Genomic DNA, 72089 nt, shown 5'->3' with positions numbered 1-72089 from the left:
ACTTGTTCTTGTTGGTCTTATATTTGGGTCAGTAACTGGTTCTTGTTATTCACTAGGTTTAAGTTGAATTTCTTCATCATCTTCTATATTTCTTGAGTTAATATTTTCTGTATTAATATTTCCATTTATTACATTGGAAAGATTATTCTCTTCATCGAAAATTACATTTATTGTTTCTTCAACTTTTAGGGTGTTTTTGTTATAAACTCTATATGCTCTACTGGTTGTAGAGTACCCTACAAAGATTCGTGGGGTTGATTTTGACGTAAATTTCCCTATGTAGTCTTTGGTGTTTAGAATGAAAACTTTACACTCAAACACCTTTAAATAAAGTTAGGAATTTTATTATAATATATTTCATATGGTGTTTTATTTTGAATTTTATTAATTAAAATTATATTTTGTATATAACAGGTTGTATTAATTGCTTCATCCCAGAATTGATTAGATAGATTATATTCATTCAACATGGTTCTAGCAACTTCTTGTAGGGTTCTATTTTTACGTTCTACTAGACCATTTTGTTGGGGGGTTCTAGGGCATGAATATTCGTGTTTATATCCGTTTATTTCATAAAATTCAATAAATTTGTGGTTTTCAAATTTCCCCCATGGTCACTTCTAATTCTTTTTATGTGAGTGTCTTTTCCATTTTCTATTAATTTACAAAAGATTTTAAAGACTTCGTAGATTTCATCTTTAGTTTTTAGAAATTTTACCCAAGTAAATCTTGAGTAGTTATCGATTATAACTAAGCAATATTAGTTTTTTCTTAGTGACTTGGCTCCATGTGAATCAAACAGGTCTAAGTGTAGGAGCTCAAGTATTAAATTAGTTCTATTTAAGTTGGTTAACTTGTGGGTTGACTTGGTTTGTTTACCTTATTGACAAGCATTACAAATTGAACTTTCTATAAATTTTAGTTTGGGCAGACCTCTAACCAAGCCATTTTGACTCATTTTTGAAATGAGCCTAGTATGGGTGTGACCCAATCTTCTGTGCCACAACTCAGTTTCCTATTGTTGTGTCAATAAACACTTTAGTGAAGAGGATGGTAGGTCAATTGTATAAATATTCTTTTTCCTAATTCCCTTAAGTGTGATTTCAAGATTTTCAATGTTTTTAATTAAGCACTCAGATTTTGAAAATGTGACTAAGTATCCTGAGTCACACAACTAACTAATACTAAGTAAATTAAAATTGAATTGATCAACCAGTAGAAACTTTTGTGTCACGCCCCGGAGGAGTCCCTGTCCGAAGAAATTTCGGCAGCACCTCCCCTGTACGGCGGACAATCTGAAACTTTCTACAATCACTATATACCTCAGCCACATGCGGCTGGAATAATAACATGTAAATAAACCATCACCACGCAGTTTATATAGATATAAGCCAAACCAAAGCAGTAATAAGATGACTCGAAAACAACCCTACTCAACTACACTCGTAAAGCTCAAATCCGATTAAACTCACCTCTTCTGCCTTCCGGGCATGCATGTAGTAGAACAAAACCAAATCATACCAAAATCCATCGACAAATATAATCCATACAAACTCCAAGCATCTAAACAATACAAGATCAAAACATAATCTAAAACATAAAATCAAAGGATAAGTAAACAGTCTTGTGGCTGTAGGGAACTAGCACTACGTACAGTGGGGACTAGTGACTGAAACTGCTCCGGACAGCCTCAACTTGAAAAATATAACAACAATGGAGGCGGGGGTGAGTCCAACACTCAGCAGGTACAACTGATATGCAAAATAAAGTAAATAACAGACAACACTAATCATGCGTACAGTCTCCTGAATACGAGAAGGATAAATGCAACTGGAACAAAAACAGGAGAAAACTGTACTAACCAGGATCAAGGTATAAAGGTAACTGGGTCGTCAGACCGAGAGTGTCATAATCCTGTATGCATGTCAATCATATGCATCCAAATAAATGCAGCAAGTAAATGCAGCAAACACAAACAATAAATGCATCATGCATATGATGCCAATGACATGGTCACCCCTGACGCCAGTCAGCCATCTCACACACAATGGTGAGTCCGAGTGGGTAGGGCTGTGACAACCGTGCACTCTGACATCACTGCCCCTGATGAGTGACCGAGTGGACGGGATGCTGTCGGAGTACACACATACTCCTACCCCAAATCATAAATGGGGGAGCGCAATGCTCTCATCTCCTGGTACACGATGACAGGGAGGACTCTCTGCCGGCTACCACGCTGAGTCACACTACCCATGAGCGGACCAACGGAGCCAAACAAAGTCCAACTGCCTGCTGGCTACAACGCTGCTACACTAAACCAACGGAGCCAAACAGAGCGGAACTGACTGCCGGCTACCAAGCTGAGTCACCAGACCAACGGAGCCAAACAGCAGAACTGCCACACACCTGTCTGATATACCACTAACCCATGAGTGGTGGTGTGTACAGATACATGTAACTGGCGATGCGCTCACAATAATGGAGCAGATAACCGCACAACATGCAATCATGCAAGATGATGCATGACTCTAAACATGGCAATATCATGAATAGAATAGCAAGATCCATACATAAATATAAAATGTGTACCACAAGACAATGAATCAAATGGAAGGTACACAGACAGATAGGATATCAAATAAACCCTAGGTCCTGAACATAATGTATCATATGGTTGGGTCACTACCTAAAGCATGTATGGTCAGATAAATAATAACATGCAGTGCATAATAAGTAAACAAGCAACATGTAACCGATCATGTAGTGACCAATCGAAACAAATGGAAAACACAATCATTGCTATATGTTAAACACTTTATTATGCATATCAAAAGACATAAGTCAAAGTACCCGCCTCCAATGAGAGGATCGTATCCGAATAAATCCTCGTCGAGACACCGTCGAGAATCAAAGTCCTGTAATAACCACATTTAATTTAGCTACATACATACCACATAGCTAAAAATAATTTCTTATTTACTAGAATCCTAATTCGTTCCACTATACAATTTGATTTAGGTCTAAACCTAAATCAACTTGAACTCTTCCAAATATGAACCTAATACCAAAACAAATTTATACACCTTACCTCTATTCACAGCCTTGATTGTTGATCCACACAAGGTTTTGTTGCTGCCAGCAAAGGTTAATTGCTGTTGGAAACCAAGAAACACCACAATAACCAATTAACTCACTAAGCACAAAAATTGGAAATCATATTTCTACCTGTTTCCTCTTCGACAGTAGATAGTAACAACCGATTGGAACCAAAAACCTGTGGCCAACAGCCAAGGCACCGAACTCTCTGTCCTTGAATCTGTCTTCCCTGTGGAGAAGGCAAAACACATCAGGTGTGACCACAGTGAGGTGATCGGCGGCTTTCCGACCAGTGTTGGCCGTTGCAACCGGGACGACGCGAGGGGAAGGAAAGGTATGCGATGTTATAATAGAAGAAAGGAGGAGATAGGGTAGCAGAACCTTGGCCGGCGTCGCGAGAAGTGATGCTAGGACTGAGGAAGAGGACTGTGGTGGCACCGGCTAGGGCACAGGCGACTGGAGTTCCTACGATCGGTGATTGGCGTTAGCACGCAGATCCAAAGAGGACTTAGGGCACGGCGGTCGGTAGAGAGGCTCGGCCGTCGGCTGTGGTGGCACCGGAATCTCCACAGCGAGGGAAAAAAAAAAGAAGAGTCGACGCTAAGGCTCGGTTGCCGGCACAGAGGATCGGCCGAGGAGAGTGGGTCGGCTCTGTGAGTTGCGGCGGCGGCGCTAGGAACTCCACGGCAAGGGCTACGGCAGAGGAGGGCTTCGGCTCGGGTAGGAGAAAACGAGAAGAGGAAGTGACCGAGGGGTTTAAGGCTTCGGCGAGGAAGAAACCACCGGCCGGCGGTTAGGGCACAGAGATCGCGCGTGGGGAAGAAGGGCGGCTCGGGTGCGCGAGGGAGAGGGAAAAAGGAACGGCGAAAAATAAGAAAAAGAAAAAGGAAAAAGGGAAAAGAAATTAAAACTTTTCCTCAATAAAACAGGGTAACCTAAACAGGCTTTTCCGGGCCCCGTTTTTATCCCCGTTAACTCGTCCGTACAAGCTCCGGAAAATTCTCGAAAAATTTCCAAAAATTCCTAAAAATTCCCCTTATTATTTTCTTTATTTTCCGGTATTTTACATTTTGAATATAGAAATCGGAACTTAATTGGATATTACCTGTTTCGATTACCTTAAGGGTTTCGTCGTTGTTGAATGTAACTGACTCTAGGTTCTTGAGTTTCAGCTTAGTGAATTTCAATCTATCTCCAGTCATGTGCCTGGAGCATCCACTATCTAGCATCCATTGATCCAAATCTTTATGTCCCTACATATAAAGTATTTGATTTGGGTCAATTTAATGGATTCAAGAGATAGTTTGATTGAAATCAACTCCTTAATGTTCCATCTCACTCAATCTAGATGATCAAACATGGTATTCCTATGGGTAATTGTGAGATGATTTATTAAGTTATTCATGTTTAAATTATGAATTAGATTTAGTTAAATTAATTAGGTTAGATTAGTTAATTTGATTAAGTTAATTAATTAGTTAATTTAATTAAGTTTGTTAATTAAGTTAAGTTAGTTAATTTGATTAAGTTAATTAATTAATTTAATTAAGTTAGTTAATTAAGTTAAGTTAAGTTAGTTAATTTGATTAAGTTAATTAATTAGTTAATTTAATTTAGTTAATTAATTAGTAAATTTGATTAAGTTTAATTAAGTTGATTAAATTGAATTAAGATTTAAATTATATTGAATTGAAAGTTTAAATTGAATTGAATTAGGTTTAATTAAATTCTACTAAGTTTATCCTAGATCCATCTCACCCAATTCTAAGTTATCAATCAGAGAACCTTATGTATTTTTGTGAGATGGTTAACTTTAATTTAGATTATATCTAAGGCTTAATTTACATTTGAGTTAGACTTGGATTTTTCAATTGGTTAATTAAATACACATTTCGAAGATTGGCTTCCTGATTGTGGCGAGGTACTAGACCTTATTGGGTATGGAATCACCCACCACTTCTAGACAAAGCCTTTCAAAGAAATTATATATTTAATTTTCCTTTTGAAACTCCTAGGACTAACCAATCAAGTGTAAATTACGCATGAGTCCTTAACCTAGCCTAATCTAAGCATATAATAAAGGCAGAAGAAATAAAGCAATCATTAAATAATTTTATTTATAAAGATGATTTTTCTATTGGTTCCCCCTGGGTCATAAACTCGATATAGTCTATCAAGGTAATTTATCTGATCCTTGGGGACCCAATAATGACCTAGTCTAACTTGATTGACCAAGTTAGACTTAGGTACCCATGCTTGGACTACCTTTCTATTGAGTCTGTTAACAAGTGATAGATATGAATGGTATTTCCTTTTAGTCCTAAATCCTAGTCCGGATCGGTTGTATACGACTTTTTGTTTTCCAAGAATCAGATCAAGATTCTTGGAACCTAGTGTAAACTGTTCCAACGTAATCTTCAAATCCTTGACTTGAGTTTTCAGGCTAGAATTCTCTTCCTCAAGCTTTTGGACTTGAGTTTGTTGGGATCTTCGGATGGCTAGAGAGGGGGGGTGTGAATAACCTCCTCTAAAAGCTTAAAGAATTTCTTTCTACAAATAGTTAGCGCAGCGGAAATATGCAAACGAAAATATAATACAAGAAAATGAGACAAACACCACTAACACCAGTATGTACGAGGTTCGGGGATAACTTGCCCCTACTCCTCGGCGTGTCCGTAAGGTGGACGATCTCTTGATCTTTTGGTAGATCACACCCCGGATAGATTCCGGCTAAAGTTTTCCTCCTTCTCGGTGGAGTAACCTCTCCACAAAGTCTCCGAAGATATGTAAATAAAGCATAAGACTTACAATGATCAGTGGCTAAAGAGAATGAAAAATATGCTCACAGCCACGCGAAGACGACAGTGAAAGCAGAGCGCAAGACGGACGCAGCTTCTCAGCACAGAGCTCAAACCTTAGCACACTCGTTTTTTTTTAGTTCCTTATCCGAAAATCTCTTCATCCTTCTTCTTATGCCTCTGCTTTTCCACTGCGTTCAGCCTATACCGTATCGCTGTCAACCTGCACCGAATCGCTGCTGCAAGCTAAGGCATCGCCAATCACTCTTCCTCCTCATCTGGTTCTCTGAACTCACACCAATAAGCAGAAGTCAAGCTGATTAGCAACTGATCACAGCCAGATTGCAGCCAGTAAACGTTGATGCTCCAACTGCACCATTTGTAGCGAAACACAGTAGAAAGAACACTTTGTCTTATTCTTCTGATGGAGCTTAATTTGAATTTAAGCATTGACATGATACCTGCAACCTGTAAATTAAAAAGCTCACCGCAGATGGTTAAATCAGACGAATCAGAAGTTGTAGAGAAACAGCAGAAACTACAGACATTATTGTGGATCGGTCAGCAAACTGATCCACAGCCTTTTTGGACCGATCAGGCCATAGCCTGATCGGTCCAGGAAGGCTATGATCGGTCAGTGGACCGATCCAATGGCTATGTTGTTTTAGAGCTTCCCAGCCCTAAACCCTAAAGCCTTCCTGGTCTAGCGAACGAGCTACCGAGCCCTCTCTGACCTAGTCCGGAGAACGAGCTGCCGAGCCCTCTCCGACTTCATCCGGTCCAGAGAACGAGCTGCCGAGCCCTCTCTGACCTAGTCAGGAGAATGAGCTACCGAACCCTCTCCGACTTCGTCCAGTCCAGAGAACGAGCTACCGAGCCCTCTCTGACCTAGTCCGGAGAACGAACTACCGAGCCCTCTCCGACTTCGTGTGCCAAGTTTCCATACTTGGACTTTTCCCTTTCACCTGATCAACCTTGATCAGTACTCAATCTGAGTTTAATTAATATCTGATATAAACTTAAATCAGTGTCAACATCAAACAACAGTCAGGTCAGACTGTATCAACAATCTCCTCCTTTTGGTTGTTTGACAACACGATTTAAGGTTAGATCAGAAATGCTCATATTTCCATAATTTCAGGGGAATCAAGATCCTCCCCCTAAGACGGATACAATACTATGTAAGGAAGTCAATAATCCTCAAGGTTATCCTCTCCCCTAAAATCAAAACTTCATTCATCTCTAAACTTAGTTAGTAAGGAAGTCAATAATCCTCAAGGTTATCCTCTCCCCTAAAATCAAAACTTCATTCATCTCTAAACTTAGTTATCTTCTCCCCCTTTGTCAAACACCGAAAAGGTGCGAATTAATAAGACTTAAAGGACTCCCCCTCAACCCATACTGTCTCTTTCTTAATCCACATAGAATTCTTTCTAAGTGTATTATCGGACAATCAAGATATGGCATATGAAAAGTATATAAATAGCCAATAAGAACTGAAACATAAAGAGAAGCAAGTAATAGAAAAACGAGTAGCATAAATATATGAAAACAGCTAATATCCAGGTCAGACACATGTATCTATCAAACAGTATCCGAAGTATAAACAATCAAAATGACCAACATAAAACAAGGTGTATCAATCAACATCCTCGATATGAGGAGCATCATCATCATCAGCTTGAGGAATGAGTCCCTGAGGCGGCATGTTGCTGCTCGAGGGTGGATAACACGAATAATACTGCGGAGGTGGGTAGCTAGCCATCCATCCCAGAAGCACCTGCTGCGTCGCCAAATGCTGACTGTGTAGATCATCGTAATGCTGGTCAATCCGAACACGCAACCCATGGAGCTCAGTAGCCAGAAGCTCATCGTGTTGATCGATGCGGCTCTCCAGCTCAGCGATCTGCCAGCGCAGATCAGGATCTTCCTCTCCATACTCAGCAGCTGCAGGAGGAGGAGCAGCAACAGGAGCAGCATCAACCTGTCGTGGAGGTGCCCGTGGTAACTCACCCAGTGCTCTCCCGTCCTTCCAACGAACCGCCCCATACTGTCCTATGATGCCAGACTTGGAAAATGCACGTTTTCCAAGTCTACAGTCCTGCCTCACCATCTTGACAATCCTTCCCTTGGAGACATCAATCTGTAGGGTCTTGAGCCAATCCGTAATTATATGCCCATAAGGCATATAAACGGTGAAGCTGTTAGGCTCACTATAGGAGATGATAGACGAATAAATGCTCGACATGATGTCAAAATCAAGACGCCGACGCGATCCATAAAGCATCAGGCAGTGATATGGTCGGATCTCTGACAATGGTTTAGATGTGATTGGAAGAAGACAATTTGTGACAATCTTAAAGAGAATGTAATCTGGGACAGATAGTCTCAGGGCTGCAAAGGTAGGAAAATCAACATCTAACTCATCTTGTCCACCCGGTCTAGGATGTCCGAAGAAATACTCATAAATGGAGTCAGATGAGACATCAAAGGGAGAAGGTAAGGGGTCTGGTAAATCAGGATATATGGAAAATACATTTCCTGAACACCTCCGGCAAGCTAGATAATCAAAGAAGGCCAAGAAATGGAAATCAATAGTCTTCTTAGCAACTCTAGTTTTATAATTAACATCATTAGTTTGATAAAGATTATTATAAAACTCAGATACTAAGTCGTAACTGATGTCCCGTTCTAAATAGACTAGATAATCAAGTTTGTAATAGGCAAGTATTTTCAACACAGATGGACAAAATTCATCCATGAATTTTTGATCCACAGACCTACAAGGAAGCAGTTTGAAGGTTCTTTGTTGAAAGGCTTGTTCAAAGTGATGGTTTGGAAATCTTCCAGAAACGGATGGTTGAGGTCGGGAGGGAGCCTTAGATTTAGATTTCTCAGTTGACGACTTAGAAGTTCCCTCACTAACTTGTTTCTTCCTAAAGGTTAAAAATGTGACACGAACGGGGCAAACAGGTGAGCACGGAAGCCACCAACAACCGAGAACCAAACCAAATTACAAAGATACGGTGAGAAATGAAAATGAAGTGCCAAAATGAGTAGAGCTCGGGGAGAATGGAGTTACCTTGGTGCCATTTATGTATCTTTCGGAGAACGGAGAGAAGAGTTGAGGCGTAGGAGGGTGTCGGCTAAGGCTTCGGCGTGCAATGGGAAGAGAAGGGATCGGGAAGAGTTAAGAGGGATGGGTGATCGATCCAGGTGTTGATATGATCGGACGACTGCCCAATCAGGAGAGATCCTGACCGATCAGGGAACCTCCTGATCGGTCAGGGAATACCCTGATCGGTCGGTGGACCGATCAGGAAGCCTCCTTGTGTACTGATCGGTCCCTGGACCGATCAGTAAACAAACAGAGAGTTCTGGATCGGTCGACAGACCGATCCAGCCTCTCCTGATCGGGCTGTAAAACGATCGGTGTCTGACAAATTGAAGAGTCTCCAGGAGTTTCAGTAACTGAAATTCGTAGAAGTTTTCTATCGAAAATTCTGAAGATTCAGAACTCAAGAAGTTCAGAAACTTCCAAATTCAGAACCTAGAACCTGAAGAATCTACAAACATAAATATTTTTGAAAGATGAGCTCTTACGGTCTGAAATTGTTCAGAACCGGAAAGTTCCAAACATTTAAACACTCAGACCAACTCCAAATGCATAGAGTTCAGACGTTTTGAACCTTAAGGTTTCAAAACCAGAAAAACTTCTGAAACTATGATCTATAGTGAACCAAGGTATTAAACAAGACTCAGGCTATTTATTACTTGGTTCAAAACACATCCTTGTTATGATCAGTTTCGAGTTTGTTAAAATATATCCAAATTGCTATCATTACTTTAACAACTTGTCCTATTTTCAATCAAAATTATAAAAGGTATCGATCAAAGGTATCAATCAACACATCAACCAAAGTTAGATAATTTCTAGGTAAAGGTCCAACCAAGTTTCCTTGATTGGAATATATGAGTAAGATCTAGGAACCAGATACACATGAATTATGTAATGGTCTTCCCCATACTCGATTTATGTCTCTTTAACCTAATTATTCAAGGGATGCATGATACATTTTGAATAATTTGGCTGATCCTAGCATCTCACCCCATTTCTAGCAAACAAAAATAATTTGTTAAACCTTATAGTTTGTGTGAGGTGTCCCCAAGTTGTCCAAATTAATTTCCCAATTTCTCTTGTCGTTTTAATTGTCCTTATTGATCATGATGAAGTCCTAATGGCCTATTGAGCCAAACACATTCCCAATTCTCTCCTTAAATGACTAAATTCATTTTTCGGAAGGGGTTTGGTGAAAATATCGGCTAGGTTTGATTTTGACTCAACGTATGTGAGCGCAATGTCTCCCCTAGCTACGTGATCTCTAATGAAGTGATGACGCACTTCAATGTGTTTAGTCCTTGAATGATGGACTGGATTTTTCGTTAGGTTTATTGTGCTGATGTTGTCACACAACACTTGCACTCCCTTATACGAAAGCCCATAATCTTCTAGGGTGTGGATCATCCACAATAATTGTGATACACTCTCTCCCATGGCAATGTATTCAGCCTCGGTCGTGGAGAGAGCAATGCAATGTTGCTTCCGACTTGACCAACTAACCAATGATGAACCTAAAAATTGGCAACCCCCACTAGTGTTTTTCCGATCCAATTTGCACCCAGCATAATCAGAGTCGGTATAACCTATCAATCAAAAGACTCAGTACGAGGGTACCAGAGACCTACTCTAATTGTGCCCTTAAGGTATCTCAGGATTCTCTTAACTGCAATTAAATGAGATTCCTTGACACATACTTGATATCTAGCGCACATGCCCACAACAAAAAGTATGTCCGGTCGACTAGCTGTGAGATATAGAAGACTACCGATCATGCTTCTATATTGCGTTAGATCAACTGGTTTTCCATTCTCATCATTGTCAAGGCGAGTGTTTGTCGCCATTGGAGTGGATACTTCCTTAGAGTCACTCATTTTGAATTTCTTGAGCATCTCTTGAGTGTATTTTGTCTGATGGACATAAATGCCATCTCGAGTTTGTTTGATTTCAAGTCCAAGGAAGAATGTCAATTCTCCCACCAGACTCATCTCAAACTCACTTTCCATGTGAGTGATAAATTCATTCAAATAGCCCTTGTTATTTGAGCCACAAATTATGTCATCGACATTCACCTGGGCTACAAATATGTTTTCACCATCTCTACGCAGAAATAGTGTTGGATCTATTTGACCTCTTACAAAACCCTTTTCTAGTAAGTAAGTTGACAACCTTTCGTACCAAGCTCGAGGTGCTTGTTTAAGCCCATAAAGAGCTTTCTTGAGCTTGTACACGTGGTTTGGAGCTTCGGTATTCACAAATCCCAGTGGTTGTTCAACAAAGACTTCTTCTTTAATGAAACCGTTTAAGAAGGCCGATTTAACATCCATTTGATAGAGCTTGAAGCCTCTATGTGCAGCAAAAGCTAGCATTAAACGAATGGACTCTAATCGGGCCACGGGAGCATAAGTCTCATCATAATCGAGGCCTTCGACTTGACTATAGCCCTTGGCTACAAGTCTTACCTTGTTTCTTACGACTTCTCCCTTTTGGTTTAACTTATTTTTGAAGACACATTTGGTTCCAATAATGGTGGTCTTCTTAGGTCTAGGAACTAAGTCCCACACTTGGCTCCTTTCAAATTGACCTAACTCATCTTGCATAGCTATGATCCAGTCAGGATCGTGCAATGCCTCACCAACTAATTTTGGTTCGATTTCTGAGATCAAGGCGACCTCATTAGACTCATTTCTAAAGAATGATCTAGTCTTAACCCCTTGTTGGATGTCTCCAACAATCTGGTCTTGGGGATAACTAGACGCTATCCTAGATTTCCTTGGTGTTGGCGGTGTCTCATGAGTGGTCTCACTAGGCACAGGCAAGGACTCAGTATCAGACAAGAGATCAGCCTGAGCCCTTTGTTGCCTTTGCTCATCATCATTGGAGTCAACTTCGACTCTTTCTATGTTTTGATCATTCAAACTTAGACTTCTAAATTCAAATTGAATTTCTCCTACATCCCTCGATTGATCATTTGATTTAGGGATTTCTTCAAATGCTACATCCGAGGATTCTTCAATCAATTTAGTCCTATTGTTGTAGACTCGATAGGCTTTGCTGATGAGAGAGTACTCGACCAGTATCCCTTTATCAGCCTTAGCCGTGAACTTTCCAAGATGATCCTTGGTGTTCAAGATAAACACCTTACAACCAAACACCCTAAGATGTTTAATTGTAGGGGGTTTCCCAAACCAAAGTTCATAGGGAGTCTTTCCTAAAAACCTATGTATCAAGACTCGGTTTTGCACATAGCAAGCTGTATTTACAGCTTCAGCCCATAAGTAGCTTGGTAGTGAGTACTCATCGAGCATGCTTCGTGCAGCCTCTTGCAAGACTCGATTCTTTCTCTCCACAACCCCATTTTGCTGTGGGGTCCTTGGAGTAGAGAACTCATGCCTATATCCTTTTTCTTGACAAAATTATAAAAATCTATGGTTTTGAAATTCTCCATCATGTTCACTTCTAATTGTTTTAATTGTTGTTGATTTTTCATTTTCAGTTCTTCTACAAAAAGAAACAAAAATATCTATGGTTTGATCCTTATTTTTCAAAAAGAAAGTCCATGTATATCTAGTAAAATCATCAATGATCACTAAGCAGTATCTACTTTCATTCAATGAAATGGCATTACTGCAATCAAATAAATCCATATGCAATAAATCTAAAGTAGTAGATGTACTTACAGCGCTTTTACCTTTATAAGACGCTTTTGTTTGCTTACCCTTTTGACATGCATCACATAATTTTGTCTTTTGGTACTTGATGCTTGGTAGGCCTCGCACTAATCCTTTGTTGGCCAGCTTTCGAATATTCTACATGTTCACATGGGCCAACCTCCTATGTCATAGCCATGATTCTTCTTCTTTTGACATGAAACACTTAGCAGAGGCATTAGTAGCACTTTTAAAAGATACTTGATAAATGTTATCTACCCCTGTGCCTACTAGTACCGTGTCAAGTGTGTCAATGTGTTTGACCAGACATTGACTTGAATGAAACTCAATTGTGTAACCCGTATCACACAATTGGCTGACACTTAGGAGATTAAAGGTCATCCCCTTGACTAGAAGGACATTCTTGATTTGGAGACATTCGGATATATGAATGTCTCCAACTCCTATAACCTTAAGGCTACCATTATTACCAAACGACACATTACCTCTATTTTTGTTTTGAAGGGTAGTAAAGAGTGACTTGTCCCCGATCATGTGCTTGGAGCATCCACTATCAACAACCCAAGTTGATAGATGCTCCCCCTTGACCAATGCCTACAAGACACGAAAGATAGACGTTTTAGGTACCCAAATCTTGGGACCTAATGCATCTACAATGAACGACCTAGGAACCCATGCCTTGGTCACAACCTTCCTAGTCTCATGAACCTTAGAAGCATGTGATCTATGAAATTGGGTTCTAGACACTAGCGAAATGAAACTAGACTCCTTAGGTTGATATCCTAACCCAGCCTTGTTGTAGACCGCCCTTTGGGCATTTAGAATCATATCTAAGGTCTTAGAGCTAGTTGAGAATTTTTCAAGCATTTTCTTGAGTTTCTCAACTTCACCCTTTAAGGCTTTGTTTTCATCCTCAAGGGCCTCTTGATGTAGGTCATCAACCTCATCTTCCCTAAGGGCCCTCAAGTGCTCTACTTTATCTTTTAATGATTTAATTTGAGTTTTTGATTTCTTAAGCAAAGTAGATAAATATGCAATGGTTTTATAACATTTTTATAAATGAGGAGAAGTTACCTCTTCATCATCCGAAGATGATGAACCCGCGGCTGAGGTATCACTCGTGTCACCATCACTCCCGGAATCCGATTCCTCCCTTGCCATGAATGCTAATTGACGTGTGCTTTTCTCCTTCTTCTCTTCCTCCGATGAGCTTGAGGAGGATTCATCCCAAGTAGCTTTGAGAGCTTTCTTCTTCTTGGCCCTTTCCTCTTTCTTCTTGAGTTTTGGACACTCGCTCCGATAGTGTCCTTTCTTGCTACACTCAAAACAAGTGACATTAGTTTTATCAACATTTTGATCGATAGATTTACCTTTCCCTTTGTATCTCCGGCTCCTTCTCATGATTCTCCTTACAAAGTTGGCCATCTCGCTTGATGATGATCCACCTTCATCATCGGACTCGGAGGAGGATGAGGATGAAGGAATCTCTTTTTCCTTCTTCTTTTCTTTCTTCCTTCTTCCATCTTTGCTCTTTTCTCCTGCAACTAAGGCAATACCTTTCTCTTTTTGACACTTGTTAGCAAATTCATGGAGCTCCATTTCACAAAAAAATTCATCTAATTTAACAATTGAAAGGTCCTTGGAGACCTTGTAGGCATCTACCATAGATGACCACAAGGCATTCCTCAGAAAGGCTTTGAGAACATACCTTACAAGATCGCGATTCTCTACGCGTTCATCTACGGAATGAAGACCATTGATAATTTCTTTGAACCTTCCATGTAGTTCACTTACCGTCTCGTTCTCCTTCATGGTGAGGTTTTGTAATTGATTTAAGAATAAATCTCTCTTGGCGATCCGAGAGTCTTGAGTTCCTTCTTGGAGCTCGAAGAGCTTGTTCCACAAGTCTTTTGCGCTCATGAATGGACCTACCTTGACGAGTTGGTCCTTGGCTATCCCACATTGTAGAGTGACCACTGCCTTGGCATCGGCTTGTCTTTTGCGAGTTTGCTCGGTGAACCACTTTGATGAGTCTAGTTCCTTACCTTCTTCGTCCTTCGGAGGTGTAAACCCTTCCTTGACAGAGAACCACATTGAGATGTCGGTCTTGAGATAATATTCCATGCGGCTCTTCCAATATTGAAAGTCCGCTCCGTCGAAGAAGGGTGGACGATTGGTGCTAAACCCTTCCTTCATAGCCATCTTCTTGCTCTTTAGGGTGTTAATCCGGATGAAGAGAACTTGGCTCTGATACCACTTGTTGGGATCTTCGGATAGCTAGAGAGGGGGGTGTGAATAGCCTCTTCTAAAAGCTTAAAGAATTTCTTTCTACAAATCGTTAGCGCAGTGGAAATATGCAAACGAAAAGATAATACAAGAAAAAGAGACAAACACCACTAACACCAGTATGTACGAGGTTCGAGGATAACTTGCCCCTACTCCTCGGCGTGTCCGAAAGGTGGACGATCCCTTGATCTTTCGGTAGATCACACCCCAGATAGATTCCGGCTAAAGTTTTCCTCCTTCTCGGTGGAGTAACCTCTCCACAAAGTCTCCGAAGATATGTAAATAAAGCACAAGACTTACAATGATCAGTGGCTAAAGAGAATGAAAAATATGCTCATAGCCACGCGAAGACGACAGTGAAAGCAGAGCGCAAGACGGACGCAGCTTCTCAGCACAGAGCTCAAAGCTTAACACACTCGTTTTTTTTTAGTTCCTTATCCAAAAATCTCTTCATCCTTCTTCTTATGTCTCTGCTTTTCCACTGCGTTCAGCCTGTACCGAATCGCTGTCAACCTGCACCGAATCGCTGCTGCAAGCTAAGGCGTCGCTAATCACTCTTCCTCCTCATCTGGTTCTCTAAACTCACACCAATAAGCAGAAGTCAAGCTGATTAGCAACTGATCGCAGCCAGATCACAGCCAGATTGCAGCCAGTAAACGTTGATGCTCCAATTGCACCATTTGCAGCGAAACACAGTAGAAAGAACACTTTGTCTTATTCTTCTGATGGAGCTTAATTTGAATTTAAGCATTGACATGATACCTGCAACCTGTAAATTAAAAAGCTCACCGCAGATGGTTAAATCAGACGAATCAGAAGTTGCAGAGAAACAGCAGAAACTACAGACATTATTGTGGATCGGTCAGCAAATCGATCCAGAGCCTTTTTTGGACCAATCAGGCCATAGCCTGATCGGTCCAGGAAGGCTCTGATCGGTCTGTGGACCGATCAGGTTATAGGTGGATCGGTCAACAGACCGATCCAGTGCCTATGTAGGTTTAGAGCTTCCCAGCCCTAAAGCCTTCCTAGTCTAGCGAATGAGCTACCGAGCCCTCTCTGACCTAGTCCGGAGAACGAGATGTTGAGCCCTCTCCGACTTCATCCGGTCCAGAGAACGAGCTACCGAGCCCTCTCTGACCTAGTCTGGAGAACGAGCTACCGAGCCCTCTCTGACCTAGTCTGGAGAACGAGCTACCGAGCCCTCTCCGACTTCGTCCAGTCTAGAGAACGAGCTACCGAGCCCTCTCTGACCTAGTCCGGAGAACGAGCTACCGAGCCCTCTCCGACTTCGTGTGCCAAGTTTCCATACTTGGACTTTTCCCTTTCACCTGATCAACCTTGATCAGTACTCAATCTGAGTTTAATTAATATTTGATACAAACTTAAATCAGTGTCAACATTAAAACAACAGCCAGGTCAGACTGTATCAACAGAGTTGAGGTTCCAGTCTCAATAGGGTCAGTCAATGATTCGGAGTTAGTCACTTCTTTAAGGGTTGTTACCTCCTTTAGAAGTGATTTGATCCAAACATTAGATTTAGCTAATTTATGCATAAGATAATTAACTAGATTATACAACCGAGAAGTACTTACAGCGGGGTTAGGCCCTTCGGAAACGGATACAGATCCGTGGCTTCTTCTGATTCTGCTTCCGATTCACTATCGCTTCTGGATTCGTTGATTTGGTCCCGGGCCGTCAATGCATGGAAGCTCGTCTATTCGAACTCTTCATCGGACTCTTCTAATGAAGACTTATCCCAAGTTGCCTTCAGGGCTTTCTTCTTTCTTTGCTTCTTAGCATCTTTTTGATTCGAACAGTTGGCTTTGATATGCCCCTTTTGGTTGTAGCCATAGCAGGTTACTTCAAACTTTACCTTTGAACTTGGTTGGACGTCCTTGGATTGGACTACCCTCTTGATATCCTTCTTGTTGAAGCCCTTCTTCTTTTTGTAGAGCTTTCTTACCAGATTTATGAGTTCGGCAGCGATCTCGTCGTCCTCATCGTTTGAGTCAAGTTCTTCTTCTGACTCCAGTTCGATTATGCGTCTTGCTTTTGGTTCGTGCGCTTTACTTGTACCTGCAATCAAAGTTATACCCTTCTCGGTCGATCGACCGTTAATTTGTTCATATAATTTAAATTCAGTAAAAAATTCGTCTAGTTTAATTAAAGATAGATCCTTAGATACCTTATAAGCATCTACCATGGATGCCCACAAGGAATTCCTCAGAAGGCATTTAGGGCGTACCTTAGGATGTCACGGTTCTCCACTTTCTGTCCGATTGCATGGTGTCCGTTGAGTAGATCTTGTATACGGGCATGAAGCTGGCTAGCCGTCTCACATTCCTGCATTTTAATATTATATAATTTATTAAGTAGTAAGTCACGCTTACTTACCTTTTGTTGGAGCAATCTGGGTACCCTAGGTTTTGATGTTTGGGCAAAGGTTTAAGTTAGATTTATTGTTGTATTTGATATACATTATGAGTGTGCAGGATACAGGTACAATAAGGAAAGTCCAAGGGTGATCTTGGTAGAGGAAAGTCCAAGGATGAGTCTTGGCAGTGTAAGTCCAGGCATGTAATCTTGGCAACGTAAGTCCAAGTGTGATTTGGCAATGGATGAAGTCCCAGAGGTGCAACCTCTTGGAAAAGGAAGACCCGACAATAATGACAAGGCCGATGGAAGCTCCAGAAGGCAAGACGTGAAGGATGGGGAGGCATCCGAGGGACGCAAGGCTGATGGAGGAGGCTAGAAAGCTAGCTCTAGGTTGGTCGGGCAGGATGAGTGCTGAGTGAATGTGCTCGGGGGTTAAATCCTAGGATTAGGGAGTACTGTAGCGTATTGTAGCAGTACTGTAGCGTTACTGTAGCAGTACTGTAGCAGTCGACTAGTGTTTTCATCAGTCGACTGGTGCGGTCTACCGGCCAGTCGACTGGGCGCGAACAGAATGCTTCTGTTCGTTCGGTTAGTGTGGAGCAGTCGACTGATGGAAGTATCATCCGATTGGTATATAGTCGTTGGGTTGTAACGGTCGAATCTCCACAGAGGGCAGTCGACTGATAGGCAGAGTTTTCCAACTCATGCCCTATATAACCAAGCATTAGAAGTTTGGTTGAAGTTGACGAAATTAGTGGTGGTTAACCCTAATTAGAATCTCCAAGTGTCCAAGTGATCTAGCGTGCTTGTACGAGGTTGTGGCGAGGTTTCTCCACCTACAAGGAACTACGCGAGCTAGCGGAAGCTCTCTGGGGAATCATCCACTGACGAATCGGGATCGTCTACCTTACGGATAGCCATGGAGTAGGAGTTTTATCTCCGAACCACGTTAAATCAATGTGTTATGTTTGCTTTCTATTGTTAGTATTTGTTTTTGTATTCCGCTGTGCGTACTAATCATTGTAGGAAGCAACATTTTGGGTGAGACGCTATTCACCCCCTCCCCTCTAGCGGACGTCAAGGTCCCAACACCGTTGTGTCGGACGTGCCCTCGTGCAACTCGATCAACTTTTGCCATAATTCTTTGGCGCTCGAGAACGGGCCGACGCGGTTTAGCTCCTCCTTGGTTAGGTCGCACTGAAGTGTACAGGTTGTTTTGGCGTTTGCTTCTACCTTCTTTATCAGATTTGCATCCCAGTTCTCGCACGATATCAGTTTGCCGTTGTCATCAGTTGGGAGTTCAAAGACAGTCTTGACGATCATCCATACTTCGAAATGAGTCTGAAAGTACAACTCCATTCGGCCCTTTCAGTAGCCGAAATCTTCTCCGATAAAGAGCGGTTGGGGGGGGGGGGGGGGGGGTGTTGTAGCCTTCTTGGAGAGCCATGAAAATGAAATCTCGCACACAAAGAAAAATAGGAAAGCTTGTCCCAGGACTTGATCCTGGATTAGTATTGTGGGTTAAAAGAAGGATAAACACGCGATCTTGAGTGGTGTTGCACCAACTTTGAGGAAAAATTCGATTACAAAAAATTGGATCGGAAGTGACCCCACTTTGATACCAATTGTTGGATCAAAACTCACTAGAGGGGGGTGAATAGCGTTCGTGGCTTTCACTTTTCATATTTAAGATGATCGAGTAAATGTAGCGGAAATTGTAAAACACAACACAGAAAGACACCAAGTGTTTTTACTTGGTTCGGTGCATGTGGCAACTCCTACTCCAAGGTCCACGCTCGTTGAGCGTTTACTTTGGGCAATAACTATAATCGCGCAAAAGGTTATAATAGATTATTACAAAGATAGTATTGAGAAAGCTATACCGATAACAAAGAATCAAAATTTCGCAGCTTCGAGTCGTCAGGGTCTTGTTGTAGCCTAGTCGGATCGTCTCGTTAGCAGTGCGCTGAAGAAAGATTGCTTAGAACATAATTGATCATGTTGCTACTCGAGACCTCCTTATAAAGCCCATTGAGGGTGCCTTCAACCTCCTTGAGGGTGCCCTCATCTACGCCGAATCCGCAGCATAGATGGGCTTAGAACAAGTCGTTGCTTATCCTCTTGAAGGTGCCTTCAAGGCTATCTAAGGCGCCTCCATACTCCTTGAGGGTGCCTCCATCTTGACTTCATGCGCTCCTTCTGCCAAAGCACCCGAGACGCCTCCAAGCTCCATGGAGGCACCCGGACACTGTTCATCCGAGAAGTTGAGTTCTTTTTACGTCCTACAAGATACGTTAGTCTACAAAACAATAACATATTCTACAAAACAAAGTTAGCACATAATAATAACATAAAAATAAATGTCTGATAGTCACCGGACTGTCCGATTCTGACTTTGGATTTCCGACCGGAAACCTTACGTCGAACCGACCCCCTATAGTTCCCTCAACAAGGAATGCGTCCTCACCTACTCCACTCATGAGAGTATACCTGTTGCCAGTTCGATCCTCCAGATCGACTGGGCTTTTGCTCAGCGTCCGAGTCTTCAGGTCTTTCTGCTGGACGTCCGCTCCACGACCCGCCCAGACTTTTCACCCGATCCACGACACCTGGATTTTCTCCTAGAGTATCCCACTCTAGGACTTTTGCCTGAAGACCTCGACCCGCCAAGGCTTTCCGCCTAGGGTTGCCACCCCCTAAGATTTTTCTGCCTGCCTTGCTGCAGCTAGGACTTTTGCCTAAGATACCTTAGAACCTTTCCTGCAAACTCATTCAACACATTAGATCACAAATAACCTTAATTTTGAATCCTTTGTCATTATCAAAATTCATGTTCGATTGTCGGATGCTTTCCGCACCAACAGTTTCTATCGTGGGATCCTTCATAAGACAATGAGGAGGATAAAATTTTAAAAAACACATTATTATCAAGAGCAAATTGACGTACAGAAAGTAAATTTTTAGTGATAGAAGGAATATGAATAGTATTGCATATACGAAAAGTATTACCACATGAATAAAAAGATGTGTTTCCAATGTGAGAAATTTGCAAACCTGAGTCATTACCTAGATAAGGGAGGTGGTCGATTTGATTATACAAGTTCTCCTCGAAAATTTTAATCATATCTTTTATAATAATTTTGAGCATAATAAACATAGTTGAAGCAAATCTAACAGCATCCTTAACCTTGACCTTGACCATGGCCTCTGAAACCTTCGATCTAATTTTGATGACCATGTTAGGGAGGAGACTGATTATGTTGATCAGGTTGTGGAACTTTGCTAATCATTTGTGTCGATAAAGACAGAGAATCTGGCATCCTTTGATATTATATTTATAGAAGTCTTTCACGAGAGGATAGTAAACCATGAAGAGTTTCGAGTGACAGTTGATCCATGCGAGTTGTCACATTGGGAACAAAGCTATCATATTGAGGACCTAAACGTACAAGAACATGCATTAATAGTTCTAGATCAGAAAACAGATTTCCAAATGCAACTAGGTTGTTTGCAATTGTCTTGACTGATTGCATATAGTCATTGATAGAGGTTTCTCCTCGTTATAAAGACTGTAATTGTAGATGAAGTTAGAGAACTTATGCTTGAGAGTCGGATGCAAAAGAATGATCAAGAGCTTCCCAAACCTAACGAGAGCTGTTGGGCCCAACGAGCATTGGAAGAATAGACTTAGTAATTGACGAGATCAACTAAGTCAAGACTAATTTATTCTTCTTAAACCAAATGGCATAAGATAGATCATCTTTTTGAGGTGGGGATAAAGTACCATCAACGTGACCAAGTAAGTCATGAACAAAAAGTAAAGTAAGAAATTATAATTTCTATATTAAATGGTTATCATAGTCAAATTTAATGAAAAAAGAAGGGACTATATGAATAAGAAAAGAAGTATTTTGTGATGGTGGAGGAATCTCTGTAGAACTTGAAGAAGACATACCATGCAATTATTGGGGAAGAGGAAGTTGTCGTTGTTGATAAGGGAAAAAGAACCTCCCAAGATATGAAACTACTATTCTTGGTGCACAGCAACACTATGAGAAGGAAGCTAATGTTGTTGTTGGTGCACAACAACTATTTGAGGCTGCTACTATTGTTAGGCGTGCTGAAATTGAAGGTGCTGTTGCTGACATTGAGAGCAAAATTTTGCAGAGAAGGGGTTGCTGCTGACGTTGGCTTTCGGCAGAGGAAATAAAGAAGGGGCTATTGCTGTATTTGTGGAAGAGATAAAGGGAAGAGAGAAAGAACCTAGCTCAGGAAGGTAATATGGTGGAAGGAGGAGAAGAAAAGAAGAGGCTCATGCGGTGGCAAAATAATGGCTATACTTCTGTTAAGGAGGAGCAAATTTCTAGATTGATATAACGAAAGATGAGGGTAAAGAGAGAAAAGAAAATTAGGAGAGGAGAAGAGAAGAGAGGAGAGTATCCAGATGGTCGGCAATTGCCGGAAAGAAGAAGAAAAGAATAAGAAGATTAGGGCTTTTATACCATGTAAAAATAAGAGACAGAGAAAAGAAATAGAATAGAGAATAATTTTTTGATCATATTATTACTAAAGCCAATAGGTTATTTATACAAGTTGTTCAAACAATAATGTAAAGATTAAACATGACATATAATTATAAGCATAGTAATAAATATAATAGATTTGAAAATATTATTTTTATCATTGTTATTTGATTAATGTTGATCTTGTTTGTGATGTCAAATATAATAAATCTCAATTGATTAAAATCAATTTAAGATTATTTTCTACTATTGTCATTAGAAAGAGCAATATGATGCCCCGCGAAGAATTCCCGACTGGACTTCGGAGTCGGGATAGCGACTACTTCCACCGTCTTCACCACCACCTTATTGTTAGGATGTATACTAAAATCCTAACTTTTTATATGAACATTTATTTTGAAATGAGTATCACATTGGTCAAATGTCTGCATTTAGTAAAATACAGTTGTCCATTTAATTTATATTGTAGATACATGGTGTGTGGTGTCACACAGAAGATCATGTTATCAGTTCCTTATAAATTATAAATAATAGCTCACAACCAAGATAGATTGGGGCAAACCATTGAAATGGTTGTAGTGTAATTTGGTACTAGTTTATCTTGACTATAAAATTACACTAATACAGTATGTGTGTATTGAGTAGAAGCATTTGAGGTTGTTTCTTTTTATACTGACTGCATAAAAAAACATAACCTCTGTTATTATGGATGTGCGTACTCTTAATCACGATATAATAACAAGCACACATACTTAGTATTTATTTCTTTAATTTATCAATGGGTGAGATTTATTCGTTAAATCAATAGGCTCGATAAGTTGGAAAATAATATTATTTATATGATGTGTTATTGATTATAGAAGGAAACTGTGTCCTAATTATCTAGGTTGATGATGTCCCCTTGAGGAGCTCATAAGGATTGTCATGTAAACCCTGTAGGTGGATTTAGTCCGACATGACAATGAAGTTGAGTGGTACTACTTTTGGAGCTAGATATTAATTAAGTGAATTGTCAGTAACTCATATAATTAATGGGCATTCGATATCTTAAACACAGGGAGATTAATGCACTCATGATAAGAAGGAGTCCATAATGTAATATGGGATTGGTGCGGTAGTTCAATAATAACTCTTTAGTGGTATGAGTTATTATTGATGAACTTGAGTTGGGTGTTCGGGGTGAACACAGGAAGCTCAAGCTCATCAGAAGGTCAAAATCAATTTCTCCTCTCGGTCCCTGTTGTAGCATCTATAAAGCCTCGTGTTCACCCGTTTTGATTTTGCTTCTTACCCAAATGAGGGGTCGGCCACATCCTTGCTTAGTGCCCAAGCAAGGGGTCGGCCAAGCCCTCTTGGTGCCCAAGATGTGGGTCGGCAAAGCCATGCTTGGTGCCCAAGCATGGGGCCGACCATACAAGAAGAGAAAAAGAAAGTTTTGTTGAAAACAAAATTTTGTTAAAATCATTTCTTTTATAACTTTCTATAATGGATTAAAAGAGAGATTTTAATTTTGTTAAAATCTTTCCTTTTATGTAGTTATCTACAATGGTTAAAAGAGAGATTTTAATTTTGTTAAAATCTTTCCTTTTTTGGTAACCAACCATTATAGGAATAAAAGGAAGATTTTGTTTAAAACAAAATTTTGTTATAATCTTTCCTTTTATAGCTATTTACAATGGTTTAAAAGAGAGATTTTAATTTTTTAAAATCTTTCCTTTTTTAACCATCTACAATAGCAAATAAAAGAAAATTTTATTAAAAACTTTCCTTATTAGCCGCTAGCAAAGATTATAAAAGAGAAGGAGGGGATGCTCTCTAAGAATACAACCTAAGGCTCCTCTTCTAATTTCTTGTGGCCGGCTCTTCCCTCTTTTCCCTTTCCTCTTCATAAGGGCCAGCGACACTTGGAGAAGGACCTTCACCTTGTGGCCGGTTGCTTGGAGGAGAAGAAGAAGGTGGAGGAGGCCTCTTCACTTTGTATTCTTTGGTGGCCAAAAGCTTGGAAAGGAAGGAGAAGGTTGGGTGTCTTTGTCTTGGTAGATCGTCGCCCACACGACGTCCAAGAGGAGGAGAGGAATACAGCAGAAGATCAAGAGGTCTTTAGGTTACAAATAAAGGTATAACTAGTTATTTATTCCGTTGCATGCTAGTTTAGTTTTTCTTTGTATGGATCCTGAAATACCAACACAAGAGGCTAGCGATTTTGTGTTTCGATTTTGTGCTTCGATTTTGTGTTTCGATCTTGTGCTTCGATTGAGGTATCTTTAGTTAAACCTAGGGTTTACTGTGAGGAGTTTAAATATTCAATTTCTTTGAAAGGCTTTGTCTAGGAAGTGGTGGATGATCTCATAACCAAGAAGGCCGAGTGCCTCGCCAATGAGCTGGAAGCCAATCCTTGAAATAAATATTTAATCAACTTCTGTAATATGGTTTAACTTATGAAGAACATATAAGTTGAACTTGGAGTAAAAATGTTAAGTTTCATTTCCAATCCAAGTTTAACTTATGAAGAACACATGTTTTGAACTTGGAGTAAAAATGTCAAGTTTCGTTTCCAATCCAAGTTTAAGAACACATGGGTTGATAGGAAAAGTTCTATGCTTGTACAAATTTTGTACAGGGGAAACATGACGGAATTCCGAGTAGCACCCAACACTTATTGCTTCTATGATTAAAATATTTTTAGTTTCTTAAGGGAAGTGAGGGAGCTTTCCGTTCTGTTGGGACAGTAACGCTAACTAGCATTGATGCTTCTCTTTTCTTAGTAGATTGAGTTTCTTCCACCTGAATGTATTTGAGTGTTCGGGCCTATAATTCATCAAAATCGCTCGGAAGTTTCTTTAGTAAAATCTAAAGAAATAGCCATCTATCAGCACCTGGGAGAAGGCACTGACGTGGATCTCAGGCATGACAGATGGAGCTTCCATGGTGATCTGACTAAATCGTTGTAGATAGTCTTTCAACAACTCCTTGACCCTTTGTTTGAGGGTGAATATATCATGCAGTCTTTTTATACCTCTAGCTAGCAGTGAAATGTTGTAGGAACAGGGTTCTAAATTCCTCAAAGGTGTGGATGGAGGAGACAGGGAGTCGACTAAACCACATGATCTGTGTTGGGCCCAAGAGGGTTGTCAAGATGACCTAGGACTTTATGTCATCCATGTATTGGTGTAATATGGAGGCATTTTTGAACTTATAGATGTGATCTTCCGGATTAATAGTTCTATTGTACTCCCCAATCTGTAATGCCCAAAATGCCGAGGTAATTCATCTCAAAGGATCACGATGGAAAATAGAGGACCCACAAAAGTTTTTGTTTTGCGTGATAGGAGATTCCTTCCACTCGAGGGATTTCAATGTAAGGTTTCTCCAGAAGATTTTAGGGATGCCTCTTGTGCCCTTGACGTGCCCCCGATGGTGGCGATCGCTACCGAAGTTGTTTTCCTTGGTAGCACCGCCCTAAGGTTAAGTATTTATGGTGCCTCCGGTGATACAATAGGGACTCCATCAGGTGGCGCTATGGTTGACGCTAATTGCTGTGATTACCCTTGCAACACGACTTGTACTGTCGCGAGGACCAACTTGTTGAAATCTTCGATCGCTATGGTGTTGACATTAGATGCATCGATGTCTTCCATCTCAACTTCCTGGTTAAGGTCATAACTCAATTTTCCCACAGACTACACCAATTTGATCTTGTCCAGAAATGTCGATGGGTGAGTCACCGATAAGTTGGCGTAGGTGCTGATTTGACCATTAGTCATCTCGTCGGGCTATCAGAAGACCACAAGGAGATCTGTTGATATCTGTCTAAGAGGGAAAATGAAGGAGGAGAGATAGAGGGGCAGCCAGGGACTTCTTTCGAATTATCACTCTGACCCTCAAGTTAGGATTTTGGTGGCATAGAGAAGAAGATGACCAGTACTAGGGCTTTTAGGAATGATGACCAGTACTAGGCTTTGATCATGAGGGTCGGCTATCTTTTATAGGATCAGGACTCTCAGTCATATTCTCTTCGTGCCCCTTTGTTTTTCACGATTGTTGTCATGTTCACAGAAATAAATGGTCATAACATCCCATTTATTTCAAGGTAAATAGCTATGTTTTCCAGTTTTCTCGCGATAACGGATGGGTTATCCATGTTCTTATGGAATAACGGATCGTCACTTTAATTCTTAATAGCTGGGGTCGTTTCAATTTAGTTTGAGGGAGTTCGAAGCATAAATCAAGAGTCGGGAGTCGAGAGTTGGGAATCGGGAGCCGAGAGCCAAGAGTTGAGAACATGACTTTCTTGGACTTCATTCTACCATCTTGGCAAGGCTGTTAATCTTTTTAATGACGTAGTCTCGGTTGATTACCCTTTAATAAATATTGTCGTTAGTTTCTTCACCATTAATTAGAGATTATCCGTGAAAGAGAAAGATGATAGATTTTAGAAGTAATTCATCGATGTAAAATTCATATATCATATACTAAGATATAAACGGTACTAATTAATTATATAACTTTCCTGATGCAAAACAGTGATAACACTCGCTTTGAACATTCCTCATCTCCATGGTGAGATAAAAGAAGATAAATAAAGTATCGAGCGGTCTTAAGTGGAAGGATTTTTTATGGTAGTGATGACTTGAATCCTTACCTATTGAGTTTATAATTTGAATACCAATTTAATTATACCCTGAGGACAATTAGATGACTTTACTAAAATATAGTACCATCATGTTAAGGCTCTTTCACGACCACTCTAGGTTATTGAGAGGGAATTCAATAGAAATTTAAATTGGCAAATATATGAATAGGACTCGCAAAGATGGTGAAATTTTCTAGAATTTCAATCCTGGACTAATATAATTTTTATCTCATATATTTACCAACTATAGCAAACCTGCATTATATGACCTTACTAAACTATAAACAAAAGGAATTTATAATCATACTCATTATTCATCTCTCTAGCTATCCGAATATATTCTACTTTAAAAGATTCATAATAGTCTAAAATTTTAATTTTGAAAGTGTAAGATTAATTACACATTAAATTAAGTCATGAATCGAGACAACAAACAACACTAAAAATAACTAAAAGATTGTTGCATCCATTCACCTAAAAATAGGAAAACATGAAAAGAAAAACAAATTCAAGCCAATTAAGAGAAAAACATTATTCATACTTGACAAATTTAGGAGGAAATTTAACTGCCTTTCCTCTCTCTATAAATTATCATGCTTTTGGTAGAGGAAAAAACACTATTTTTAAAAATAAAAATAAAAATTGGACAAAATTGTTTTTCTCCTTGATGATATTATAATAAAATAATATATAAGATATACGTAGACATACCTATACATTGGAAAAATGGAGCTTCTTTAACGCTTACCTATTCCATCCATCTTTGACGTTCAAATGCCTGCTCTTCGCCGCCTCCTCCTCCTCCTCCTCCTCCTCCTCGGCGTCCTCGTCGACGGCGACGGTAAAACAGAATATCCGGAGACGGTAGTCCTCCCGCTGCGCCGTGGAGGTGCCGCGGCATCAGTTCACGAGCTCCTTCGAAGCGATCGGCTGCGACAACGGACGATCCGGCAAAGGCTGATCCGGCGGGGAGCCCTCGACATCTCGCCTTCGATTGCGGGGGCAGCGGCGGCGGAGGAGGAGTCGTTCGGGATGCCGATGACGTCGGGGGCGTACGCGGGCACGGGGCAGTACTTCGTGCGGTTCCTGCTCGGCACGCCTGCGCGGCCGTTCCTGCTGGTGGTCGACACCGGCAGCGACCTCACCTGGGCGAAGTGCCGCCTCCGAGGCCGCCGCCGCCGCCACCGGGTTTTCCACCCCGCCTCGTCGAAGACCTTCCGGATCATCCCCTGCGCCGCGGAGATGTGCAAGAACGATCTGCCTTTCTCGTTGTCGGCGTGCCCGACGCCGACGAGCCCCTGCCGTTACGATTACAAGTAAGTAACGGAATCCAAAATTTCCCCTTTCCATTTGATTCAGATTCCGCTTTGGAAGAACACAAATCGAAGATCTTCCCCTTTCTTAAAATTGGAAAAGTAATTTCAAATTCGTTTAAAATATCTTTAATTTTTTTTAATAATATTAAAATGTTCTTGAGAGTTTTACTATTCAATATTTCAATGATGCATGGTGGCTGCGTTTGTTTTGGTTGCGATTGCAGGTACTCCGACGATTCGTCGGCGCAAGGCGTGTACGCGAACGAGTCAGCCACCGTGATCCTCGCTGGGCGCCGCCGCGCGAAGCTGCGGGGCCTGGTGGTGGGCTGCACCGCCACCTTCTCCGGGGCGAGCTTCTGGGCGGCGGACGGGGTCCTGGGGCTGGGCAACAGCGGCAGCTCCTTCGCGGCGAGGGCGGCCGCTAGTTTTGGCGGCGGATTCTCCTACTGCCTCGTCGACCACCTCAGCCTCCGCAACGCCTCCAGCTTCCTCCGCTTCGGCCCCGCGAGGCCGCCTGCGGCGGCGCCGGTGCATGAGACGCCGCTGGTGCTCGACTTGCAGCCATTCTACGGGGTGGGGATCATGGGCATCTCCGTTGACGGAAAGATTCTGGCAATCCCAGCGATCGTGTGGGATTTCGCCTCCGGCGGCGGCACCATCGTCGACTCGGGGACTAGCCTAACGTTACTGGCGGAGCCGGCTTATGGGTTAGTGGTGGGAGCGCTGAGCCGGCGTCTGACGTGGGCTCCGAGGGTGAGCATGGACCCCTTCGAGTTCTGTTACAACTGGACGGCGGCAACTGCAGAGGAGAAAGCGGGTCCGGTCCCAGCGATGGTGGTGCACCTCGCTGGCGGGGCGAGGCTGGACCCTCCGGCGAAGAGCTACCTGATCGACGTGGCTGACGGCGTCAAGTGCCTGGGGATCCAGCCGTCGCCGTGGCCGGGCGTCTCCACGCTCGGCAACATCTTGCAGCAGGAACACATGTGGGAGTTCGACGTGGAAAATCAACGGCTGAGATTCAGCCGATCGACGTGCCAGGCCAACTGACCTTGAAATCGGACGCTCCATATACGCACGTAAAATGCGGAGGATCATTCTTCCATGCATACGATTGCCACGTGGAATTAAGAAAAAGCAGGCGGAGGAGGGTGCGGGTCCCAGAGCAAACACCTCACGTTCACTGCATGTGACGGATGGAGGCGGGTGAGGGTGACTGCCATGCCTTTAAACCGTCACGGCAATTTATTTCCTTTAATGCAAAATTTAATAAAATAAATTTCACCGATATTGTTGGGGAAAAAACAAAAGAGAGAATAAATTTCCCTATAAAGGGCATCCCAGTTTTGGGCCCAATAAAGTGCCAAATAAAAGGCCCAACATTGCATGCCGACCGGCGGCGGCGAAACACGTGACTCGACGACGCTGTCCATTTGTCGAACTCTTCCTCCCGCATATTTATACTCCGTCGCCGCCCAGCACAGCACATTTTTCCCCCTTCTCCTCCTTCCCTTTTCCCCTGTCGTCTTCCCCTTTACGCACACTGCGATCCCATCAAGCAATCTCTCTCGCTCTCTCTCTCTCTCTCTCCCCCCACGCTTTCCGTCCGTCCTTCCCCTGTTTTATTCCGTCCACTGTGTAGATTCTCCGTATCTACCTATTTATAAGCACAGCAAGCAAGCGTTACTCTTTAAGTGCTCAGTGACTCCTCCTTTTTGCTGTTATTCTTCTTCTTTGCCATGGATAACGATGGCTGTGTTACGAAGGGGGCGAGGTCCAACGCCTGGTTGCTCGCCGGAAACTACTTCCTACTCTGCGTCGGCTCACTCTCCTCTTCTCTGCTCTCCCGCTTCTACTTCGTCCATGGAGGCGGAAGCCGGTGGGTGTCCACCCTCGTCCAGTCCGCCGGATTCCCCTTGCTCCTCGTCCCCGTTTACTTCTGCTCGTCCCCTGTTTCCGGCAACCGGCCCTTTTGTAGCTTCGGTTCTCGCCTCCTTTGCCTGGCGCTCGGCCTCGGGCTCCTCCTGGGACTTAATAATCTCCTCTTTTCCTGCGCCGTGTCCTATTTATCGGTCTCTACTTCTTCGCTCCTCCTCGCTTCGCAACTGGCCTTCACTCTGCTTCTGTCCGTTGTCCTCGTCCGCCACCCGGTCACGTTTTTTAATCTGAATTCGGTGGTTTTGCTCACTGTAAGCTCTGTTCTTCTCGCGCTCAACTCGTCGCACGACTGCCCGCCGGGCGTCGACCGGCGGCACTTCTTTCTCGGACTCGCGGCAGCTATCGGCGCCGCCGCGCTCTTCGCAGTGTACCTGCCGGTGATGCAGCTGGTCTACCGCGGGCTCAGCGGCGGGTACCGGGCGGTGGTGGAGGTGCAGGTGGTGATGGAGGCGGCAGCGACGGCGCTGGCGGTGGCGGGGATGGCGGCGGACGGCGGCGGCGCAGACGGGGGAAAGTGGTGGTGGCCGAGCGAGGAAAGGTGGGACCTTGGGGCGGCGGCGTACTGGGCCGTGGTGGCGACGACTGTGCTGGCGTGGCAGATGTGCTTCATGGGGACGGCGGGGATGGTGTTCCTCACGTCGTCGGTCAACGGGGGGATCTGCATGACAGCGCTTCTGGCGGTCAACGTGGTGGGTGGCGTGGCGGCGTTCGGCGACGAGTTCAGCGGCGGGAAGGCGGTGGCGATGGCGCTCTGCCTCTGGGGATTCGGGTCTTATCTTTACGGGGAGTGGAAGATGAAGGCGGGCGCAGAGGCGGAAGCGCCGCCGGCGGTGGTGGAGGAGAAGCTGAAGCCGATGCAGACGGCGGAGACAAGTGGCGACGGAGACAGTAACGATGGCAACGTGTAAAAAGAACTCTACACTTTAAAAAACAAACAAAAAAATAAATCCTTATTTTATACTTTTCGAGTATATAAATAACAATTTCTAACAATTATCAATATTTACAAACTTTTTATATAAAAAAGCCATCAAATTAAATATCCATAAATCTATTGTAAAAACAAAAATATTTAAGTTGGGATAACAAAGTCGAGCTTAATTCACGTTTTATCTTAAAACTATCATTGTCGTATAATTTTATACTCCTATTGAGATTTCTTTCGAGTATCAATAGATTCTATAGAGAATTCACCCATCTCAGTCCACATCTTATTTTGATCGCTAGTTGACCTTTATTGAGTCGACCTCTATGAGGTCAAGATTTAGTTAGCACAAAGGTATCACTTAGGCATATAATTTCTTCTTAAATATTAGTATGTAAACCGTGGATAAGAACAGTATGAAATAAATATATACTATATACAGTCTAGTCACAGATGCATCTTATGATTTTTTACACTATGATAATTTTGGGATCATATTAGACTCTGGTTTCACATAACGCATGAGTTGATCACGCATCAAAGGATACTAGGGGCATTTGCACGCCACTACCAAGGGTCTAGTATGTTGATCCGGACCCGTCATGCCAGTCGAGTCCAAACCAGGCCTGGCCTAGGCCCGTAACTAGGTCAACAGATCATGCAGCAATTGACCCAGTTCCGACCCAAATTAACCGATTCACTGTTGATTCGAAGTATTTTTATTTATGATTTAGGATTCGAACTAGAATCTGATTAAAAGTAAGTATTCTAACTAACCACACTATAGTTATTAATATTTTTATTAGTTAATTATTTATTAATCAATAATTTCTTTTATTATATTATTATTATTATTAATTAGAAAAAAATACTTATTTATTTATTAATTAATTTATAATAGTTTATCTCTAAATAATTTTATATTTTAATTAATTATTTAATAACTAATTAATATTTTTTTTACTATATAATTATTGTTAATAAATCTAGGATCCAAGTCCGGCAAATAATTTTATAAATTTATAATTTAAAAAAACATAATATAATAATCTTGAACTGTAACGAATAGTGAACTGACGGTTCCAAATTGTAACCATCTTAGACGGTTAAGGTTAAAGATCGACAATCCAGGAATCGTCAAACAGGTGGTCTCGAACATCGAACCGTCGATTTCAAACCAATGTCAGGTCTACATCATGCTGCTATGACTACTATGATACACTGTGTGGTAGGTCAACAATCATTTGAGATTTGAGAGAAGAATTTGAGAGTGATGTTATATTCCACAAAGTCCAAATCTATATATACCGCTTCTTGGATATTTATTCTGATTTGGTACTTAACGTCTATTTATTCTGATTTGGTACTTAACATCTAGACCTAAATGGATATCCAAATTTTAAAAAAATATATATATATAAATATTAGATAGGGCACTTATTGAGTTTCTCCTAAGGCTATCTCAACCTCAGAAGGAACACATATGTATCAGTTTTAGTATAATGCACACACTTAGAGTCCTCCCTGGAGCCATACCGCTTTTGGATGGAGCACTTCATTGGATGGTTCTTCTAGAGTTAAGCTTCTGCAGGAGTCGAGCTTCTGCAGGAATCTCTACTAGAGCTGTATCAATTTGGAGCAGACTTGCTTGGGTGGAGCTGAGGAAGAGACCTCATATTATAGTTTCTTGAGGTGAGGTTATACATTAGGCTTAGTAAGAGGGTTTCATATTTTGTGTATGGGTGGTGGAACCACACTTTTGTTTTAGAGAGAGGGAGGTACATTTTGGTTCATACAGTGAGATTGTACACTTGATAGGGTTTTTGGAGGGGGTCAGATCCTCTGTTCCACTTTTTTATGAATCAAGGGATGGATCACTTGCAAGTACTGTCGGATCGTAGTCGTGATTTAGCCGTAATTGATTGTGATCCCTCCCTGAGTTCACCGTCCTCCCCAAATTATAATTTGGGTAGAGGTGGGTGACCGAAGGCCACTTCCCGCTCGATGCCTGGCAGCCTGGCCACTTGCCCACCACCGACTGCCTTCAGGTGGCTTTCCGCCACCTTCCCCGACCCAAACTATAACCTAGAGGGACGGTAAATTCAGAGAGGGATCGCAATCTACGATCCGACAATAATTGTAAGTGGTCCATCCCCTGGTCCACTTTTTATGGACCAGAAGATCTGGTCTCCTTTTGGAGGGGTCCTCTCCTCCTTTTTTTTTCTTCTTTTTGGTTGGGGGAGGCCACATACTTGTGAGACATAGTATACACATTTCATTTTTTTGGATGTCTGGGTGAGGATGGTGAATAGATCGACCGTAATTATTATTTATCTAGTCCGTAGCAAACAACTCTGAGTAAAACACACTTCAAATTCGTTGATGATTGAGGCTTTACCAAAAAGTCCATTAGTGTAAATAGATTCACCATAACAATCTATTTAATCCACAACAAACGGCTCACGGTAAATAAAAATTCATTGATAGCCGATCACTTGCTAAAAGTGTATAGAAAGGTAAACATAAGGATGGATTGGACTAGTGATGATTAGGCCGATGGACATATAGGGATGACCATATATGTATGGACACTTTGGCTATGATAAGGATGGGATGGTTGGTGATTGGAGCTTGGACACTTTGGTTATGTGCGCAGAGGCAGAGAAGACAATGTATGTTGATCGGGGGCCAGCCATGATTGCTTGGCCGGTTGGGTGGTATTCGTATTTTTGTGTTATGGCATATGGTTGGTTGGCTGAGTGGTTAGTACTAAAGTTTTTTTCGACCATGACTATTTTTTGGGGAGATTGGTACTGTAAGAATACACATACATGTATATGGGTTCATATCTTAGATAGCTGCTCGGATATGATACTTCAACAGAAACGAATGGTTATCTTTGAACACATGTTTACTTGTACTTTTTCTTGATGATATATAATTTGTCTGTCAAAAAAATAAGGTTTAGTCGTCGTTAGCCTACCGGGGCTTGGTGTGATGGTAAAGATGAATTTCCCAAGCAATGAGGATTCGATTTTCATGCAACATAAATAAATGTATGTAGCTCTTGAACTACTTGTGGTGTTGGACCGTCCTCGTGGTCTATCTGTACTTTTCGGATTTACTTGATGATCGATGATAAACTTTAGTCAGACTAGATCAACTATCTCCAAATGAATAAAAGATAGAAAAATCTGTGAACGCTTGAGCTATATAAGAGAGAGGTTTAGTCACCGTTAGCTTTTTGTTAACCACTTTGCCTCTTCAACTATAACACGAATTGATCTTTATCGAGACCTCATAAGATGACAAATTCGCATGCATCAATTTAAATTTCTTCCATCAAGTTAATTATAAATACACCACCCCTTTCATTTTAGATTTCTTAATACGAGCTCTCTAGCTCTTGCAAAGAAAATAAAGACAAGAGCTTTGCCCGCCAATGACTTGTGTAGCACTCAGCATTCCTATATATTTCTTCTTCTTGAGCCTCGAATTAGACCCGGCTAAGATTTGGGATTACGATTGGACGATTCAAAATCGAGTTTGACGATTCAAATGTTCGAAAGCAATAGTTCATAATATTAATTTACGGTTCAAAACGAAGTTCAACAGTACTAGAAAAGTCGATCATTAACCTTAATCATTTAAAATGATAATGGTTTATGATTTGGAACCGTTACGTTGATTAGTTCATGACTATTCATGATTACTTTTTATTTAAAAATTATAAATTCATAAAAGTATAAAAATTAAAAAATTTTGTACTTATTTAAATTACTTACATATTTCTTAAAGTATAGGAGAATCGACGTAACACGAGCTATTGAATTCGTTGATTCGCGTACAAATATCTAAAGTAATCTTCTACAACTTGTTGATTCGAAAAGGAATATAAAAAAAAAGGAAAAACCCAAAGTTTCCAAGAAGAAGAAAATGACATAAAATAATTGATAGGTGATGTTATGGCCAGACCTGGTGATAATGTGGCGGTCAAAGTCAAGGTGATATGTCAGTCAAAGTCAAGGGGAAGTGGCAGCTAGAGTGTCACTTTCCGAATGACTTTGCTATTCACCCAGTGCTAAGGCATTCAGTTTTAAGACGACTAGCTCATGAGCCAGTCGAACCTAGGGGTGCTCTATTCCTATATTAAGACATCTATTATATATGCTATCATTTTATAGCTGGCCAAGTTTAAAGGATGTCTGACCTATCACAGAGTCGATCAGTTATACTTTCAGCTGGAGAAAGGGGATTCAACTTCCTACTCAGTGCAAGTCTTTCAGCATATAACCGGTCGAACCCACTGTCGGTCGACTCTATGGGTTTTCTCACATGTCAGTCCTCCTTCATATATCCGGTCAGTAATAACTTCGGTTAGATTTATACAACTTAGCATGCATGTTGCTTATATGTACAAAAAATAAAAGTGTAAAGCAATCATCCTCATAAACTCAGCCGGAATTCCAAATCTTAGGTTCTCGCTTCAAAGACAAATCTCATATCATATGGAAGATCAGCCTAAAGTACCAATCGAATCTCTCGGGACTCAGCTCCCCATTTCTCATAGGCAAGTATTCCGGTATATGGTCGGTCGGTCATAGAACCGACCGGACCTAAGGAACTTAGCTTTATATTACTTCAAGAGCATATCCTTAGTATCAGTTAGTGCATATCCAAATGGCCTAAGGATGGCCCTACAATTAGTCGGTTAAAGATTAGGTCGAGATATACACGGTAGACAACATGATCAGATAATCACAATAACTTGTCAAAGTAACAACCATTTATTAGAGAATATTCCTCTGTTGCAATATGAGCATTCAATGGAACCTTCTTCGAAAGTGACTTTACACTCTCCATCAACCGACATATTATGACAGCATATTCCTTCAACCGCCTCATTAATGGCATAAGTTACAAAAGGGATGCGCACGAGTAACAGAAGATTCCTCGAACGGTGACTATATGCCTCCCAAGTTGTACATATTCCCTTACTCGATAATTTTTGACACCCGACATTCTCTGTCACCTCATGATTGCAAAGATTATTAGAGGTGGTATATAAAGGAGGGGTCTTCTGCGTTGGCGAGATACATGATATTACATTAAACTACACTCAATTATGCTCTCCTGCTCACATTCATCTATTGTTCCTATTTTGCTCGGCCAGCATACTGACTTAAGCGTCAGAGAGTCTACGCTAGGAACCCCCTCCCCTGGTTTTTGGGCACTGGTGTCATGTCTACTCTCTTTGGTGTGTGCAGAGTAGAAGAAGAAGCCCCTTTTCCTCTAATTCAAAGTCTCCACACAGTCAATAGCGCAACCACCTGCCCAACACGCCATATCTCTCCAACTTTCATACAAGATCAATTATATTAACCAAAACTGTCTCAAAACAACTAAACAAAATGCTTATATAACGAGCTCTTATTGCAAGATGAAAATACCAAAAATATGAAAAATTATTAAAAATAGTAAAAAAGATGGTCCAAACCTCCAAAAAGGTCATAAACGATGTTTTTCGAATCCAAAAGTTGATCGATTATGGGTTCCACTTGGTAACAAATATAGGTCTCTGAATGAACTTTGATTCAAAATAAAAAGTGTCTCATTCTGATATCCAAGTCAAAAGTTATGACTTTAGAAAATTTGCTAATTCTCCCTAGGGTGTAGAAAATTTGTCCATGAATTGTCGGCCACATCATTATCAGAAGAATCACTATAGAAGGGAATCAAATGCTTCACATTAAAAACATTGGCAGTGCGAATATAACTAAGCTAAGCAACTTCAAAAGATATGCATCAAGCTTTATCTTCTCAATAATCTTGACCGAACCAATCTTCTTAGCTGATAATTTGTTGTAATCCCCAATGACAAAATGATCCTTAGTTAAAATTGCCCACACAAAATCCCCAACATCAAACTCTAAATGTCGATATTTTTGGTCTACAGTGTATTTATACTTGGAATTAGAGATAGATAGATGTTCATGAACGATTTTATGGACTCCCTACAGGTTATTCACAAAATCCACAGCTTTATCGTGGACCATCGCCTTGCTTGGAAATGACAAAAAATCTAGCGAACTTCGAGGCTAAACTAACTAAACCATCTAAAATGAGCTAAAACCAGTACAACAATTCACTACATGGTTGCGAGCAAATTCTGCCTAACACTGCTTCTGATCCCAACTCTTCATATGGTCTCCTACTAAGCAACATAATAAATTGCCAAGAGATCGATTTACAAACTCCATCTGATCATCTGTTTGAAGATGATAAACACTACTGAACTTTAACTGTGTATTAACCATTTCCACAAGCTGCGCTAAAAATGACTAAGGAAATGAGTGTCTCGATTAAAACAATGGATGTTGGTAGGTCATGAAGACAGTGGACATTTCGAAAGAATAGTTGTGCCACATTAACAACATCAGTAATCTTCTTGCAAGGGATAAAGCAAACAATCTTAGAAAATCCATCAACGACAACCAAGATGGAACACTACCTCACTGGGTACGTGGCAAACTGAGTAGAAAATCCATGCTGATATCAACCTAAGGTCGAGAAGGGACCGACAAAGGCATGCACAATCTTGCATTAGTGACCGCCCCTTAGAGACATGACTAATTTTACACTGCTGCGCATACTTCTCGACTTCTTGCCGTAGTGAAAGCCAAAAGTAGGGAGTATGAACCAACTGCAACGTTCTGTCTTAACCAACATGCCTCTCACGGTGCAACTTCTTGATTATTTGCAAGTGGAGACTACAATATGGAATGCATAATTGATTACCTTTAAACAAAAACCTATCATGAGGTAAAAAATTTATTTTCTTCCTAGTTTGGACATCTTACATTATCACAAAAAAGTGAGGATCATTAGCCAACAAACCATGAAAAGAGTCAATACCTGGCACCTCAACCCACATAGTAACTAGTCAATTGCTCTTGCAACGCAAAGCATCTGTCACCTGATTAGCGACCCTTGCTTTATGTCTAACCATATAGGTAAATTGCTCTAAATAAGCAACCCACCTCACATGTTGAGTCGATACCTTGTTTTGTTAGTGTAACTGTGTAAGTATCTCAATGAATCATGATCCATGTACAAAATAATTTATCTGTGAAATAAATAGTGACACTAGTACTGTCTCACTACTTGCACGAAAGCATAAACTCCACATAAGTATTATAGTTCAGTTTTGCTCTAAAGGATATTTTTCAGATCCGAAAGTTGGTCAATTCGGGTTCCACCTGGAAACAAATCTAGGTCTCTAAACGAATTTCGATTTAAATCAAAGAGTGTCTCATTATGATATATGAGTCAAAAGTTATAACTTTCAGAAGTTTACTCTGTCGAAGTCGTATCAAGAATCAAAGTCCATGCAATTTGCTTAGCTTTTTGCCCTTGTTAATATGAAGTGACATTATTCAATTTCACTTTTTATTCTTGTAGTATTAGTTCCTTCTGAATCAAAGTTCTTTACCTCATTATCTAAAAGGTACATTTCTTGTAGTTTTTTGCAGCTCTTAGCCAATCATCAAGTAATTCTTATACTTCCAAAGAATAAAAAGACAAGTAAATTATTGTTCATTTAATTTATTACCTCCGGAATTAAACATTAGTTTTACAACAACGGTTGACATTCGACAAATTAGAATTTCTTTTACTATGATAAAGAGGATGAGAAAACATTGAGTATTCTGTAACTGTCACTGTAAAATATCGAAATCTCTCACCATCTATTTCACTAAAATAAAAAAGAAATTATAAAATAATTTTTAAGTTTCTTCCTGGAACTTGAATTCTCATAGTTGTTTTAGTCATTCTCTTAATAAAAAATTGTGCTTTAGTAAGTTTTAAATTACTATTGTTATTGATATTTTATATTTTAGATGTAATTTCTCATTCATATTTTAAACTATAATATTTATAAATATTATATAAATTATTTATATTATTTTGTATAATATTAATAGAATCATGATAAGAAGAATCATGATTCTATTAAAACTATACTAAAAAATGCATCATAACTAAATGAAAAGTAGGGTAATAAACTTGAAAAAGTTTCCGTTGCATTATTAAATATTTAAACTTTCACAAAAATTATTATATATATTTTATTGGTATGAAGATAAATATACATTATCAAGTTTATGTGTAAAAAAAATAAACATAATAATTCTTTATATTAAAATTGAATCTTATAATAATAAATATGTTGAATTTTGTAGATCATATTCTATTAATTTTGGTACATCATATGAAATTTTTTTAGATCTTATTCTATTAATTTTATAAAATTTACTTTATTATTTTATTATACTAGTATGCTATAAATAAAATATAATAATTTTAATTGACTTAATTTAATTTCCTAAAATTGTTAATCTATATTGAACCTTTAAATTTAAAACATGACATATCTATCGAATATATGAAAAAAAGAAATCATTAATAACAAGATGATATATAAATTTAAGTTCATCAATAGTTATAGTATTAAAACTAATATTATACTAAAAATATTTTAAAAGTTAATTTATATTCTTCTAAAATAAGTATAATTAATAATTGAGAGCTACATGATTTATCAAAAATTTAAAATGCTAATTATATTTTTGAATTACTCCGGAATTATTGACCCAATGGCAAGTGACACCATATATGAATGAATTTGTCCATGATTATTCCAAATATCATAATAAAAAAAAAACTTTATTATTTAATTTACTAAAATTTTCAATTAAATATTTTTTCCTTGCCTTAGTATTTTTTTATATATACAAGTATAAGTATAGTTCAACTTTTAGCAGATGGGTCAAATGATTCTTGATGAAAAATCTTGAAATGTGCATTTAGACATAAAATCTTGAAATATTTTTTTCCTTATCTTACTACTATTTTCCCTTGTCTTACTATTTTTTATTATTGTATTCAAGGAATACTTTTAGCATATTAGTTAAGTGTTTGTTGACAAAAATTTCAAAGTGTGTATTTAAATCCAAAACTAAAAGAAACATGTTCTATATACTCTTAATTTTTTAATCAGAATAATTATAAACTTGAATTAGGTACATCCATTAATCGATAAAAATTTAGACAATTGCATTTGAGAATGTTCAACTCCAAATTCCGTCGGATGCTTCATTGTAACATGATGCGTTTAAGAATTTGAACGAGGTTTTGCAATACTTAGATTTTACACTTAATTCTCTCGACGGAAGAGTGATTTTCTTAAAATATTTAGTAAAAATAGACAATTTCAAAGATGTAGTATCCCGTACCTTAAAAATGTTGGTACTTCCTTGTGACTCAGATGTCGGAAGTTGCTCTTATTTATCGTCGATAAATTGAATATCATTCAGATTGATTATTTTCTTACCCTTCTGAAACCAAGATGAACCTGCAACTTTGCTACAACGGGGCAATGGGTCATTTTTCGGTGGATGCATACCCTCAAAAAAAAAAAAATCCCTCCCATAGCGATTAACTATAAGCTGACCTCATGATTTACCTCCCTTCACATAACCTAAAGATGAACTATGAGAGACGTCTGGAATGAGCATAATCATCTTTTGCTATAATTGCTACAAGAAGACTCAGATGAACCTCCTTCTATTAGAAATGGAGGATTAAAGTTAAAAGCAATCAAGATTTCGAAATTCAAAAACGAGAGTAAAAAAGATAGTGTAAAAACAATGAAATGAGCTACTATTTATAGAGTTCGAAGAACAACAGACATTAAATCATAGTCATTAATAAAAAAAATTAAATAATCTCAATTGATTTTTTTTTAACGATTTCAATGTTCAACTCACAAAAAAAAAATGACTCAAACCAATGGTTCGCGATTAATTTGAAATCGGAACCTAAACCTACTCATCTGGGCCAGGCCGCTTACAGTTCCGACCTATTTAACTAGGTCAATAAGTAACCAGTCCGTTGACTCAATTTCAGATCTGGACTAGATCTAGGTCAAGTTTGATTCAGATCTAGATTGGGTCTGGTTGGAACTCGACCCATGGTTAGGTCTACCTCCAACTAAAAATGATCTGACAAATAATCTTTGAAAACTATCACAATTATTTAATGACCAACTTCATTAGGGGAATCTATCTATATATATATATAATTCTAGACCATATCAATTACTGTAATCTTTCTGATTAGCATCTTTGATTTGTGGGATTTGAAACCTAATTATAATATTATAACACCCAATCAATCTCAAAAGATCAGATTGGCTTCTAAATCTCTTCAGTTAGTGAGGTTTATCCCCTGCTCATGTCATGAATGAAACCGATAATAGTATGAAAATTCTGAAAATTATTAAATTTATTATTATTATAATTATTAGATGGTGGTGGTTGTTTGTTTTGTTTGATATTGAGCTCTTTATTCATCTTCTCTCCCATGTTTTTTTTTCAAGTGTGACAAGTATTTCCACTTCAAGTCCATCAGATTTGTAGACATCAATCAGGTTCACTTTTTTTGGATTCTTGCTCAGATAGGCATTGACCTATATTCTATGTTGTCCAATTTTATTTATTTTATTTTTTAAAAATAAAATTCATGTTAAAGAGGAGAGATAAATGCTAAATATTATAAATAATATAGCTTTGTGTAGAGTTCATAATGTTCATAGGGACCAATATAAATAATTAAAATTGCATATATTTAAATAAATTAAAGTTAAAATTGGTGGAATGATATTGTGAGTGGTATTGCTAAAGCAAGCAATAGCTGCTAGAGATGTGGAAAAACCTGAATGGAATATATGACAAAGCATTACTAGTCCACATCACATTTTGGGTCTCATGGGATGAAAGAGAATCAAAAGTTTGAGATATTGTAATTTTTTTAAATATATGTATATATATATATATATATATTCTAATTTCCTAAAAGAAAAATAAGGGAAAAAAAAGATATGGAAGTCATTTTATTCAATCATGATCTAGGTGAGTCACATTGAAAAATAAGGAGAAAAAATAGAGATGGAAGTCATTTTATTCAATCATGATCTAGGTGAGTCACATTTATAGTGACTTAATAATATCGACTCTTTACGACAAATGAAGAGTTATTTACTACTATTGAAAGCTGAATTTAATATACAATTTAACATAATTTGAGTCTCCTAAGCCTCCAAATTCATTCTATAATATGAGAAACTCACTGAATATATTGCATAAAACTGTGTAAAGAAATTAAGTTTTAAGGGAAAAGAAAAGGAGAGAAAGCAAGGCAAAAGAAATCAACATAATTAGACTTGGGATATACATGAATGGCATTGTCAAAAGGTCAACTATTTTGGTGCTAATCAAAGCTATCGATCCTTGTCCACTTTCAAGTGCTCTCAACTTAACTAATGAAAGATATTGGAGGAAAGCAATTAAATGGGAATCCCCTTTTTATCTCTTCGAATGAAATAAAAGAGGATTTATTTTGTTCTTTTCTTGTCGTTGAGCAGGAAAATAAAATAAAAAATTCAATTTCCTAAATTCTCAATGAGATTTATTTTGTCAACGTTGACTTCCCATCTCATGCCATGCCTATCGTCTGATCAGCTCTTGAATACTCAGGATATATAGCAACAAACAATACCCAAGTTTGCAAATTATGTTTGTCTTATCCCTTTAGTAACCAGTTCGATGATAGAACAAAGTTTGGCTAAAACAATTTCAATTATTTCTAAAGAAATTCTTTGCTTTCCTAAGCGAGATTAAGTTTCCTGTAATCTATTGAATCTATTCTGACCCTTTTCAGTTCTAGGTTTTGTGTACAATCTACAACCCGATGCTAGAAACAATTGTTGAAGTTGTAAAGAATAGATTGAGAGAGTACCTGGGAGAACTAGCAATTTCCGACATGAACTCAGAAGCTCCAGTGTGCCTCTAGCACTTGGCCAGGCCATTCTGCTACATGACCTTCAAATTTGCATCCAACAAGATGTTATTGCAGATTCAACTCAAACAAGAGAGCTGATCTAGAGATTGATTCCCAGTTCAATCAGATCAACGTTTGGTTCGACCAAACTATCGAAACTAGGATTCGGGTCCAACCTACTGATTGAAGTTATCTGCAAGCAGGTCATTGCATCAGTTCAAAGAGAACACTCACAAGAACAAACGATTGCACAAAGAGAATTCTCAAAGTAGCAAATGGAGATAGGGCCAAGGAACACGTTCGATACAAAACATCTTTTGCAGTAATCTAATATAGAGTTATCACTACTTCTCTAGCACATTGATTATGGATGATGATGGGCAGGATACTAATAAATTTACCAACTAGAACAATTCAAAGTTGAGATAAGAAGAATTACTTGGTTTGCACTTGCTGGTTGGATTGGCACCAGCGATAAGAAGAATCACTTTTACTGCAAAAGATAAACAGGGCCAACATCTATCCATTTAACAAGCATTAGAATTCATATCTAAACCATCATTCGTCGTGCTATTGTATCTACATTGTTTGATACAATTGGGATTACCAGTCTTCGCCTCCCATGACCCCATGAAGGGTGGTGATCTTGCCAAAGATGAAGTAGATGCTGAGGTAGATGTTGCCTCTAGAACTTATTACTTTCGGATTAGAGAACCAGCTAGAATGAACACCTGAGCTTGGCCATAAGTCAATGGTCACACTAGTATCATCTTTGTAAATTATAAGCATCTTGTTCTTGTGTTTCGGTTGCAAGTTCTCAAATTCCTTCTTTGTATTTGATGCAGGTCTCTAGGTCCAGAACTTTGGCTTCCATTATCATAATTACTCCTGAAAGTTGACCAACTTTTTTACTCCTGGTTGATGCTTCATCAGTCATCTGAAATTCAAACTAACTTCTTTTTGCTTCGATGATTTTTATAAAATTTCCTCAAACAAATGCAAAGAAAACACTCCAACCACAACAGAACAATGAGACACGAATGATACTATTATTTGATGATTGCTGCTTCATCGGCAGTTCCAACTGATCCATGTTCATCAACTTGATACTTGTCATGTTGGTCTAATCCTGCAATTCTCTCAGCCTGTATCTCTACTTGGATTTCTGACAATACTACACAGTGCTGTCCCTGTCACAACTTAGAGAGAACAATCTCATGTGGAGGTAGAATTCATAAGAAACCTTCAATGTCAAATAGCTTATCACCTTCAATTTTTTGAACGTTCAATGGGAAATAGGTAAACGACATTTCCCCCCTCAAAGATATATTCTTTCTGCTGTTAAGCAACCTGGTAAGCAACAGATGGAATACTAAGGCAGTTCTAAACCAAAAAATTCAATTATTAATAGTATTCGGAGAAATCATCTCAGTATTTGGAATATGCAGTCTAGCTAGGCAAGACTGGAAGATAATATTCAGGTACATCCATCGTCCCATCGAAAGACCTTACACTTCATCTCTCTATTCAGTCGACTATAACAGTATGTATAGTAGATTACAGGAGCTAATATTTCAATCATGGTGTGGGTGGTCCATTTGGAGAGAAGTTTGTGATCACTCTTCTAAGAATAGTGCAGCATGTTCCAGAAGCTGATAATACAAATCAGATTATGCACAATCATAGCAAAGGGGATTATTTCTATTGCTTACTATGCAGAAGTATTGTCATGCTGATCTACTTCAATGATTTTAGCACTTAAAACTTTTGAACATTCAGCTGATGCAACATAGACAGCATAAACCAGGGGAGATTCTCAATAGATACAATCCCTCCAAAAAATATACAGATATGAAACTGACCACCCCAAATCAAGATTCGTGCACTCCAACAAAAACATGATTGATTGGAATCAAAAGCAGGAGATTGATACTGACTGACATGGTAAAAGGCGAGCAGCTAACCCACTATTGACTGAAATTATTCAACACTAATTAATTAACTTGAAACAACAACTGAGCAAGAAAGCAGGGATGGGAGGAAGACAAGCTTGTAGCAACAACTGCTCTTCATCTTATCAGTATTCAAGATACTTTTTGTTTTACTACTCCCTCTTTGTTTACAGAAGAAATTTTCAAACCCATAAATTGATGGTCTCTTCTTCATCCTCTGTGTTCTCTAAAACTGAATACTATTTTCTTCTTCTGCATTGAAAAAATGTCATGTAAAACAAGTTGAAGTAATGGAGACCTCATGTCATTTTGGTATAACATCTGGCTTTAGGAAATTTTTGTAGAACACAAGAAACCTGAGAATATAGTCAAAAAGGTTGAACAATGTAAAAATACAAGCAAGAAAGTTATTGTAGTCTTGAGCAAAAATATCGATTTCCATTTTATTTAGTGCACAGAGGTACAACTGCATAATGAATATTCAAGATTATCCTATGCAAAGCAAATGTAGATCGATATATAGCTAACAGCCTCATCTCTCCATGTCTTTTGTTCTTGCAACTTCATGAGCAGCCTTGTTAACAGGGAAACTCACTGGGGTTTTCTCCATCTTCAACATCTTTTACAATTTGGAATGACATTTTTGTTTCTTTGATCTTTGCAAACCTTCCCCTTACTCTGGGCTGATTGTCAGCAAGAGCCTTCCTACAAGCATACTGCAAACCCAAAAAAGTTAATTAATTTATGAAATTTATCGAAATCAAATGTTAATTGTATTTGAAATCTAGACAGCATGTTTTAATGATAACACAGTATCACGGTTCTACCTACAAAGTGGATGTTTGTGAATAAGTGCTAGAATCTGATGAATATGAGCCAGAATTGTAAGCCTGTTTAAATATTTTCATTTATTTTCTAGAAAATTTTTGCCCTTAGATCATGAGGTTCTTTCTGGGTTTAAGGAGTTGCCATTTTGTTGTGCAAACTGTTATGCAGTTTGAAAATCACGATGGAAGACACTAATCCTTTTTCATTCTGATTAGCCAAGTTCATGCCATCTTGGCCATCTTTAGTTCAAAACGTGCAAATTATGTTCTTCATATTGATATCCATCACCTTCAATCTCTTCTCAAAAGTTTGCTGACTAGAACATTAGCTGTTACTTGAAGTTTGGAGTGTCCAAATAGCCAACAAGGCAATCAAGCAGAAAGAAAAAGTAAAGGTGCAAACCTTGATCTTCCTTCCAAAATTTCTCCTACTCTTCTTCTCCCTATATCTGGAAAGTTTTTGTCGTCGCTGTTCTGTCTTGTTATCACTAATGGCTAGGAGCTTCTTAAATGAAGAAGATACAGTGGCTGTATTTCTCATGTTTGTGTTTTTATTGCCAAGATTCTGTCAAAAAAAAAAAGTAAATGATGTTACGAACTCATAATATTCTGAGAGAATTTCTTGATGGAAATCTAATTTATGAAAATTTTCACTGACTAATGGATGAGAATTTTAAAATTTTGAAGCCACTTTACGGAACAACATTGTTGTAGAGATTGTTTAGGACATGGGAAGATGCAAATTAGAAATAAGTTTTGCATTGGTTATTATACTTCAACAATATCTATAGAAGGATAAATCAATTTCTAGATAGAAAAGTGTAGACCAAAAAATCAATAAAAGACATAAAAGACAAATAATATCTAATTGTAACTTTATGTGAGGGGATAGGTTACAAAAGAGGAAACTAAATGAATGATTAGGAGACTAGAAGTTTATTTATACCTGGATATCTCCATCACTGTGTGTCCTCCTCAAGCCAAGCGCAACTTCAAAGTCCAATCCTTGGAAATCAAGGAAGTCTGGTCCCATAGTGCAACTAGGGATCCATTCCACTGAGCTTAAGCACTCAGAACTGATGCTTTTCTGAATTGATCTGTCCACACTGATACATTTTTCGAGAGGTGAAACATCAACCATTTGGACTGGAGGAATCTTCGCAACTAGTAGCTCAGAAATCGTGTCTTGTATTTCAGACTTCTCCAAAACATCCTCCTTAAACTCATAGTATATGCCACTCATGATCTTTTTGAATGACTTTATATCCGCAGAATTAACAGTTTTCTGAATTGATGTTTCTGCAGAGTTAGCTTTTTCTAATGTTGAAATTTCACCCACTTGGAGTGGAGGAATCTTCACATCTAGGAGTTCAGATATTGTATCTTCAATCTCATACTCGTTCATAAGGTCCTTGCAGTCATAGTAAATGTCACTCAGATGATCATTTTGAATGGACTTTATATCTGCAGCCTTGATTGTTTCTGTGATGACATCTCTGCTTGATATAATAGACATCGCAAAGGTCACAGGGTCGAACACAAGATCTTCTAAGATGGGTTCTGGTGCTTTGAAAAGATCTCCTTCTCCTCCCATATCATATTCTGAAACTGTGGGAACTTGTACAATGTTGATCTATGACAAAAAATCAACTAGTTATGAGAAATAACTCAGTATAATAAGCCAAAGACATGATGGAGGAGCATTTTCAGTGAAAGTCAGCAGTTCATTGTGTCGTAGCAGAAAATTATCAATCTTCAGTAAATTTGATATTGATTCTGATGCTTGATTTTTTAATACAAGTAAAAAATAATATAACAAAAAGGTCATCAATGATAAACAAAGAGGAACAAATGTAGATCCTTCTTTCTCACTGAGATAGACACAACCATTACATGTATCTATTTTTTCTTCATTTCGCATTTCATAGGCATCATTGGAAAAGTAAACATTACCAACAATTCAACAGTTGAAAATTATTTTTTCTTTTTGCTCAAAATCTTACATAAACTTTACTGTTAAGTTTTAAATAATTTTTTTTTTTTAAAAAAAACGAGGATTGAGTTCCATGGATACAAAAGATTTAATTTTTTCTAGCTTTGAGCTCTTGTCAAATTTCACCAAGCAATACACAGTCTTCAATCTTAACCTACTCAAATCTCAACAGAGTCCAAAACAGGATCAGTAATTTCCAAATGAATAAAAAACTTCAATTCCTTTGTTACCACACGGTTTTTGTCCAATTCAAAGTTTTACCAATAAATTGGGAGTTCTGAAATCAAAGTTTCTACACTATTTTGTATCTCATTTTCCTATCCCATCCGAATCTATCCGAGACCTAATAATACAACACCAAATTTCGCCAGAGCCGTTCATGGAAAAGGGAAATGGACACTGATATAACCAGGGAGAAAACTTACCAAGTCGATCCAATCATCCTCGACCCCGAGATCGAATCGGGAGATGAATCCCTCGTCGGAGATGGGTAGATCGGAGTAGTGGCCGGTGCCAATGCAGTCGTTGAAGAATCCCTGGGAGAAGGGCGCGGGAAACTGAATCCCAGCCTCGGCATACATCTCTGATCGGAGCAGTGATCAGCTTCTTTTCGATCGCTTCCTTGACTTCGCTGTCGCTCTTGTTCTTCGAGGGAGTCGAGGGAGGGAACTGCGAAAATGGCATTTTAAAGAGCGAGGAGCCGCTAAACGACAAATTTCGAATAAATATTAATTTCTTCAGTTCGTAGATAAATTAGGTATAATCGAACCAAAATCAATTGGTTCGACCGGACTAATCGAACCAAGCAAATTAATTAATTTGACTAAACTAACTTAATGATATAATTTAATTAACTTATTCAGCGTCGCAATCCATTAATTAACCCGTTTGGCAAACGACAATTGATAAAAGGACATAATTAAAATTATGAAATTACAGAGCGTATTTATTTTTCATTTTACTTTTCAGCCGATGATTATGGTGTTAGATTTAAAAAATAATAGTTAGATTTCTAATAATAATATCAATGCAGTATCATAGTGATTGAGGAGAATGATAAAATGAAAAACAAAAACGCCGTTTAAAAATTTTAAAAATTAAATCCGTTTTTTAAGAATTTTGTAATTTACACCTTTCGTCACTATAATTAAGTTATTCAACTGCCCATTTATTCCGTTCAAATCAACAAAGTCCATCAAGCCTAAATGACTCGACCATTCAATCGAATTGTTTGAATCGATTTGCTAGTTTGGTACGTGTAGATTGAATGACTCATCTAGCTAGATTGAGCAACTCATTCAACTTGACTATTCTCACTCGAATTGATTGACTTGATTGACTTGTGCATATCGCCCAAGTCAACTGATCCATCTAGTTCGATTAACCTATTTGATTTGACTAACCCATCGATTAAATTACTCAGATTAACGTAATTAAACTATTCTACTCAATTAACCCATTTGGTTCGTTCAAACTAATAAGTTGAACCAGCCTAATTGACTCGACGACCCAATTGATTTGATTAGAACAATTAACTGGTTTAGCATGGACCATTTGTTATACCTTGGGTCTACGATATAATGATTAGGCTTGTCAAGTTGTTAATTAGATATCTAAAATTTAAATCATAATCGTGGTGCACTTTAAGATTTTTTTTTTTTTTTTTTTTTTTTTTGGGGAATAAAAACGTTTATAGAGCCAAATCTATCATTTTTAAAATTAGTGAATTTAAAAATTAATATGGGTTATGATAAGAGGACCCATTTTTTCTCTCAAGAGAATGAAAGAAGGATAACGAAGATGAGGAAGGCTAAAAGGGCGAGAGGAGGGACCGTCCGAAAAAGGTTAGACCCGACAAAGGGGAGTCGCTACATGCATGGCAGATAGAGATAGGTCAGGTATGACAGACCGACCGAACATGTAAGACCGATCGAGCGTGTAGGACCGGCCGAAAAGACCGACCAAATAGGTTCGGTCGGTCGAATATATAGGATCAATCCGATGTAAAGAAAGTTTAACCATAGGTGGCTCGAGACATAGCAGGGTCGCTCAAGTACATGAGTTTGGTAAGTAAAGACTGGTCGAGCAAGGGTACTCGACCGGGCATACATGACCGACTCAACATAGAGAGTCGGCCGAATGTATAAGTTCTTGACATTGTACACAATAGACAAAGATCGAACAAACGTAATATACCGATCAAGCCTATAAACTTGGCGGATAAAGGTTGACCGGGTTCCATAGATTGGACGAACACAGATGCATTTAGTCTCATATAACCCTTAACCTACAGCTGCCTGAAGGAAGGGTTATCGGATAATGGTGTCTCTATAAACCCGACTGGATGATTCTGGTCAAAGATGTCGGGTCGGATGTACTCAATAGACCGACTGATCATATGAAGTCGGTGGGCAAATATCGGTCGAGTATAAGAGACCGATCAAAAGTAAAAGCACTTAGTATTAAGCTATCCTGAAGGCCTACATATACCCTACCGATTAGTCTCAATCGATAAGGTAGGACTGGCTGAATAGACTGGTCGATCGCAGAGGCCTTTAACGGTATACGGTCGACCGAAGGTGTAACGCCCGCCCTCCCTGCTAACCCTAAGGGACGGGGCTACGATACTCTATGTACATATTACAGCGGAAGACTTAAAATAATTTTCTTAGTTTAATAAAACTTTTGTTTTGTTTTCAAATCCAAACTACACTAATATGGTTTCCATAACATGATAACAAGATAAATAGAAACATAACATCAAGTTACCCATATAGTACTACAATTTATGAAACCAAAGCGTAATTCTTAAAAGTTCTTAAAGCAGGTTCTTATTTGGTTGCCTAGCCACCGCCACACACATCTCCTTGCCTCTCCTGCTGCTCCTTTAGCTCATCCAGCTTTTTCCTTTATTTGTGGTACAAGGAAAGTAAGCTATGAGCACTCATAGCTCAGTAAGTTCCTTTCCTACTCACTAAAACCGAAAATCATCACATGTTCAAAGAATATCTTAACATAACATGATCTCAACTAGTCATGGCATAACATATCATACTCTTTAAGCATATCATGCAACATATCAAAATCATAACTAGTCATGGCATATCATCTCTTAAAGCATAGCATGATACATAACATAATCATATCTAATCATGGCATATCATAGCATCATCATAAGGTAGCATGACATATCAAGCTCTTAAAGCATAGCATGAAACATAACATAATCATATCTAATCGTGACATATCATAAATCATAGCATCATCACAATATGATCATAAGGTATATGCAATACGATTTTGAAAGCATGTATCCGAAAAACATGTGTATGTCTCATGATCTTTAAAACCATTTCTTCTTACATATATACTTGAATATATTATCAACTTAAAGGGGATCCCGGCTATGTACCACTTACATATTGCGCGCAACCTATGTAGGTCCAAGGTAGCAAGTCTTGACCCCTACAAGGCAAACATACTAGGCCCGAGTCTTACTCCATCGACCTAGGGGCACTTAAGAGCTCATCCCTAACGAGGCCCGAGTCTTATTCCATCGACCCCAGGGCGCTTATGGAGCCCACCCTTGGTACAAGCCATATAAAGTAAAGTACATGTCATACTTATACATATCACACATCATAAGGGCATGCATCACTTAGGCACACATCATATCATAAAAGTATGCATCACTTAGGCATACATCATATCATAAAAGTATGCATCACTTAGGCATACATCATGTCATAAAAGTATGCATCACTTAGGCATACATCATATCATAAAGGTATGCATCACTTAGGCATACATCATGTCATAAAAGCATGCATATTTTCACCACATAGCATATCATAAAAGCATGCATATTTCTATCCACATAGCATATCATAAAAGCATGCATATTTCTAGCACATATCATATCATGGAAAGTATGAATCACAAGCATACATGTTTAAGCATAAGGGTGTATCATGTGATTATACTATCATAAGAAACATGGTAACATAGTTAACTTGAGTTCTAAGTTTCCTAATCCCTTGGGTTCTTATCATGGCCGAACCCCCTTAGATCTCAATTTAGGAAAAAATAACCTCCAAGCATGTGGAACCTAAATTATCATCACCTCAATTTCATAGGAAGCATTATAAGCATGATTAACTTGGTTTCTAAGTTCTCCAAGTCCCTAAACTTCATGTGGCCGAACCTTATCAGGTGTGAAACAAGGTCCCAAATGTCATGAAAGCATGGAAACCTTAAACCATATTTATAGCATTTTTCTTCCAAGTAACATAGTAATCATATTTGAGCTAATTCCTAAGTTCTTCAAGCCCTTAACATATGTCATGGCCAAAATTTCACAAGTATTCATTAGAGCTAAAAACAAGCATACAAGCATGTGAACTTGAACTAACATCTTGTATAAATTCATAATAAGGTATCATACAAAGGGTATGGCCGAAACTTACCCTAGCCTCATTTTAGGTCATTAAGCAACATATAGCATGAGAACTTTGGCTTTCTACTTATCATATTTCATGTAGAGTGACATGAGCATATTTAATTTTCGTTCTAGGGTTTCTAGGGCATCTATCCTTTCATGGCCGAGACCTACAATGGTCCATTTAGGTCATGGAAAAATTATACAAGCATGTGACACAATCAACACATTATCATATTTCCATAAGAAGCATTTTTAACACAATTGGTTTCAATTCTAAGGCCTCTAGGTCATTTAAACCCTACTTGGCCGAGACCCATCAGTGGTTAACTTTGCTTCAAATAGCCTAAAAGCATAGGAAGTCATACAAGTTTCATAGCATGTATAAAGACAAGCATAATAAACATGCATGTGCATTGTGTCTTAGGCTTCCTAGGTTTCTTTCCTTTTTCTTTTATTTTTCCTCATGGCCGAAACTTACCATTCTCTAAACTAGGTTTTAAGTGGCCTAAAGCATGGAAAACCTAAGTAAGTTTCATGGCAAAAATTACTAAGAACATCATATACAAATTTGATTCATAAACAAGCTAGGACCCTTGTGACCTTACAAGTCATATATCATGTAACTAAATTCTCTATACCCTAATTAAGCATGAGAGCATTAAACCACTTTCATATCTTAATATCACAGAGGTCTTGAGCATGTTAAAATTTTGTTTAAGCTTTCCTAAGCTATCCATCTTAACATGGCCGAAAATCTTAATGGAGAGTTCATGAATTTCTAGCAATATTCAACATGCAATTCTTTAAGAGAACTCTATATTCTATCATATAAACATGGTTACTTAAATTTAAAGGTCTTCCTAACCCTAAGCTCTTTTCTTGGACGAAACATATGAGGGGATTTCCTTTGGTTCCAAGTAACTTTCAAGCAAGAAAAACCAATAAAAGATCCTTAGTAATTCATGGAGGGAATCTTGTACTAGTTTGGTTAAACAATGATTTCCCTAACCTCTTTAAAATATTTTTGGCCGAAATTCTAGGGTTAGGTACTCCTCTGACCAAGCATCATATAGGTATAAAAACATGAAGGAAAACCTTCCTACATAGCATAGAAAAAATATTATGAAATGAGGACTTATTTAAACCTTCCTAGATTTGAAAACTCTTCTTTGGCCGAATTTTTCTTAAATTCTATTCTAGGTTTCTAATCCTCATAAAATCCGAAAATCACATAAAAAAGTCTTGTACCACAGGTGAGGGGAAGCTTACATCCTTTTCGCTTGTGGATCTAAGGTATGGTGATGGAAGAAGTAGCCTCTTCTTCTAGTTCCCTTTCCTTGATTCCCTTGCTAAGTCCTCCTTGTATCTTAGGCTTTCTTAGGAGAAAACCTTGGCTTGGGGCCGAAGATGGAGGAGAGAGGACTGAGGTTCTCGGTGAGGGAGAGGGAAGAATGAGAGAAATGAGAGAAAAATTAGAATTCTTCTCTTTACTTGCTCCCTTTTATGTTAAGGAGGAAGAAGTAGCAAAATTAGTTTTTGCTTTCCTTCTCCCTTAGCTTTTTTTTTTCTATTTTCTTTTTATTTTTATTTATTTATTTATCCTCATCATTCATGGTGAAATAAGGGGGAATGAATCCCCTTAATTAGCCTCTTTTATTTTCGGCAAGAGAAGAGAGAAAGAGGGAGAGAAGGAAGGAAGGCAAGTTGCCTTTCTCTTGCTCTTTTCTTGTTTTCTTTTACTCTCACCCTTATCATGAGTTTCCCTCCTTTGCTATCAATATCTTCTCTCTATCCCAATTGGTTTCTACTAATTAATTCTCTAAGTTATAATATAAGAGGTTCAAGGTTCAATCCTTGACCTCCTTTTCTTTTTATTTCATTTTATTTCTTTTTGCTTCAACCCACTTCCTTTTATTTTTCTAAGGCAAAATCCTACATTCATATGCTTATCTTAAAAGCTTAGTGGGTGTTACAGAAGGAAGAGTTGAAGGGCAAGGGTGCCTTTATATGTCCGACCGATCAATCTCGGTCGGCAAGGTATGACCGTCCGAGTTCGATAGACAAGTCGAGTATGAGGAATAGATTGAACATAAAGATTTTCCACCTTACCAGATTTTAATAAAGTTCTAGTCGTACATAAATAACCGATCTAGTACAAAACACCGACCGAGACTAGTACCAACAGAAGATATTCCTCATATATGCAAAATGAGCTTATGTGACTAACCAAACATATGTAACAGGTAAACTATAACAATGTGTAATCATACGACAACTTAATCAATTTGGCTACAAATATCTTCTAGAATTCTCCGCAAGTATGCTAAACGACAAAGAAGGTACATCTGGGGTAAGAAAAAGATTTCTTAAACTATTATTGCAGTTTTGGCTTACGTCATCTCTTAACAAACTTTAACAAACCGGGGCCCACCTCATGAATGTGGAGGTTAGATGAGGTGGAATAAAAAGAGGAATTCTCTCCACTGGCAAGGTATGTAAACATACGCATTGCATCAGAATCAAACCCTAATTTTCATCGTCTTCCATACTACTTCTTCTTCTCGCCGGAGACTAACTTGAGTGTCGGAGGGCCTAGCCAGGGATTCTCACCCCGGTCTTAGGTCATTAACGCTTTGTCGGTTGGCCTCATTGTGTGCAGGAAGACGAGATCACTATTGGATTGCCAAGCTTTGGCCGGTCCACGGAGTCACCTCGCCGGAGTTCTTTTTTGCGAGGTATTATTCATAGATCCGCTTTGATTTTCTTGGATCTATCGTTCTACATTTAGGCACTTGTGAGGTCCGTTATAATTTTCTCGGATCCTCTTCTGTTCATCAGCATCAGAGTCACTATTTACCACCACCCCCTCATCATCACCCAACATTTTATCTCGTAAATTTTCAGACAGACAGGATAAAAAATGTGGATATCTAAATTCATATAACTACTTCATTTTTTCTAATTGTTTCAATTGACTTTCGATAAAAAGTGATTATAATAATTTTTAATTAAATTATACTCTTACGCAAACATCACTTACTTTCTTTATTCCCCTTTCATTTTAAGACAAAAATGAATTGATGTTTTTTTTTAATATACAACTTTATTTGTTATTAAAAAGGGTCGCATTTCATCTTCATAAATGATATAGATATACTGCTCGATATTATATTATCTCTCACCATACCATATGTATTAAATTTTAAATCAAAATCTTTCGACTAATTATATAAACAGGACAAGTTTCCATGATAGCAACTATCAAATTATAAGGGTTATAATACTGTAAAAGTTACGCTTGAGTAATTATGAAATTATAATTATTATAATCGTCAAAAGATTATTGATGCAATCATCATTGGGTCAAGTCTGACCAATTTGATTAAGCTCGAATGAATTCAAGTTTAATGTTCAATGTTTAAACAATATGTGAAGTAGAAGTCAAGTAGATTAAGATTGATCAGATACTTGATAATGTATGAGAGAAAAATTAAGTAGGTTATGGAGGACCGAATACTTAACTGGAAAGTCTTAACTGAGGTTAGACAAGATAAAATTCTAACTTGAGGGTTAGGCAAGGACAAAGTCCTAACTCTATGATTAGGGAAAGGTAAAGTCCTAACTACAGTTAGGTAAAGAAAAATTTAAGTAGGTCAAGGAAGACCACACGTTGACAAAGGAAAATCTTAACTGTGGTTAGGTAAAGGAAAATCCAAGTGGGTCAAGCAGAACCGCACGTTGGCAAAAGTAAAGTTCTAATTGCGGTTAAGTAAAGGAGCACGTTGGCAAAAGAAAATCATAACTGAGCTTAGACAATAGAAAATTTCAAGTGGATTAAGGAGGATCACATTTGGTGATCGAAAGTCCAATTGGCAAAGAGAAAGTCTAAGTGGGTCAAAAATTGATTGGACACTTGGCGGCCATAAAATCCATCAGAGAGTTGGCATGAAATGAGGAAGTTTTTTTAGAGTGTATAATAAAAGTCTAGCTTTTTGTATAAACATATAAGAATCACATTGGTCAAATACCTACATTTATACTAAGTGTAGTTGTCCATTTAATTTATATTATAGATAACATGGTGTGAGAAGATCATGTTATCAGATCCTTATAAATTATAAACAGTTGCTCACAACCAAGATGGAATGGGACAAACCATTGGAGTAGTTGTAGTGTAATAGGTATTAGTTTATCTTGACTAATAAATTACACTAGTACACTATGAGTGTATTGAGCAGGACCAATTGAGGTAATATCTTTTTATACTGACTATATAAAATAACAATGCCTCTGTTATTATAGAAGTATGTACTCTTAATCATGATATAATAACAAACACATATACTTAATATTTATTTCTTTAATTTATCAAAGGGTGAGATTTAGTTCATTAAATCAATAGGCACGATAAGTTGGGAAATGATATTATTGATATGGTGTGTTGTTGATTATAGAATGAAACTGTGTCCCAGTGATCTAGGTTGGTGATGTCCTCTTGAGGAGCTCATAAGGATTGTCATGTAAACCCTGCAGGTGGACTTAGTCTGACATGACAATAAGGTTGTGTGATACTACTCTTGGAGCTAAATATTAATTAAGTGAGTTGTCAATAACTCATTTAATTAGTGGACATTCGATATCTTAAACACACTCATGATAAGAAAGAGCTCATGTAGTAATATGGGATTGGTGTGGTAGTGCAATAATAACTCTTTAGTGGAATGAGATATTATTGATGAACTTGAGTTGGGTGTTCGAGGCGAACACGGGAAGCTCAAGCTCATCGGGAGACCAAAACCAATTCCTCCTCTCGGTCCCTATTTTAGCCTCTTATTTATAAAGTCTTATATCCACCCAAACATAACTTCTTACCCACCTTAAGGTGGCCGGCCAAGCCAAGCTTGGAGCTCCAAGCTAGGGCCGGCCAAACCAAGGTTAGATGGGTTCAAGTTGTGGTCGGCCCTAGCTTGGAGCCCAAGCAAGGGTGGCCGGCCACATTGAATTCAAAAGGAAGTTTTATTTTGTAAAATCTTTCCTTTTATAGAGATCCATTAAAAGGTTTTAAAAGGATGATTTTAATATAAAACTTTCCTTTTTTAGATCAGTCATAAAAGGAAATAAAAGGAAGTTTTTATTTTGTTGAAAACTTTCCTTTTATGTGTTGGATCGAGAAGCGCTAGAGGGGGGGGGGGGGTGAATAGCGCTCATGGCTATTTCGTACGATTATCGAAAAACTATCGGAGTAATTAAAATGCAGCTGAATAAAAATTAACACAGAGACACACAGGGATTTACTTCGTTCGGAGCCTAAGGTGACTCCTACTCAAAGGCCCGCGATCCTTGATCGCTTTCGGTGGGCAACAACTATAAGCTCGATAAGAATTACAAACTAATTACAATGAAAGTATTATAACAACTTTATACCGACAACTTAAAGAAGAAGAAAGCAGAGCTCCGGGTCGTCGGAATTTTGCAGCAGCACTTCGGAATGGTTTTGTTAGCAGCACGTTGACGAAAGACAACCTGGAACTTGATGATCTGAAGTGCTGGTCGAAGCCCCCTTATAAAGGGTGTTCAAGGCACCTTGAAGGCTGTTCAAGGCGCCTCCATGCTGCCGAGTCCTCCGCGTGGATCAAGCTTGAAACTGGTCGAACTTCATCTACTTAAGGCGCCTTAAACCCTACTCAAGGCGCCTTATACTCCCTTCAAGGCGCCTCCATTGATGCTTCGCAGCCAGGTCAGCTTTTGCACCCGAGGCGCCTCCAAGCTCCATGGAGGCGCCTCGGACACTGTTCATCCGAGGGAAAACTTCATTATTTTGTACCTGCAAGACATGTTAGTCCAAACAACTATCCTGCAACACAAAGTTAGCATAACCAGCAGCATGAATATGATAACGAATATTATGACAGTCTCCGGACTGTCCGGGTCTGACTTCGGATTTCCTACCGGAAACCCTAGGTCGACCCGACGCCTACTGTTCCCTCTACAGGGAACGCGTCCTCACCTACTCCACTCAGGAGATTTACCTGTTGTTAGTGCGATCCTCCAGATCGACTGGACTTTTGCTCAGCACTTGACGCTTCTGGACTTTCTGCTGAACATCCGCTTCCTGGCTAGTCCAGTCTTTCACCTGGTTCGCGACACCAGGACTTTCCACCTAGGGTTACCCCCCCCAGGACTTTTACCTGAAGCCATCGACCTGTCAAGACTTTCCGCATAGGATTACCACCCCCTATGACCTAGGGTTACCACCCCCTAGGGTTTTTCCTTTGCCTAACCGCAGCTAGGACTTTCCTGAAATGCTCAAGCAGACTTGTTAAATCACAAGGACACCTTAACTTTGAATCCTTTGCCATTATCAAAACAGGAGTTCGATCGTCGGATGCTTCCCGCACCAACAATTTCCCCCTTTTTGATTATGGCAACTCGAATTCAAGGTCAAGTAAACAGATATCACAAACGAATATATTAACACAATAGATTAACACATTTAACACACGCTTAGCAATTTTGCTAAATTAAATTATGTGAATTTAAAGTATAGGCTCCCCCTTAACTGTTGCTCCCCCTTTAATACTCATTATTTTAAGTTTGAAGTGTTTTGAATTTGCTACTTTTGAATTTGCTATTTGCTACTTTTGAATTTGCTATTCTCCCCCTTTGCCATATATCAAAAAACTAAGCAAAAAAAATAGACATTTGATTAAACAACATTATAACTCTTACTTTTTTTGAAAACAATGAGTTAAATTTTGCAAAATTGTGCTTTACTTAGGAATTTACAAAGTTAGAACTCAAAGTGAGCTAAGTTTTAAGATTTTGAAAGTAAAGATTGGTACTTAATTTTAAACAATACTTATAAAATTGTATGGCTAGGAGGGAACAAAGTAGCTAAAAAATTTTGGTTTAGGAAGTTAGTTAGTCCTTAAGTCCAAGCATGAGTCAAGTATAATAGATTGACTTTAAGAGGTATCAGAGCCCTAAAGATTAAAACATGCTTAACCAGAAAACTGAGTATCCTTCACCAACTGTCTAACCTTTAGCTACTTGCTGATCGCCTACAGGGCAACAACTTTCACATGGTTAGTCAAGTTAAGTCAATTTGGTCCAGATAGATTTGACTAGAGCTGGAAGACTTAACTTGATTGATGTATATTGCGTATTTAACGCCCAGACTCATATCGATGCACAGATATAAGCATTCTTGAGTCCAGGCTGTACCCTATGCATCTCACATCGTTCTATGTTTTTCAACCACAATCAAGGTATACCTAGGTGTTTGTGAGATGCTCTGGTTTGAGTCTAGGGGAACATGATTTCTAGGGGGTAAGCTTAGGCTAAGTCCAACTTTTGAAAAGTCTAAAAAAAAAATGGAATTTTGAAAGCTATTTTTCCTAGATTTTGAAAAAAAACAAAATGAGATACCTACACATACCTATATATATATATATATATATATATATATATATATATATATATATATATATATATATATATATATATAAACCAATTTAAAGGTTATTTTGAAATTATACTAAAACAAAACATATAAGTTCTTAATTAAAGACAGCTAAACATCAGATGACCAACTTCAAGATACAATCTAAAAAGATACTTCAAAAGATGAGTAAGATAGGCAGATCCAAGAGGTGAATGACATGTCCATAATAGAATCAAGAAGGTGGATCGTCAGTTGGAGGATCGGCTAGAGGCTGCTCGGGTGGCGGCTGAGGCTGTCCCTGACGTCGAATCTCGCCTCGGAGAGATGCGAAACCAGCAACCATCTCGGATCGCATAGATCGAAGAAAGCGATGGCTATCTAGCACAGCTCGTCGCGTCTGAGTGGTCTGGACCTCGAGTCGAGTGAGTCTGTCCTCGACAGAGAGTGGTGCTGAAGATGAAGGCCCAGCTGAGGTGGAGGGTCCAGCAGAGGTGGAAGGATCTGTGAAAAAGTCCTCTTCCAGGAAATCGGGCCACTCCTCATCCACATCTGGTGCGTCCTCGGCCTCTGGAGCACCAGGGGCAGCAACTGGTGGTGGTCGGCCCTTCCAGGCCAGAATCCCCTCGGCAGTGACCTCTGCCCCTGCTAATCTAAGGCTACGCTGACCGAACTCATCATAAATGGTAAGTGGGATGAGTACCCCTCTAGTGATGTCTATCCTAGAGCTGGAGAATATCTAAGTCAGGATATGACAGTAAGGCATATGAACCACTCCAGATGTAACTGTACTAGATGCAAGGACAATGTTATGAAACATATGGAGGGCTATGTCTATATCTAGGCGCTGGCTGAGGGCGTACAAAAAGAACGAGTGGGACGGTCGCATCTTCGAGACGTCTCGAGATGAGATGGGTAGTATGCAGGCTGTCAGGACTCTGTACATAGCATAATCCTGAACACGAAGAAGAGTGGATCTGAACTCGGTCAGGCCCAAGGGTCTCTCTTCCCCAAAGAAATGCATGTAGATATCATCTAAAGTAATGTGGGAATAGGAATCACCAAAGGGTAGGTCCCTACTAGGGTAACATAAGAATATACACTCAGACTCCCTAAGCTCTAGGCTGGTGCGAAGTAGGGAGGGAGTAAACTGAAGGTTAGTACCACCAACTCTGGTGGAATAGGTACTATCATCAACCTTTTCAAGGTTGTGATAGAATTGGGCACACAAGTCTTGGTTGACTGTAGTGGTACAGTCAACCAGTTTATCTAGATGATAGTGGTTTATCATCTGGATTATGGGTTGACAGTATTGGGACAGAAACTCCCGACCAATATATCTAGTTTTAATAGACTCAAAGGTAAACCTGGTGAAATCTATCCTATGTTGTTCCGAGGGGAATTTAGGGTCCGTGGAAGGGGCCCTAGCTGGTGTGGAATCCACAATACGACGCTTCCTATTGTTGACATTATACAAGAAAAAATTGCAAAACTAGCAAAGAATGTAGGAAATAATTGATTGAAAAGAGTTTAGGTTATACCTAGGAGGCATAGCTAGGAATGAAGAGGAAGGAGATGGGTAGAAGGCGCCTTGGTTGGAGGAATTGGAAGAAGTTGGCTTGCGGCAGAACACGAACACGAACAGAGAAAAACGCTTCTGTTCGTGGCAAAAGGGAAGGCTTAAGGCGCCGTAAGTGCTCTTTAGGGCGCCTTTGGAGGCGCCTTAAGGGGTTCCTTAAGGCGCCTTAAGTAGGCAGCGGGAAATTTCCCGCCGCTGCTTGAGGGCGCCTCCTCCTAGAGGGAGGCGCCTTCATGTGCCACGTGTCCCTAAAAAATATATATATATATATATATATAATTGAATTAATTTTAAATCAACACATATTTTACCTTATTTAGGTTAAATATATTTTGACAAAGATAATTTTAAAGTTAATTAATTTTGAGAAAAAAAAATAATTTTAAAGTTAATTAATTTTGAAAAGATTTTAATTAATTTAAATTTGAAATAAGTTTAATTAATTTTGACTTTGAGTTTTAAAATAATTTTGAGATTGAGATTTAGAATAATTTTGAAATTGAGTTTTAAAATTAATTGAGTTTTAAAAATAATTTTGAAATTGAGTTTTAAAAATAATTTTGAAATTGAGTTTTAAAAATATTTTGAAATTGAGTTTTAAAAATAATTTTGAAATTGAGTTTTACAAATAATTTTGAAAACAATTTTGAAATTGAGTTTTAAAATAATTTTGAAATTGAGTTTTAAAAATAATTTTGAAGTTGAGTTTTAAAAATAATTTTGAAAATAATTTTGAAATTGAGTTTTAAAATAATTTTGAAATTAAGTTTTTAAAATAATTTTGAAATTGAGTTTTAAAATAATTTTGAAATTGAGTTTTAAAAATAATTTTGAAATTAAGTTTTAAAAAATTTTGAAATTGAGTTTTAAAAATAATTTTGAAATTGAGTTTTAAAAATAATTTTGAAATTGAATTTTTAAAATAATTTTGAAATTGAGTTTTAAAATAATTTTTGAAATTGAGTTTTAAAATAATTTTGAAATTGTGTTTTAAAAATAATTTTGAAATTGAGTTTTAAAAAAAATAATTTTGAGATTTGAGTTTTAAAAATAATTTTGGTTAATTAAAGATAATTTAATTGTTAATTAACTTGATTTAATTTCAAGTCAATTTTCATAATTTAATTTCTTAGTCATCTCATCCGATCTAAATTGTCAATCAGGGAACCCTATAATTATTGTGAGATGAATTATTGTTGAATTTAAGGGTCTGGTTTAACTTTGTGTTAGATTTAGGTTTAGCTTTAGGTTCAACAAGTAAGCGTTCTTTGGATAAACTTCTGGGCTATGGTGAGCCACAAGGAACTCATTAAAGTAACCATGCCTTCGAGGTTTCCCAAATAGTCCTACCCATTGAACTTAATACTAATCCTTTGTCTAACTAGTTAGGATCCATTTAAGGGTAGCTTCGGTCAGTTCCACTTGGCCAAATGCACCAGGTCGAAGCCATATCTTCATAGACATGCGATGCCCAAGCTTTCCTCACGTACTATCATCCAAAAAACTTCTCCAGTACTGTGGGTCAAGTTAAACCTAGTCCATTTTAATCTAACCTTAACTACCCTGCCGGGTAATCTACTCTTGTTTTACCCATTTCGGGTAGATTAGGTTCAGTTACCCTGTCGGGTAGTTCAGTTGGGGGTGCCAGCTAGTCTGGATCCTCCATCTATATTTGATTTTTTAATTTTGAATTATAAGTTAATTTTGAATTTTTATTTTGAATTTATAAGTTAATTTCAAATTTTTAATTTGATTTCGAATTTTTAATTTTGAATTTATAAGTTAATTTCGAATTTTTAATTTCGAATTTTTAATTTGATTTTTAATTTTTAATTTGATTTCGAATTTTTAATTTGATTTCAAATTTTTTATTTTGAATTTATAAGTTAATTTCGAATTTTTAATTACAAATTTTTAATTTTGAATTTATAAGTTAATTTCGAATTTTTAATTTCGAATTTGAATTTATAAGTTAATTTCGAATTTTTTATTTGATTTCGGATTTTGAATTTTTAATTTGATTTCAAATTTTTAATTTTGAATTTATAAGTTAATTTCGAATTTTTATTTAATTTCAAATTTTTAATTTGATTTTTAGAATTTTAAATTTAAAATTTTTAAGATCGTTTTTCTTTTTGCTCCCCCTGGATCATGGCCTCGATATGGTCTATCGAGGTAGTGTATTTGATCTTTCGGAACCCAGTCTTGGCCAAGTCCAACTTGATTGATCAATTTGGACTTGGGGACCCATGCTTGGACTGATTTACTACTTTGTTTGTTTATTAAAGATAAATAAGATCTATATTTACTTTTATATCCTAGCCCAGTTTTATTGTAAACGGCTCTTTGTGTCCCAAGAATTAGGTCCAAATTCTTGGAGCCCAAAGAAAACCGTTCTAAGGTATTTTTTAAATCTTTTACCTGATTTTTCAAACTAGAATTTTCTTTCTCAAGTTTTTGAACTTGAGTTGAATTTCCAGTCTGAACTTGATCAGGTAAGGATTTAGTGTTAGTCACTTCTTTAAGGACAGCTACTTCCTTTAGAAGTGATTTAATCCTAAGGTTTGACTTAGCTAACTTGCGTAATAAATAATTGACTAAATTATTAAGCCTCGGAATACTTACAGTGGAGTCTGGCCCTTCGGAAACGGATGCGGATCCGTGGCTTTGCTCGGACTCGGCCTCTGACTCGCTCTCGCTCTCGATGATCTGGTCCCGGGCCATCAGTGCGAGTAAACTCGTCTGATCGAGTTCGTTGTCGTCGTCCTCCGAAGAAGATTCGTCCCAGGTTGCCTTCAGGGCCTTCTTTCTTCTTTGCTTTTTGGCTTCCTTTTGGTTGGGGCAGTTGGCTTTGATGTGCCCCTTCTGGTTGCACTCGTAGCAGGTAACTTCAATCTTTACCTTCGAGCTCGGTTGGGCCTCCTTGGATTGTACTGCCTTCTTCAGGTCTTTCTTGTTGAAGCTCTTCTTCTTCTTGTAGAGCTTCTTCACAAAGTTCACTAGTTCGCTGGTCAGTTCGTCTTCTGAGTCTTCTGAGTCGGGTTCATCTTCTGATTCTGGTTCAATTTTTCTCCGTACTCTTGGTTCCCGTGTTCGACTAGTACCTGCAACCAAAGCAATACCCTTCTTGGTCGGCTGTGCATTAGTTTGTTCATGAAGTTCAAATTCACTAAACAATTCATCTAATTTTAAGGAAGACAAATCCTTGGAGACTTTGTAGGCATCTATCATTGATGCCCACAATGTGCTCCTAGGAAATGAATTAAGAGCATTCCTTATGATATCCCTATTTTTCTACCTTCTGCCCGATTCCGCGAAGGGAGTTAAGGATATCTTGGATTCTTGCGTGTAGTGAACTCGCCGTCTCGCCTTCCTGCATTTTTAAATTGTATAGTTTATTAAGTAACAAATCACGCTTACTTACCTTAGTTTCTGAGGTGCCCTCGTGAAGTTCGATTAGTTTCTCCCACAACTCCTTTGCGGAAGAGAACGGATCGACTCTGTTGAGCTCTTCCTTGGTAAGACCGCACTGGAGGGTGCAAGTGGCTTTGGCATCGGCTTCTACCTTTTTGATAAGGGTTGGTTCCCACTTTTCGCAAGATGTAGGCTTGCCGTCTTCATCCATTGGTAATCGTAGTCCTGTCTTGACTATCATCCAGGTGTCGAATTGGGTTTTAAGATATATCTCCATTCGCCCCTTCCAATACCCGAAGTCTTCTCCGGAGAATAGTGGGGGATGAACAGTGCTATATCCTTCTTGTTGGGCCATTTAGATCTGGAAAAAATAAAAACAGGAAGATCTATTCCAAGACTGAGTCTTGGATTAGCAGTGTGGGAGGAAGAAAAAAAAAAACGAGCTCAAGTGGTATTGACCAATTTTGAGCAACACCGATTTTGAAAAGAATTAGAATTTTAGCTACTGAGCTAATTTCTAATTGACTCCGAAAGAACAACAAAAAAAATACCACGAAAAAATGTTTTGAATGGTGGTTGCACCAATTGTTGGATCGAGAAGCGCTAGAGGGGGGGGTTGAATAGCGCTCGTGGCTATTTCGTACGATTATCGGAAAACTATCAGAGTAATTAAAATGCAGTGGAATAAAAATTAACACAGAGACACACAGGGATTTACTTCGTTCGGAGCCTAAGGCGACTCCTACTCGAAGGCCCGCGATCCTTGATCGCTTCCGGTGGGCAACAACTATAAGCTCGATAAGAATTACAAACTAATTACAATGAAAGTATTATAACAACTTTATACCGACAACTTAAAGAAGAAGAAAGCAGAGCTCCGGGTCGTCGGAATTTTTGTTAGCAGCACGTAGACGAAAGAGAGCCTGGAACTTGATGATCTGAAGTGCTGGTCGAAGCCCCCTTATAAAAGGTGTTCAAGGCACCTTGAAGGCTGTTCAAGGCGCCTCCATGCTGCCGAGTCCTCCGCGTGGATCAAGCTTGAACTGGTCGAACTTCATCTACTTAAGGCGCCTTAAACCCTACTCAAGGCACCTTCCAAGGCGCCTCCATTGATGCTTCGCAACCAGGTCATCTTTTGCACCCGAGGCTCCTCCAAGCTCCATGGAGGCGCCTCAGACACTGTTCATCCGAGGGAAAACTTCATTATTTTGTACCTGCAAGACATGTTAGTCCAAACAACTATCCTGCAACACAAAGTTAGCATAACCAGCAGCATGAATATGATAACGAATATTATGACAGTCTCCGGACTGTCCGGATCTGACTTCGGATTTTCTACCGGAAACCCTAGGTCGACCCGACGCCTACTGTTCCCTCTACGGGGAACGCGTCCTCACCTACTCCACTCAGGAGATTTACCTGTTGTTAGTGCGATCCTCCAGATCGACTGGACTTTTGCTCAACACTCGACGCTTCCAGACTTTCTGCTGGACATCCGCTTCCCGGCTAGTCCAGTCTTTCACCGGGTTTGCGACACCAGGACTTTCCACCTAGGGTTACCCCCCCCCCCCCCCCCCTAGGACTTTTGCCTGAAGCCATCGACCTGCCAAGACTTTCCGCATAGGGTTACCACCCCCTATGACCTAGGGTTACCACCCCCTAGGGTTTTTCCTTTGCCTAACCGTAGCTAGGACTTTCTTGAAATGCTCAAGCAGACTTATTAGATCACAAGGACATCTTAACTTTGAATCCTTTACCATTATCAAAATACGAGTTCGATCGTCGGATGCTTCCCGCACCAACATTATGTTGGTTTTAAAAGAGAGTTTTAAATTTTCAAAACTTTCCTTTTATAGCTTTCTACGAAGGAATAAAAGAGAGATTTGAAATCTTTTCTTATTTATAGTTATCTATAATGTGAAAGAAAGATTTTAAGTTTTTGATAAAACTTTCCTTTCTTGAAACCATGTTTTATTTTAAATCTTATTTTTTATAGATATTCATAAAAGAATTTAAAAGAGAGAGATTTTAATTTATAAAATATTCCTTTTAGAACTATCCACAAAAGGGATTTTTAAAAGAGAGATTTTAATTTTTGTTTAAAATCTTTTATTGCTTGGAGAACAAGCATGTGGCCGACCATGATAAGAAGAAAAGGAAGTTTTAATTTTTTGTTTTAAAACTTTCCTTTCTAGTCATTGGCAAGGAATATAAGGAAGTTTTAATTATGTTTAAAACTTTCCTTATTTGCCACAACCAAGGAATATAAAAGAGATGGTAGAGGTACCTCACCTCACAACAATACATCTTCTATTCCTCTCCTCTCTTCCTTGGTGGTAGCCGGCCCTTACTCTTTCTCTCTTTTCCTTTATTTTCCCTCTTGGTGGCCGACGACATATTGGTGTGTAGATCCATTGATGGCCAGTTGCTTGAAGAAGAAGAAGAAGAGAAGGAAGTTCTCTTGTCTAGCATCCCTTGGAGGAAAGTTGGTGGCCGAACTTCATCATCTCTTGGAGAAAGTTGGTGGTCGGCAGCATATTGGTGTGGAGATCCATTGATGGCCGGTTGCTTGAAGGAGAAGAAGAAGAAGAGAAGGAGGTTCTCTTGTCTAGCATCCCTTGGAGGAAAGTTGGTGGCCGAACTTCATCATCTCTTGGAGAAAGTTGGTGGCCGAAACTTGAAAGGAAGAAGAAGGCTTGGGTGGATTCTCTTCTTGGTAAATCGTCGCTCACACGACGTCCGAGATAAGAAGAGGAATACAATAGAAGATCAAGAGGTCTATAAGTTACATGAGGTATAACTAGTTATTAGTTTTCGCATCATAACTAGTTCATCTTTTGTATAGATCTTGAAAAACCAAACACGAGATGTTATCAATTTTAATTATTATTTTTGTTATCGATTTTCATTTCGATTTCATGTTTCGATAATGTGTTTCTATTGAGGTTACTATTGTTAAATCTTATTTACTGTGAGAAGTTTAAATATTCGATTTCTTTGAAAGGCTTTGTCTAGGCAGTGGTGGATGATCCCATACGCAAGAAGGCCTAGTGTCTCGCCATGTTTAACCTGGAAGCCGATCTTTGCAATAGATATTTGATAACTACTGTAATATGGTTTAACTTAGGAAGATCACATCGGTTAAACTTGGAGTAAAAATGTTAAGTTTCGTTCCCAATTCAAGTTTAACTTCTAAAGGGAAATTTTGGATTAATAATGTTAAGCACCGTTTGCAATCCAAATTTAACTTTAGTAGAACACATGGGTAGCTAGGATAGTTCTATGCTTGTACAAATTTTTGTAAAGGGGAACTAGGACGGTATTCCAAGTAGCAACCAACAATTGGTATCAGAGCTAGGTTTTAACCTCTGTGTGTTTGGTTTTATTTTAATTATGCACATGTCATGCATATTTTAGGCAGGATAATAGTAGGATGTGCAAATAGATTAACTCTGTGGTTGTAGGCTTCAACTATTATGTCCTATTGTGATTGTATGTGATTGGACCCTCGGACATGTCGAGGGCATTTTATGTGTGTGCATGATTGTATGTATTAAATACAGCAGGAATTGTATTAGTTTTAGGATTTACTTTTTGTTCGATCTAGATTACATGTGCATTCCTTCATGGAATATAGGATCGATAAATGTAAAATTCTATTTTTGTCGCGGATCGTATCTTTGCAAGGCGTGGTGCTATTTGAGGACCAGAGGTGTAGTGGAAAAAGAAGCAAGATAGATGCGGCAACTAGACCCGATTGCAGTGGCTAAAGATGGCAACAGCTAGGGTTGGCAGCACACGGAGGATAGTGATGGAAAATGCCATAATAGTTGGAAAATTGTTTTTCCATATTTATTGCTTTTATTTGCTGTGATGTGTGTATGTATGTTAAAATCCTCATATTAAAAACTAAGTGGGAGAGAGATTAGTAAATAAATTTCACGGTCTCCATTACTGGTTTGTAAGTGATGCAAACAAACTTACATGTTGGCTCTGAGTGCCTCCCTCCACAACGGATGAGTGTGTTTGCAGATCACTAGATCAAACTTCCTAAATGGATGATTATAGGAAATTATTTAGGAGCGTGTGATCTTCTCCAACTAAAGGGGCACAATCCTATTTAATAGACTAAGTATCAAGTAATGGTAAACACTTAGGCGCATTTAATAGTATCCTCCCCAACAGAGTCACTGCTATTATTTGTGTAATCAAAGGAATACCAACTATTAATTTGTCATAAAGCTAGGTAAACCCCCCTCTTACAAATGTTTGAATTAGTATACGCCCACACTAACGTGGCATACAAAATTCACGGTATTTGAGGTAATTTTATTTGTCATAAAGTTAGGTTGACAAAATAAAATGGGTAAAACCTCTGTTTACAAACAATTGAATTTGTATACGTCCACACTAACGTGGCATACAAAATTCATGGTATTTGAGGTAATTTAAGGTTGACAAGATAATTAATGGGTAAGACCCTCCTCTTACAAATGTCTAAATTTGTATACGTCCACATTAACGTGGCATACAAAATTCACGGTGTTTGAGGTGTTGGTGAATTTAAATGATATTGTTTTGAGGAATCAATATTATTTTAAATTCTAAAGTTTTGACCAAAATATTTGATCGAAGATAGACCAACTATTAATTTTATTTGTCATAAAGATAGGTTGACAAGATAATAAAATTAATGAATAAAATCTCCTCTTACAAATGTTTGAATTTGTATACGTCCACACTAACGAGACATACAAAATTCACAGGGATTTTGAGGTGTTGGTCTTGACCAAATATTTTTGTGATTCTTAGGATTTAAAATATTTTTTAATCCCCTAGCTGTTATACTATAGAATAGACTTAGTAGTCTCAATTATAATGATTGAAAACAAAACTTAGACACTAAGGTGGACTGTCCTCTCAGAACTGAGAACAATCAAGGTGTATTTTATTCATTAGTTGTTGAAACATGTTTAGTGGTATTATCTACCGGTACCTGGTGTGTAGATACGGGAGTCACTGATCATGTCTGCAATTCATTGCAGAGGTTCCAGGAAACCCAACAACTATATGAAGGGGAAATCACCGTCTACATGGGTACTATTGCAAAAGGAGCAACTGTTGCAGTGGAAGATGTTTATCCTCTGATAGGAATAAAACATGGATTTTAAGAAATTATCTTTACATACCAAGTTTTAGAAAGAACTTAATTTCAATTTCTAAACTATTCAAGGAACTTGATATTCTATCTCTTTTGATAACAAAGTTGTTATTAAGAAAAATAGGAAAGTTATCTGTTCTGGTACGTTGGTTGGCAATTTATATAAATCCAATAACTCCCACGATGCAACAGATAGAAACTAATAACACATCTTCTAACTCTAATAAGAGAAAGCAACCTTCGGAAATGAACCAATCAGATCTTTAGCTTGGTCATATTAACTTGAGTAGGATTCAAAGGATAATAGCCGATGAACTTTTGGGTCATTGGTGGTGGAAAACTTTCCAACTTGCGAGTCTTATTTGGAAGGAAAAATGATCAAGAGATCTTTTAAATCTAAGGGGTATAGAGCCAAAGATGTGTTGAAATTGGTTCATTCTGATTTGTGTGGACCTATGACTATCCAGGCAAGAGGTGGTTTCGAAGATTTCATTTATTTTATAGATGACTATTCGAGATACGAGTACATTTACTTGATGCGTCGCAAGTCTAAGTGCTTTGATAAGTTCAAAGAGTACAAGGTTGATGTGGAGAAGCGTTAAGGTAAAAGTATCAAGACACTACGGTGAGATCGTAGTGGCAAGTACCTCTGAGGAGAGTTTAGGAGTCACTTATCAGAAGTCGGGATTTAATTCCAACTGACTACACCTGGTACACCCCAACAGAATGGTGTGGCAAAACGAAGGTATATGACTCTTATGGAAATGATTAGATCGATGATGAGTTATTCAGAATTACCAAATTCATTTTGGGGATATACTCTGGAAATGACAATGAACAGTACCTTCTAAAGTCAGAACCCTCTACTCCCATAGAATTGCAGAATGGGCATAAGCCTAGTCTGAAGCATATTTGGATTTGGGGTAGTCCAGCACATATGCTGAAGGAAGACACTGATAAGTTGGACAGGAGTTCACTTGTTTGTGGGTTATCCTGGAGAAACGAAAGGAGGTTTATAGTCCTAAAAATCAAAAGGTCATTGTTGGCATCTGATCCGGCGGTAAGAACAGGGGACCCCCGTTCTGGGGAGTCAACGCCACGTGAAAGTCAAAGGGTCAGGTGGCCGACCGGAGATGGGTGGGTCGAACGCCCGGCCGGCTGACCGGTGTCTAACTGATGGCAAAAGGCGCCCCAGCAGGAAGCTGGGCCCCGGCGTTCATGGTACAGGATCGTAGGACCGAGCGGAGGGCACGCTCGGCCGAAGACATGAGGTAGCATACTGCTAACAGTCTCCACAAAGCACATTACCGAGAATCTCCCAAGTAGACCACTATAGGTGTCCGGCTGGACGTAAGGCAGAGGCTGGCCGGCCGGACGCCCGGCCGGGAGCAAGGGGAAAAGGACAAGGGACATCTTTTTCTGACAGCGGCATGTTCTACGTTTAGGCCATACTCCAAATCTTACGACAGGGGGTTCCGTTGTCCCATCGAAGACGTGCTTGGACTGTGGCAGAATGGGGTCAGGTAAGCTCACTGACAGGCCTTTACTGGGGTATGGGCTGAGGACACGTGTACACCTCGGTATGTGTGCACCCGCTTCTCCAGAGCCCTATATAAAGGCCCTCATCCTTCGCCGGAGGTACGCATTCTATGATTCTTGGAGCCACTTTCTTGTTGAGCTTTGCCTAACTTGAGCGTCGGAGGGTCGTCGCCGGGAACCCCTTCCCGGCCCGACTTCCTTGTAGATTCGCCGGAGGACCGTACGACCGGTCGGAGATCCACGTCAGCGACTCAGAGAGCGCCACGTGCCCAGCGTCCGTTGATTCAGCTTTTGGACAGGATCAATTTGGCGCCGTCTATGGGAACACTCCTGCATCCGATCGGAAGCAATGGACGAAGCTGGACGACATCACTCGGTGATGCTCTCCATGGAGGAACTCGACGCTATGATCGAGACAAGAGCCGCCAAGCTTATGGAACAGAGACAAAAGTCACAAGCTGAGCGGGCAGAGCAGCAAGCAACATCAGCATCAGGAGGCCGAGCGGAAGCACCTCAGGCCACCGTTGCATTCCATCGGGCCCTATTCCGCACTCCTGAAGCCGCAGCAACTAATCGAGATCGGGGATCTTCTTCGGATGAAATGCCAAGACAAGACAACAAAAAAGGGAAAGCCCCCCGAGCGGACGCATCGCCCGAGCGGATCAACCGCCAATTTTCAGAGGCTATTCTACGAGACCCTCTGCCCAAGCACTATGTGCCTCCGATGATCGGTGAATACAATGGAACCACCGACCTGGATGATCATTTGGGTAAGTTTGATAACACGGCAACCCTGCATCAATACACAGATGGGGTGAAGTGTCAGGTTTTCCTCACCACCCTCTCTGGATCGGCTCAACGGTGGTTTCGGAGACTGCCGGACGGATCTATCTCAAGTTTCAAAGACTTCCGAACGGCTTTCCTCCACCACTTCGCAAGCAGTCGGCGCTATCAGAAGACTAGTGTCAGCCTGTTTGCCATCAAACAGGAAGCCCGCGAATCGCTCCAAGCCTACATCCAGCGGTTCAACAGAGTGGCCATGGATATTCCAACGGCCACCTCGGAGACCATGATGAATGCCTTCACACAAGGCCTCGTGGATGGGGATTTCTTCCGATCACTCATTCGGAAGCCGCCCCGAGACTACGACCACATGCTACACCG

The 72089-nt window shown here is 39.0% G+C and overlaps 3 protein-coding genes across 3 annotated transcripts; 2 read left to right on the top strand and 1 right to left on the bottom strand.

The window, feature by feature from the left end:
- Nucleotides 1-27454: 27454 nt before the first annotated feature.
- On the top strand, nucleotides 27455-28949 carry LOC122021930 (aspartic proteinase NANA, chloroplast-like). Its single transcript, XM_042580115.1, has 2 exons — nucleotides 27455-27817; nucleotides 28042-28949. Exons 1-2 carry the CDS (start codon nucleotides 27534-27536, stop codon nucleotides 28862-28864), a joined length of 1107 nt encoding a protein of 368 aa, XP_042436049.1. The 5' UTR covers nucleotides 27455-27533; the 3' UTR covers nucleotides 28865-28949.
- Nucleotides 28950-29319: 370 nt separating this feature from the next.
- On the top strand, nucleotides 29320-30845 carry LOC122020693 (probable purine permease 4). Its single transcript, XM_042578703.1, has one exon. The coding sequence runs from the start codon at nucleotides 29554-29556 to the stop codon at nucleotides 30658-30660; it is 1107 nt and encodes a 368-aa protein (XP_042434637.1). The 5' UTR covers nucleotides 29320-29553; the 3' UTR covers nucleotides 30661-30845.
- A 14103-nt stretch (nucleotides 30846-44948) lies between these two features.
- LOC122021854 lies at nucleotides 44949-48009 on the bottom strand. The gene is made up of 4 exons (XM_042580020.1): nucleotides 47776-48009; nucleotides 46304-46990; nucleotides 45761-45922; nucleotides 44949-45246 (listed from the first exon to the last, which is right to left on the bottom strand). Exons 1-4 carry the CDS (start codon nucleotides 47929-47931, stop codon nucleotides 45109-45111), a joined length of 1143 nt encoding a protein of 380 aa, XP_042435954.1. The 5' UTR covers nucleotides 47932-48009; the 3' UTR covers nucleotides 44949-45108.
- Between the last annotated feature and the right edge of the window lie 24080 nt (nucleotides 48010-72089).

The sequence above is a fragment of the Zingiber officinale genome, chromosome 9A, assembly GCF_018446385.1.
Source record: "Zingiber officinale cultivar Zhangliang chromosome 9A, Zo_v1.1, whole genome shotgun sequence".
NCBI lineage: Eukaryota > Viridiplantae > Streptophyta > Magnoliopsida > Zingiberales > Zingiberaceae > Zingiber > Zingiber officinale.
The sequence above is the reverse complement of the archived record's forward strand: the minus strand, read 5'-3'. Positions and strand labels throughout refer to the sequence as shown.

Coding starts and splice junctions, on each gene's coding strand:
- LOC122021930 (XM_042580115.1), top strand. CDS start 27,534: ATGCCGATGACGTCGGGGGCGTACGCGGGCACGGGGCAGTACTTCGTG. Junction 27,818..28,041: donor CCCTGCCGTTACGATTACAA/GTAAGTAACGGA, acceptor TTGCGATTGCAG/GTACTCCGACGATTCGTCGG.
- LOC122020693 (XM_042578703.1), top strand. CDS start 29,554: ATGGATAACGATGGCTGTGTTACGAAGGGGGCGAGGTCCAACGCCTGG.
- LOC122021854 (XM_042580020.1), bottom strand. CDS start 47,931: ATGTATGCCGAGGCTGGGATTCAGTTTCCCGCGCCCTTCTCCCAGGGA. Junction 46,991..47,775: donor AGGATGATTGGATCGACTTG/GTAAGTTTTCTC, acceptor TTTTTGTCATAG/ATCAACATTGTACAAGTTCC. Junction 45,247..45,760: donor ATTTTGGAAGGAAGATCAAG/GTTTGCACCTTT, acceptor TTGGGTTTGCAG/TATGCTTGTAGGAAGGCTCT.